A 72,089-nucleotide genomic window follows, 5' to 3' on the forward strand; every position below is an offset into this window, starting at 1 on the left:
AGGTATTGAGATACCGACGATCGAATCTCGGGCAAGTAACATACCGATGACAAAGGGAACAACGTATGTTGTTATGCGGTTTGACCGATAAAGATCTTTGTAGAATATGTAGGAACCAATATGAGCATCCAGGTTCCGCTATTGGTTATTGACTGGAGATGAGTCTCGCTCATGTCTACATAGTTCTCGAACCTGTAGGGTCCGCACGCTTAACGTTTGATGACGATCGGTATTATGAGTTTATGTGTTTTGATGTACCGAAGGTTGTTCGGAGTCCCGGATGTGATCATGGGCATGACGAGGAGTCTCGAAATGGTCGAGACATAAAGATCAATATATTTGAAGCCTATGTTTGGACATCGGAATGGTTCCGGGTGAGTTCGGACATTTACCGAAATACCGGGGGGTTACCGGAACCCCCGGGGGAGTATATGGGCCTTATTGGGCCTTAGTGGAAAGAGGAGGGGAAGGGAAAGGTGGAGGGCATGCCCCCCCCTTCCTTCCTTCTCTCCCCCTTTCTTCTCTCGTACTCCTACTAGGGAAAGGAGGGATCCTACTCCCGATGGGAGTAGGACTCCCCCTAGGGCGCGCCATAGAGAGGGCCGGCCCTCCCCTCCTCCACTCCTTTATATACGGGGGAGGGGCACCCCATAGACACACAAGTTGATCTCTTAGCCGTGTGCGGTACCCCCTACACATATTTCCACCTCGGTCATATCGTTGTAGTGCTTAGACGAAGCCCTGCGTCGGTAACTTCATCATCACCGTCATCACGCCGTCGTGCTGATGAAGCTCTCCCGCGACACCTAGCTGGATCTAGAGTTCGTGGGACGTCGCCGAGCTGAATGTGTGCAGATCATGGAGGTGTCATACCTTCAGTGCTAGGATCGGTCGGATCGTGAAGACGTACGACTACATCAACCGCGTTGTAACGCTTCCGCTTACGGTCTACGAGGGTACGTAGACAACACTCTCCCCTCTAGTTGCTATGCATCACCTAGATGGATCTTGCATGTGCATAGGAAAATTTTGAAATTACTTCGTTCTCCAACACCTGTTACTACTAGTTAAATGCCCGTGCGTTGCTACGGGCAATGTAGGAAAATGAATCAACAATCATGCTTTAGCAATTTCATCAATAAACCAATGCACATTTTTACTGATACATCACAATGTTGTAATTTTGCCTTCATACGAAGGTCAAGATGGCACAATGTTGTAATTTCTCCTCTCTCTTTTTGAAGAGAAGGCCATCATGGCTAAATTTATTAAAGCTCAAATGACACTTACATCGTCAGCTAAAATTTAAAGAGGAAATCCAGCGGAGCCTCCACCCACAAAGCAGGAGTATAGGCACTGCCCCACTTAGCTAGCTCATGCGCAACCATATTAGACTCTTTAATAGTGTTCTACCACAGCCTTCTCGAACTCTCTGAACATCTCTCAACAATCTTGGAAAATAGGAGCCGCCACCATCGAGTGTCCTTCATTATCAGGTTGTCCATACTGACTAACGGGTTGTTGCATCCAGTGCTCTGTGCTAGGCCTCATGAGCCTCCTCTCCGTCTCATTCCAGATCTTGAACCATCCGATAGCTCGTTCTCAGGATCGTGAAACTGTAATAATCAACCAAAAAATCAAAGAGCAAAAATTTCAAATCAGATGTATTGAACCAATAGGGATTAAAGGAGTTGATGCATGGGAACAAAGTAGTGCATCAACTATTTTTTCCTCTCAGCATTTTCAAGAACAAGCCTGTCAAATTATTTGCGTAAGGTCAAAGGAGTAGTTTGTACATATAACTACTCAGCCTAGTTCAGTGTACGAATTTTATGTAAAGAAGAATCAAGCAGCCACAAGAAGAAAAAGCTTCGATGAGTTTGTACAGAAAAGACCTTGGCAATTCCCTCCGAGTACACTGCCTAATTGCATGTCATGAAGCAGTTACATGAGAAGAAAAACCAAACAACATGATTCAGTAGTTACATAAGACCATTTGCTGGTTAGAAATCATTTTAAAAATTGTAGCGACCATATCTGAGATCATCAGGATTCAGAACCAAAAAGCATCCTGTATTTGTTCCGACAACATATGCTTCTCTTCCCAAACCGACAGCCATATTGAAGATAACTACATTTGTTCGCATTCCCCTAGCAATGAATGCAAAATTCACTTTTAGCAATAGCGGATTCATAAATTTGTCATGCAAGACATGCTTCCCTTACGAAGGTCATCTCTTTTCCGCATAATTTATTCTGCATCTGGAACTTGTTACCAGAGGAACCTCATGCTCTCGAGCTCATGGAAGAGCACCAACAAGAAAATAATTAGTTACAGGAATAAAAATCATCTGCAGCAAGAACATATTTACTTAAAATTAAAAGGCTGGCTGCTGATGAGGATTCATTTAGAATTATGAGCATATTCACTGAATGTTACAACTACTCACAAATTTTTTGTATTGTACTATCCAGAAAGCGAGGGATGTGAGGAAGGTACAACCACTTCTTCGCTTGGGAACCCAATCTTCTGTACATAATGGCCGGGCGGCATGTTTTTGGCTGGATATGTGGTGTGATAATGTCCGGTTTCGTGACATGTTCCCGGCCTTGTTTGCCATCGGCATGAACCAGGAGGCCAAGGTGACGGAAATGTGGCATGACGGCCAATGGGTGCCCCAATTTTGACGATCCATAGGTGACGCCGAAGCAAGAGAGTAGGAAGAGTTGAGAGAAAAATTGAGAGGGCACCAGCTTACTCTCGGTCGAGATAAAGTCATTTGGCGCCTAGAACCATCTGGTTGTTTTTCGACAGGCTCTTTGTATAGAGAAATATTTAAATCAGCGACACCTTGTGACTTATCTGGCATATGGAAGGCGAGACTCCCAGCCAAGATTAAAATTTTCTTGTGGCAAGTGGCGCATGATAGGATTACAAGTGGTGACCAAGTGCAGAAAAGGAGGGGCCCGGGCGATGGCAAATGCATATGGTGCGGTGATCATGAAGACCGTGACCATATTCTCTTTAGATGTATCATGGCCCATTTCGTGTGGAGTGCGGTAAGATCGGTGACAGGCTCAATGTGGAATCCGATTGGGTTCTCGGAGTTCTATCGGTTAGTTGCTTCCACTTCTGGGGGAGATAGGCGGATCGCATGGCTCAGGTTTAGGGCCATTGCTTGGGCACTATGGACCCCTCGAAATAAAGCTTTGATAGAGGGACATTTCAAGCATCCAGCTGATCTTCTATACAAAATGGTATCTTTCTTGCAGCTTTGGAAGCTACTGGCAAAACTACAGGACAGAGGACACGTGCAGGAGCTCGTAACAAAGGTGCGAGCAAGGTGCACTGAGATGCGCCGACCACTTTAGGGGACATCACCGGCTCATCACCGCCCCTCACTACCTCGATAGCCCATTTCCTTCTCGCTGTTGGCTTGTCAGCACTGCGCCGTTGTGATTCTACCTACGGGCTTGTATCTTTTGCTTTTAACTTTGTTGTTCGGATCGTTGAACTTGCGGATTTGTAAGGGCCTCAGTTTAAGGGCGGGCAAGCGCCTCCTTTCTAAAAAAGAAAGTGACCGAAAGTATGAAAGGTCAACCTGGCTCAGAGGTCGTATATATGCTCCCAGATTACTACTTTGACCAAATGGTGAGAAACCATGTTAAAACAAACATCACTGTAAGACCATGAAGAAGCTATATATAATTATTGCAAGCACACCATCTAATTTCTGGAACCAGAGAAAGCATAGCCTATGTCTCAATATGCATTATGCTCTGTAATTTTTAATAAAAATCTTCTACTAAATATAGGAGTGAACGCTTAATTATGAGAGAAATTAGCATATGAGCTCATACTATAGAACAAAAAAAAACCAATCCATCTATTATGAGCCAAAAAAACCGACGGACATATTTAACATAACTGCATCTGTTTGCATTCCCCTAGCAATGAGTGCAAAATTCACTTTTAGCAATAGCGGTTTCATAAATTTGTCATGCAAGAAATGCTGCCCTTATGAAGGTCATCTCTTTTCTGTACAATTTATTCTCATCTGGAACTTGTTACCAGAGGAACCTCATGCTCTGCCGCTCATGGAAGAGCACCAACAAGAAAATAATTAGTTACAGGATTAAAAATCATCTACAGCAAGAACGTATTTACTTAAAAGGCTGGTTTCTGATGAAGAGTCATTTAGAATTATAAACATATTCACTGAATGTTACAACTACTCACAAAATTTTTGTATTGTACTATCCAGAAAGTGACCGAAAGTATGAAAGGTCAACCTGGCTCAAAGGTCATATATATGCCCCCAGATTACTACTTTGACCAAATGGTCAGAAACCATGTTAAGACAAACTTCACAGTAAGACCATGAAGAAGCTATATATAATTATTGCAAGCACACCATCTAATTTCTAGAACTAGAGAAAGCATAATCTATGTCTCAATATGCATTATGCTCTCCAATTTGTACTAAAAATCTTCTACTAAATGATATAGGAGTGAACACTTAGTTATGAGAGAAATCGGCACGCTCATACTATAGAGCAAAAAAACCAATCCATCTATTATGAGAAAACTTTAGATCTATGCAATGTTGAAAGAAAAATTAGGAAGTCGCCTTTTGGACATTACCAGTCATGTCACACATAGATGGTAACAAAAAAGCTGAAGCATAAATGAACATTAGGCAAGATTGCAAAAAAGATTGACATGGAAGGGGACACCTTACCCAACATTTGCATGTTGCTACAATATGCCCACCTTCCAAAAGTTAGGAGTAGTTATTCTCTTCGGCTCAGCACACACCTGTGTCTTCGGCCGCTGCTTCGGCTATGTAACAAAACAGACAAAAGAGTGCTTCTACTGGAAGAAATAACAATGTGTAACATCCTGATTTTTTTTCGAGAGTTCATTTTTTTAAGCCAAGGGATGTTGCAACGTAATCTTTAATTATATATTTTAGAGATTGCTCAAATTAATACCAAGTTGTTTGGAATTAATTTAGCACATGTCAGGTGAAAAATATTTTCCGTAATATCCTGAGTCGATTTATTCGTTCGTAATATTTCATTTAAGTTTTTTTTTGTTACTTTGATTTCTTGGATTCTTGAAGACTTTTTAGTTGTCTTTGTTTCGGTTCCTCTTGTAGCAATCCTAGTAAAAGAAATCAATATTATATTATATTGATTTTCTTTTCTTCTCTCTTCTTTAGTTTCTCTTTCTTTTATTGGTCCTTGAACAATAGGTGCATCCTAGCCTAACCTAGCCGTTGTTGGCCTATTGCACGTATGCATCAAAATTGGTCACACACATTCACGTATGCACTGGGCCATCTCTTTTCTTTGTTTTTTTATGTCCAGCCACCAAAGAGATTTGGCCCAAGGCCCAACCAGCAGGCCAGCGGCCCAGCCGAGTGAGCGAGCGAGCGGACGGCTCGGCTCTTCTCCTTCCTCCCGCACGCGTGCACGTACATGTTACAGAGAAGAAACCTCCAAGGTTGCCTCTTCTTTTCCCTTCAAATTCCATTAATCCCTTCACCGTTTCCATTCGTCATCAACACAAGATTTACTCCCCACTCAACGACGAGTCCGTTCAGTCTAATGGCTCCACTCATGATGCGCTTAATCTCATGCAAGTAACTGACGAAGTTATTGGCCCAGCAATGGCATTCACCTCCTGATCTCTCTCCTCCGGCTACCATTCGGCAGACCCTTCGCGTCACGACGCGCGCCAGGAGCACCTCTATAAAAGCCCCATCATCCCATCCTCCAATTCCTTTCCAATCACTCGTAATCCATCCCGCAATACAACTCCATCTCTACTGTTCTTCGACTACCGTCGCCTAAGGTGAGCATCCTAGTCCAATTCCTCCCACCAACAGAATCCCCTTGCCAAAGCCTACCTCCTAGACATCATTTCCCAGTCGTTGGCAATCATCGGCCGCGCGCACAATGGAGCCGTGCCGCTGCTCTATTCGGGACTAACGTCGACGTCACCCGCCGATCGTCCGTTATGTCCATCCGTGTCCAGGTGCCTTCTCGTCACTAGGAGCATCACTCACCACCATCTCTTCATCACCGGAGTTCGGACGACGACGACGACGCGCACCGGTGCTCGCTCGCTCAACACCACCGGTTCCATCTCCAATGACTACTTGGTGACCCAAAACCAATGCTAAACCCATAGGCTATTTCGATGATGCTAGGAACGAGTTAATTGTTTTGTTTGAATAGATGTTTAATTGTGTTATTTTTTTATTAAGTGTGTATGATGTTTTATATAAGTAATCATGCAAAAAAATTATGTCTTATTGTCATGTCCGTAGCATGCTTAGGGTTTGTCCTAAATATTGTTGAGTGATTCTAGGATATATTAGAATTGGTCATAGAATTTCTAGAACTAGTTGTACAATTATTATTTTTGATGCATGTTAGTGAAGTGCGATAATTTTTATTTGTTCATAGACATAGTATATGCATGCGTACTTTCTAAATAATATTGTCATGCGTAGCAATATTTATGTTCCAGTTTAGTTTCGGAACGATTGTAGAATTATTGTTTAAATTAGTTTGATTGAGTCTAGGTGGTGTTGTGAGTTATATCATGTGCATGATTTTTGTTACAAGAGTTGATCATGCTATGACTAGATTATTGTTGATCCATTTGCTTCAAATGTATCTAGATTATTTTGATTATATGCTACATGATTTGAGTCTATTATGTTTTAGCATTTCTTTAGGATCGTGCTATTGTTTGATGTTTTGTAACTTAACGAGTTTGTTTAGGAAGTAGCTTGGTTGACTTTTAAGATGCTTGTTGTTAAATTCTATAGTTGATGTTTTAACCATTATAAATATTTAGATTTTATCTAAATATTGATTTGTGGGTAAATTTGTATTGCCATGCTATGTTGAGTCGTGTCGTTCAAATGCATAGGATAGTTATTGTTTTGTATTTGTGTCACGTCAGTCATTATTTTGTCTTTTCTTTATAGTTAGCCGAAGTATTTGTATTGGGCACTATTAAAGTTCAGTTAGCGTATTGCTATTTAGAACGTTAGACATGATGGCCGAGTTTTACTTAGTCCGGATAAACCTATACCCAACCAATCCATTCAATCCCTCTACTCATCATCAATCGATCTACCTCCTTCAAAATCTCCATATCCATCCACATCTTTCTACCAATCCTTCCTATTTTGTTATTTCATTGGATGTTATTGGATTTTATTGCTTGTTATTTATTGTGCTTCGCCGTTACTACGAGTAGGAGGCGACGGTACGGGAGAGGAGCACTACGAGGAAGAAGGAAACGGGGAACTCGACAACGAAGGCATGCCTCCTTCTTTGATCATACTTATCCTATGGTTTGCAAAATTGCATTGAGTTTTATTATTGCTATGTGCATGCTATTTTAATTCTCGTAGCTAGCATGTCAATTGACACATTACCCTGATCCGCTTGTTGCCTATTTACTTGACACCTGAGTAGAAGTATATAATTCCGGTAGAGTAGAAATGCTTAGTCATGCTTATCACCCTGTAGGTGCCTTGTTGAATGACCTCTGTGTCATTGACAGTTGAAACTTAATGCTGAGCTAGGCCAGTTGGCCCTTGTTGACCTTCTCTATCCTCTTCTACTCCGGGTGGAACTTACCATCTGAATACTGGTGCGGGCGACAGCTGAATCAAGGATTGAAGGAGCGATTGGCTGCCCTTCACAAGTTGAAGGGGGCAATCAGTCGTCCGTGCCGCATAAGGCCTAATAAGTCTTGGATTTGAAGATTGTGATAACAGTACAGCCACATGCTATATGGGCACTGGCTTGGTCAAGTAAGCTAGTCAGCCTTAGGTGTCGATGTCACCGTACCGCAGATGGAATAGCTGCCTTGCGAGGAGTATCCTCGGCACAGATGGGGGGGACCGGTTTGAGGACGTACTCTCAGTTCCGTGCGCCAGACCCGGTGGGCATGTCACATCTTTGGGGGATCTAGTCCAAAGACCTCGTCACAATCCCCCTGCCGGTACACCAAATGGAGTACTATACCAGCGGCCACTGGTGGCAACAAGTCGGGATTGTGTCGTGTGGGTAAAGTGTACAACCTCTGCAGAGTGTAAAACTATTCGAATAGCCGTGTCCACAGTCATGGACGACACATGAATCTTTCTTGACGTACATGACCTGTCTTGCTTATTCCCTCTTTGCCCCTATTCTTGAAACCTATGAAGGACGTGGGTTGATCGAGGATCCTCACTTGATGAAAGTTGTTCTGAAGATAAACATGTTTTCATCTAAAATTGCTTTTATCCAACTGCTTTATTTGTTAAACAAAATTAGCTTTACGCAAATGAGCCATACAGCCTTCCTTTGAAGCCACATGTAGTTATTAGGTCCTTCCCCGTGGGAGGCATGTTGAGTACGTAATGTACTCATGGCAATACTTTTGTTGAACAACAGAGATCTATGAAGACGAGGGCGTCGACTACGACTATTATGATGATCCTGAGGAGTGAGGACACGTTGATTACATCGACTGCCTGCGGCTGAGATGGAGTTGCTATGTATTTATATATTCCGCTGTGTTTCTGGTTATAATAAATGTCATGAGACATTTCACTATGTATGCCTTGTGGCAAGAGTTATTAAACTTATACTTATTTTATTGTTCTGCGATGATACCATTTCGCTGTGTTGTCAAGTTGATCCTGGATTGACAAATATACACAGGAGGGTCTGGAAATAATTTCTAGGTTCTCACAGAAGTGGTATCAGAGCCGACGTCGACCTAGTAACGTGGCCTTAGTTAGAAATGGAAAGCCTTAGAAATTATTTTATAAATTTTCTAGTATTTCTCTTCTATTTTCTCTTATTAAATTGTGTACTGATTCTCTTCTTATTCAAATATGTAGATGGTGATATCATCCTCACGCCGGATTGAGCAGTTTGGCAACCTCGGTCTTCAGTTTCGGGACATGCTCACATGCTTAGGCTTCAACAAGGATCCAGAGGTTTCCGGACACTCCTACCGCATGATCGGGGGCGAGGAACGTTTCAAGGTCAACTTTGTGGTGTATCCGAGGATGGAAGAACAGACCAACAGTTACCGATACACATATGATGGAGAAGACTTCTTTGATGCTGTCATTGGAGTGATTCATCAGGCGATGCATCGGATAGCCGGACTTCATCAGGATGAGCTGAGGCACACCCCGTTCCGGTACTTCACTTTCCGCATTGGGGACGGAGCGATTCAGCAGAACTTGGGGTACATGGAGGAGGATGATCCCACGATCATTCGTATGGCTTCACTTACCCTTGGACTTGAGCAAAACCTTGCTATGACTACGACTATGCTGGAGGAGAACCGTCAGCGCTTAGAGTATTACCAGGAGCGTGTGGAGATACTTGAGGAGAGATTGGTGGAGGCGAACACTTCCTTAGCCGCTGCCCATGAAGCACGGGAGGCCGCTGAGGCAGTTGCAGAGCAGGGTATCATCTCGACGAACGCTATGCTTGCCGTGGAGAATGGTGACCAACAGGAAATGCCACCAGAGGACCCTACACCTCCTCCACGCCAGAGGCTTCATCCACGCACCAAGATAACGCGGATGAAGAAGAGCGCTCTAGCGAAGAAGCGTCGCCTGACACATCGCGCCATTGCACCTTCAGCACCGCCTGCACCTCCAGCACCACCGACTCGCGAGCAGCAGCTCGACGACACTGAGGAGGAGACTGAGCCTGAGGAGAGAGTTCCTGCTACGCCAGAGGGGACCGCATCACCACCATCCGGGCTTCGCTTTGCATCAGCACCTACCCACCAGTACGATGGAGATCTCAGTGAGTAGATGGACTATAGGAACCATGAGCGATATCTTTGATGATGCGAGTGAACGTTAGTTATTTTCATGTTTGCTATGTCCATGGTAGACTATACCGATATATGTGGTATAGCTACTATGTTGTCCGGTACTTTCATGCTCGAGTGTTTTAATTGGAGTTTTATCTGGAGTTCAGTTGCTGGTTTTATTTGTTCATTTGTTATCATATTGGGTTTATGGGTTAGATATTTCCCTCTCTTCTATTCTAACACCGGAAGGCCAACAAGATGGATGCTAATCGCGGAGGTCGTGGCCATGGAGCACACGGACGTGGTCGCGGTCGTGGACGTGGACGCGGTCATGGACCAGGTTTTGGGGAACATGTCTTTGAAGAAAACTTTAAGGAGGGACATGTCCATGATACCAACTCTGACTCTGGAGGAGATGATGTGCCACCACCACCGCCGCCACCCAATATGGCACAGATGATGTTGATGCAAACACAGATACTTCAGCAGCTTGCAGCCAATGTTGCGAATCAGAATTAGGGTCAACCACCACAGTCGGGATTTGCTGAGTTCATGAGGGCAAAACCGCCAACTTTTGAGGGATCAGCAGACCCACTTGACGCTGATGATTGGTTGAAGGACATCAGGAAGACTCTCAACTTGGCCAATTGCACCGTGGAAAATCATGTCAAGTTTGCGGCACACCAGCTCAAGGGTGTGGCTGCAGATTGGTGGGAGAATTATTGTGAAGCTCATGAGGATGCCCAAACTATCACTTGGAATGAGTTTGCAGAAGCTTTCCGCACCGCACATATTCCTGCAGGCATCATGGAGCTGAAGAGGGATGAGTTCCGAGCTCTTACTCAAGGAAAGATGACAGTATCGGAATATCTTAGTCGTTTCATGCAGCTGGCACGTTATGGAAGGGCAAATATTCCAACTGAAGCTGACAAGACTGCCAAGTTTTTGAAGGGGCTGAACCCTGGGTTGAAGGACAGGCTGGTATCTCATGATTTCCTTACCTTTCAAGCACTTGTCAACAAGGCTATACTCCAGGAGAACTCAAGGAGGGAGTTAGAGGAGCACCGCAAGCGTAGAGCACCACAGAATCACCATGGGGCAGGTAGCTCCCGACAGAAGATTGGTCATCATGCTGGCTATCGTGCACAGTATGTCAAGCCATCAAGGCCCAACAACACCTATCAGCCAAATGCATATAAGACTCCACGAGCTGAAGTGGGAGGTAATCATGCTAATACAGCTGGAAAGGCATGCTTCAGTTGTGGGCAAGAGGGTCACTTTGCTGTTGCATGTCCCAACAAGAACACTGGTCCCACTCCAGTGAAGTTCAATTTGGGTTCTACAGCTAAGACACCCGCAGCTGGACGTGGCCGAGGCATTCTCAATACACCAGGGGGTGCACCTCATGCATCAGGACATGGAAGGGTCAATCATGTCACCATCGAGCAGGCTCAAGAGTCACCAGATGTTGTTCTTGGTATGTTCCCAATCAACTCATATTACGGTTTAGTACTTTTTGATACTGGAGCTTCTCATTCCTTCATTTCAAGGAGTTTTGTTGAAAAACATCATTTTCGAACTGAGGGTTTGAACTTGCAAATGGTAGTGCAATCACCTGGGGGTATTTTAAGTGAAGGAAATATGCCCTAGAGGCAATAATAAAGTTATTATTTATTTCCTTATATCATGATAAATGTTTATTATTCATGCTAGAATTGTATTAACCAGGAAACATAATACATGTGTGAATACATAGACAAACAGAGTGTCACTAGTATGCCTCTACTTAACTAGCTCGTTAATCAAATATGGTTATGTTTCCTAACCATGAACAAAGAGTTGTTATTTGATTAACGGGATCACATCATTAGTTGAATGATCTGATTGACATGACCCATTCCATTAGCTTAGCACCCGATCATTTAGTATGTTGCTATTGCTTTCTTCATGACTTATACATGTTCCTATGACTATGAGATTATGCAACTCCCGTTTGCCGGAGGAACACTTTGGGTGCTACCAAACGTCACAACGTAACTGGGTGATTATAAAGGAGCATTACAGGTGTCTCCAAAGGTAGATGTTGGGTTGGCGTATTTCGAGATTAGGATTTGTCACTCTGATTTTCGGAGAGGTATCTCTGGGCCCTCTCGGTAATGCACATCACATAAGCCTTGCAAGCATTACAACTAATGAGTTAGTTGCGAGATGATGTATTACGGAACGAGTAAAGAGACTTGCCAGTAACGAGATTGAACTAGGTATTGGATACCGACGATCGAATCTCGGGCAAGTAACATACCGATGACAAAGGGAACAACGTATGTTGTTATGCGGTCTGACCGATAAAGATCTTCGTAGAATATGTAGGAGCCAATATGGGCATCCAGGTCCCGCTATTGGTTATTGACCAGAGAGGTGTCTCGGTCATGTCTACATAGTTCTCGAACCCGTAGGATCCGCACGCTTAACGTTCGTTGACGATTTAGTACTATGTGAGTTATGTATGTTGGTGACCGAATGTTGTTTGGAGTCCGAGATGAGATCACGGACATGACGAGGAACTCCGGAATGGTCCGGAGATAAAGTTTGATATATATGATAATAGTGTTTGGTCACCAGAAGGGTTCCGGATGTTTCCCGAAATGTTTGGGTACGAGAACACTTTATTTGGGCCAAAGGGGAAAGCCCACAAGGTTTTTGGAAAGCGCAAAAGGAAGTTTTGTGGAGTCCAGGGGCCAGACGCCAGGGTCCCTGGCATCTGGGTCCAGACGCCGGGATCCCTGGCATGTGGCCCTGGAGTCCGAGAAGGACTCTTGCCTTTCGGGTGAAACCGACTTTGTGGAGGCTTTTACTCCAAGCTTCGACCCCAGGGCTCAAGATATAAATAGAGGGGCAGGGCTAGCACCAAAGATAGATCAAGAAACACCAAGCCGTGTGCCGGCAACCCTGTCTCCTCTAGTTTATCCTTTGTCATAGTTTTCGTAGTGCTTAGGCGAAGCCCTGCGGAGATTGTTCTTCACCATCACCGTCACCATGCCGTCGTGCTGCCGGAACTCATCTACTACTTCGCCCCTCTTGCTGGATCGAGAAGGCAAGGACGTCACCGAGCCGAACGTGTGTAGAACTCGGAGGTGCCGTGCTTTCGGTACTTGGATCGGTCGGACGTGAAGACGTACGACTACATCAACCGCGTTGATATAACACTTCCGCGAACGGTCTACAAGGGTATGTAGACAACACTCTCCCCTCTCGTTGCTATGCATCACCATGATCTTGCGTGTGCGTAGGAAATTTTTTGAAATTACTACGTTCCCCAACAGTGGCATCCGAGCCTAGGTTTTATGGTTTGATGTTATTTGCACGAGTAGAACACAAGTGAGTTGTGGGCAATATAAGTCATACTGCCTACCAGCATGTCATACTTTCATTCGGCGGTATTGTTGGACGAGACGACCCAGACCAACATTACGCGTAAGCTTACGCGAGACCGGTTTCCCCGACGTGCTTTGCACATAGGTGGCTTGCGGGCGACCGTCTCTCCAACTTTAGTTGAACCAAGTGTGGCTACGCCCGGTCCTTGCGAAGGTTAAAACGGAGTCAAATTGACAAACTATCGTTGTGGTTTTGATGCGTAGGTGAGATTGGTTCTTGCTTAAGCCCGTAGCAGCCACGTAAAAATTGCAACAACAAAGTAGAGGACGTCTAACTTGTTTTTGCAGGGCATGTTGTGATGTGATATGGTCAAGACATGATGCTAAATTTTATTGTATGAGATGATCATGTTTTGTAACCGAGTTATCGGCAACTGGCAGGAGCCATATGGTTGTCGCTTTATTGTATGCAATGCAATCGCGATGTAATGCTTTACTTTATTACTAAGCGGTGGTGATAGTCGTGGAAGCATAAGATTGGCGAGACGACAACGATGCTACGATGGAGATCAAGGTGTCGCGCCGGTGACGATGGTGATCATGACGGTGCTTCGGAGATGGAGATCACAAGCACAAGATGATGATGGCCATATCATATCACTTATATTGATTGCATGTGATGTTTATCTTTTTATGCATCTTATTTTGCTTTGATTGACGGTAGCATTATAAGATGATCTCTCACTAAATTATCAAGAAGTGTTCTCCCTGAGTATGCACCGTTGCCAAAGTTCGTCGTGCCCAGACACCACGTGATGATCGGGTGTGATAAGCTCTACGTCCATCTACAACGGGTGCAAGCCAGTTTTTGCACACGCAGAATACTAAGGTTAAACTTGACGAGCCTAGCGTATGCAGATATGGCCTCGGAACACAGAGACCGAAAGGTTGAGCGTGAATCATATAGTAGATATGATCAACATAACGATGTTCACCATTGAAAACTACTCCATCTCACGTGATGATCGGTTATGGTTTAGTCGATTTGGATCACGTGATCACTTAGAAGATTAGAGGGATGTCTATCTAAGTGGGAGTTCTTAAATAATATGATTAATTGAACTTAAATTTATCATGAACTTAGTCCCTGATAGTATCTTGCTTGTTTATGTTTATTGTAGATAGATGGCTTGTGCTGTTGTTCCGTTGAATTTTAATGCATTCCTTGAGAAAGCAAAGTTGAAAGATGATGGTAGCAATTACACGGACTGGGTCCGTAACTTGAGGATTATCCTCATTGCTGCACAGAAGAATTACACATATTTATATGAGTAATATCTTTTATGGTCATGCACCTTTGAAGAGTGGTCTATTTTTGATGAATCTCGATAGTAGTGATACACATATTCATAATGTTGAAGCCAAAAGATGCAGAGTTGATAATGATAGTGCAACTTATTTGTGGCACTGCCGTTTAGGTCATATCGGTGTAAAGCGCATGAAGAAACTCCATACTGATGGGCTTTTGGAACCACTTGATTATGAATCACTTGGTACTTGCGAACCGTGCCTCATGGGCAAGATGACTAAAACACCGTTCTCCGGTACTATGGAGAGAGCAACAGATTTGTTGGAAATCATACATACAGATGTATGTGGTCCGATGAATATTGAGGCTCGTGGCGGATATCGTTATTTTCTCACCTTCACAGATGATTTGAGCAGATATGGGTATATTTACTTAATGAAACATAAGTCTGAAATATTTGAAAAGTTCAAAGAATTTCAGAGTGAAGTTGAAAATCATCGTAACAAGAAAATAAAGTTTCTACGATCTGATCGTGGAGGAGAATATTTGAGTTACGAGTTTGGTGTACATTTGAAAAATTGTGGAATAGTTTCGCAACTCACGCCACCCGGAACACCACAGCGTAATGGTGTGTCATAACGTCGTAATCGTACTTTATTAGATATGGTGCAATCTATGATGTCTCTTACAGATTTACCGCTATCGTTTTGGGGTTATGCTCTAGAGACGGCCGCATTCACGTTAAATAGGGCACCATCAAAATCTGTTGAGACGACGCCTTATGAACTATGGTTTGGCAAGAAACCAAAGTTGTCATTCCTTAAAGTTTGGGGCTGCGATGCTTATGTGAAAAAGCTTCAACCTGATAAGCTCGAACCCAAATCGGAGAAATGTGTCTTCATAGGATACCTAAAGGAGACCGTTGGGTACACCTTCTATCACAGATCCGAAGGCAAGACATTCGTTGCTAAGAATGGATCCTTTCTAGAGAAGGAGTTTCTCACGAAAGAAGTGAGTGGGAGGAAAGTAGAACTTGACGAGGTAACTGTACCTGCTCCCTTATTGGAAAGTAGTACATCACAGAAAACTGTTTCAGTGACACCTACACCAGTTAGTGAGGAAGCTAATGATGATGATCATGAAACTTTAGATCAAGATACTACTGAACCTCGTAGATCAACCAGAGTGAGATCCGCGCCAGAGTGGTACGGTAATCCTGTTCTGGAAGCCATGCTACTAGATCATGATGAACCTACGAACTATGAAGAAGCGATGGTGAGCCCAGATTCCGCAAAATGGCTTGAAGCCATGAAATCTGAGATGGGATCCATGTATGAGAACAAAGTATGGACTTTGGTTGACTCGCCCGCTGATTGGCAAGCAATTGAGAATAAATGGATCTTCAAGAAGAATACTGACGCTGATGGTAATATTACTGTCTACAAAGCTCGACTTGTCGCAAAAGGTTTTTGACAAGTTCAAGGGATTGACTACGATGAGACCTTCTCACCCGTAGCGATGCTTAAGTCTGTCCGAATCATGTTAGCAATTGCCGCATTTTATGATTATGAAATTTGGCAGATGGATGTCAAAACTGCATTCCTGAATGGATTTCTGGAAGAAGAGTTGTATATGATGCAACCAGAAGGTTTTGTCGATCCAAAGGGAGCTAACAAAGTGTGCAAGCTCCAGCGATCCATTTATGGACTGGTGCAAGCCTCTCGGAGTTGGAATAAACGCTTTCATAGTGTGATCAAAGCATTTGGTTTTATGCAGACTTTTGGAGAAGCCTGTATTTACAAGAAAGTGAGTGGGAGCTCTGTAGCATTTCTGATATTATATGTGGATGACATATTACTGATTGGAAATGATATAGAATTTCTGGATAGCATAAAGGGATACTTGAATAAGAATTTTTCAATGAAAGACCTCGGTGAAGCTGCTTACATATTAGGCATTAAGATCTATAGAGATAGATCAAGACGCCTAATTGGACTTCCACAAAGCACATACCTTGACAAAGTTTTGAAAAAGTTCAAAATGGATCAAGCAAAGAAAGGGTTCTTGCCTGTGTTACAAGGTGTGAAATTGAGTAAGACTCAAAGCCCGACCACTGCAGAAGATAGAGAGAAAATGAAAGATGTTCCCTATGCTTCAGCCATAGGCTCTATCATGTATGCTATGCTGTGTACCAGACCTGATGTGTGCCTTGCTATAAGTCTAGCAGGGAGGTACCAAAGTAATCCAGGAGTGGATCACTAGACAGCGGTCAAGAACATCCTGAAATACCTGAAAAGGACTAAGGATATGTTTCTCGTATATGGAGGTGACAAAGAGCTCATTGTAAATGGTTACGTTGATGCAAGCTTTGACACTGATCCGGATGATTCTAAATCGCAAACCGGATACGTGTTTACATTAAACGGTGGAGCTGTCAGTTGGTGCAGTTCTAAACAAAGCGTCATAGCGGGATCTACATGTGAAGCGGAGTACATAGCTGCTTCGGAAGCAGCAAATGAAGGAGTCTGGATGAAGGAGTTAATCTCCGATCTAGGTGTCATACCTAGTGCATTGGGTCCAATGAAAATCTATTGTGACAATACTGGTGCAATTGCCTTAGCAAAGGAATCCAAATTTCACAAGAGAACCAAGCACATCAAAAGGCGTTTCAATTCAATCCGCGATCAAGTCAAGGAGGGAGACATAGAGATTTGCAAGATACATACGGATCTGAATGTTGCAGACCCGTTGACTAAGCCTCTCTCATGAGCAAAACATGATCAGCACCAAGGCTCCATGGGTGTTAGAATCATTACTGTGTAATCTAGATTATTGACTCTAGTGCAAGTGGGAGACTGAAGGAAATATGCCCTAGAGGCAATAATAAAGTTATTATTTATTTCCTTATATCATGATAAATGTTTATTATTCATGCTAGAATTGTATTAACCAGGAAACATAATACATGTGTGAATACATAGACAAACAGAGTGTCACTAGTATGCCTCTACTTAACTAGCTCGTTAATCAAAGATGGTTATGTTTCCTAACCATGAACAAAGAGTTGTTATTTGATTAACGGGATCACATCATTAGTTGAATGATCTGATTGACATGACCCATTCCATTAGCTTAGCACCCGATCGTTTATTATGTTGCTATTGCTTTCTTCATGACTTATACATGTTCCTATGACTATGAGATTATGCAACTCCCGTTTGCCGGAGGAACACTTTGGGTGCTACCAAACGTCACAACGTAACTGGGTGATTATAAAGGAGCATTACAGGTGTCTCCAAAGGTAGATGTTGGGTTGGCGTATTTCGAGATTAGGATTTGTCACTCCGATTGTCGGAGAGGTATCTCTGGGCCCTCTCGGTAATGCACATCACATAAGCCTTGCAAGCATTACAACTAATGAGTTAGTTGTGAGATGATGTATTACGGAACGAGTAAAGAGACTTGCCAGTAACGAGATTGAACTAGGTATTGGATACCGACGATCGAATCTCGGGCAAGTAACATACCGATGACAAAGGGAACAACGTATGTTGTTATGCGGTCTGACCAATAAAGATCTTCGTAGAATATGTAGGAGCCAATATGGGCATCCAGGTCCCGCTATTGGTTATTGACCAGAGAGGTGTCTCGGTCATGTCTACATACTTCTCGAACCCGTAGGATCCGCACGCTTAACGTTCGTTGACGATTTAGTACTATGTGAGTTATGTATGTTGGTGACCGAATGTTGTTCGGAGTCCGAGATGAGATCACGGACATGACGAGGAACTCCGAAATGGTCCGGAGATAAAGTTTGATATATATGATAATAGTGTTTGGTCACCGGAAGGGTTCCAGATGTTTCCCGAAATGTTTGGGTACGAGAACACTTTATTTGGGCCAAAGGGGAAAGCCCACAAGGTTTTTGGAAAGCGCAAAAGGAAGTTTTGCGGAGTCCAGGGGCCAGACGCCAGGGACCCTGGCGTCTGGCCCTGGAGTCCGAGAAGGACTCTTGCCTTTCGGGTGAAACCGACTTTGTGGAGGCTTTTACTCCAAGCTTCGACCCAGGGCTCAAGATATAAATAGAGGGGCAGGGCTAGCACCAAAGACAGATCAAGAAACACCAAGCCGTGTGCCGGCAACCCTGTCTCCTCTAGTTTATCCTCTGTCATAGTTTTCGTAGTGCTTAGGCGAAGCCCTGCGGAGATTGTTCTTCACCAACACCGTCACCACGCCGTCGTGCTGCCGGAACTCATCTACTACTTCGCCCCTCTTGCTGGATCAAGAAGACGAGGACGTCACCGAGCCGAACGTGTGCAGAACTTGGAGGTGCCGTGCTTTCGGTACTTGGATCGGTCGGACGTGAAGACGTACGACTACATCAACCGCGTTGATATAACGCTTCCGCGAACGGTCGACAAGGGTATGTAGACAACACTCTCCCCTCTCGTTGCTATGCATCACCATGATCTTGCGTGTGCGTAGGAAATTTTTTGAAATTACTACGTTCCCCAACATTAAGGACTGGGCAGAAGTGTCCTAAAGTGGTTATAGTTATAGAAGGGGTAGAGTTCCTAGAAAATCTTATCTTGATAGACTCCAAAGGCTTGGATATCATTTTAAGAATGAATTGGTTAAGGAAACATAAGGCATTTGTAGATTGTGCTAGGACCTCTGTTACATTAACAAGCACTGAAGGGGCCACTGTGGAATACCAAGCTAGGATTGCACCTCAACCTGAGGTTGATTGCATGCTGAACAAAGTGAAGGAGTTAACTTTGGAGGATGTTCCAGTGGTGAAGGAATATCCAGATGTCTTTCCGGATGAATTGCCTGGATTGCCACCAGACCGTGAGATTGAGTTTGTCATTGAGTTAATACCGGGCCCCGCTCCTATTGCGAAGAGAGCTTATAAGATGACAGCGAATGAATTAGCCGAGTTGAAGAAGCAAATTCAGGAGTTAGAAGAGAAGGGTTACATTAGGCCGAGCACATCACCATGGGGCGCACCTGTGCTATTTGTGAAAAAGAAAGATGGTAGCATGCGCATGTGTGTGGATTATCGAGCGCTAAATGCAGCAACTATTAAGAATAAGTATCCCCTGCCAAGGATTAATGACTTGTTCGAACAATTTAAGGGAGCACGTCTGTTTTCCAAAATAGATCTCCGATCGGGATACCACCAGTTGAAGATTCGCCCGCAAGATGTTCCAAAGACCGCCTTTGTTACTCGATATGGTCTCTATGAGTTTTTGGTAATGTCTTTTGGACTCACGAATGCACCAGCTTACTTCATGTATCTCATGAACAGCGTAGTCATGGATTGCTTGGATAAGTTTGTTGTAGTGTTCATTGACGATGTTTTGATCTATTCTCGGAGTGAAGAAGAGCACGAGAAACACCTTCGAGTGGTTTTGGAGAGGCTAAGGGCTCATCAACTCTATGCCAAGTTTAGTAAGTGTGAATTCTGGTTAAAACAAGTGGACTTTCTAGGACATGTCATCTCAGCCGAAGGAGTTGCCATGGATCCAGCAAAAGTGGAATCAGTACTCAGTTGGAAGCAACCCAAGAATGTGTCAGAAATATGCAGTTTCCTTGGACTAGCCGGGTATTACCGTCGGTTCATTGAAGATTTTTCCCGAATAGCTAGACCTATGACTCAGTTGTTAAAGAAGGATAAAAAATTTGAGTGGTCAGAAGCTTGTGAAGCGAGTTTCCAAGAACTCAAGAGGAGGTTGACAACTGGTCCAGTATTGGTATTGCCAGATATTTAGCAAGATTTTGAGGTTTATTGCGATGCTTCTCAACAGGGTTTGGGATGTGTGCTTATGCATCAAGGAAAGGTTGTAGCTTATTCATCGAGACAGCTACGCCCTCATGAGGTTAACTATCCCACACATGATTTAGAGTTAACCGCCGTAGTGCATGCCTTGAAAACTTGGAGGCACTACCTTATCGGAAATAGGTGTGAGATATACTCGTATCATAAGAGTTTGAAATACATTTTCACACAACCGGATTTGAATCTTAGACAGAGAAGGTGGCTAGATTTGATCAAGGACTATAATCTGAACATTAACTACCATCCTGGTAAAGCCAATGTCATAGCTGATGCACTGAGCAGGAAGGTTTATGTCAACAATGTGATGATTCAGAAGGAAGCGCCAGAACTTTATGAGGAAATTCGAAAGATGAATCTGTATGTGAGCCTTGCTGAAAATGGTGAAATGTTAGAGGTCAAGTTTACTCTCTAAGATCAAGTGCGAGAAGCGCAAAAAGATGACAAGGGCATTGAAGAGATTCGAGAGAAAATCAAATTGGGTGAAGCACCCGACTATAGAGAGGATGAGAGTGGAAGCATATGGTTTCGAGACCGTTTGTTGGTGCCAGACCAAAAGGATATCAAGGACACGATCATGAAGGAAGCTCATGAGTCAGCATACTCAATACACCCTGGAAGTACAAAGATGTATAATGATCTTCGGGGTAGTTTTTGGTGGTCGAGTATGAAGCGAGAAATCGCTGAGTATGTTTCACAGTGTGACGTATGTCGAAGGGTCAAGGCGGAGCATCAGAAACCCGCGGGACTACTACAACCACTTAAGGCCAGTGTGGAAATGGGAAGAAATTGGAATGGACTTTATCACAGGCCTTCCGAGGACATCTTCTGGATTTGATTCTATTTGGGTCATAGTGGACAGATTGACCAAGTCAGCTCATTTCATTCCAGTAAAGACTACCTATGGTGGAGAGAAGCTCGCAGAATTGTATATGGCAAGAATCATTTGTGCACATGGAGTTCCTAAGAGGATAGTGTCAGATCGAGGTACTCAGTTTACCTCGCGGTTTTGGAAGAAAATACATGAAGTTCTCGGGACTCAGTTGGATTTCAGTACAGCGTATCACCCACAGAATGATGGACAAACGGAACGGGTAAACCAAATTCTTGAAGACATGCTTCGAGCTTGTGCTTTGACTTATCAACGTAGTTGGGATAAGAGTCTTCCTTATGCTGAGTTTTCTTATAACAACAGTTATCAAGCAAGTATAAAGATGGCTCCTTTTGAGGCTTTATATGGACAAAAGTGTCGTACACCTCTTAACTGGCATGAAGTAGGTGAAAACCAAGTGTTTGGACCTGACACGTTGGAAGAGGCGGACAAGCAAGTGAAAATGATTCAAGAAAGGTTGAAGGCAGCCCAGTCTAGACAGAAGGCTTATTCGGATAAACGTCGTCATGACATATCATTTAAGATAGGAGATGATGTGTACCTGAAGGTATCTCCACTACGTGGAATGCGTCGATTTGGAATCAAGGGTAAGCTAGCGCCCCGCTACATTGGTCCGTTTGGGATTACCGCTCGACGTGGAGAGGTAGCCTATCAGTTGGCACTCCCAGAGAAGTTGTCAAATGTGCACAATGTTTTCCATGTGACACAGTTGAAGAAGTGTTTTAAGAAACCCGAGGAAGAGGTGCAGAAGACTTCACTTGACAACATAGAAGTCAAAGATGACCTGACATATGAAGAGTATCCTATCAAGATTCTTGATGAGCAGTTGCGTACAACTAGGAGAAAGGTGATCAAACTTTGCAAGGTGCAGTGGAGCAATCACACTGAGAAGGAAGCAACTTGGGAGCGAGAAGACGACCTCAGGGAGCAGTTCCCAAATCTTTTCTCTTAGCTCTGAATCTCGGGGTCGAGATTCCTTATAAGGGGGCTAGAGTTGTAACATCCTGATTTTATTTCGAGAGTTCATTTTTTTAAGCCAAGGGATGTTGCAACATAATCTTTAATTATATATTTTGGAGATTGCTCAAATTAATACCAAGTTGTTTGGAATTAATTTAGCACATGTCAGGTGGAAAATATTTTTCGTAATATCCTGAGTCGATTTATTCGTTCGTAATATTTCATTTAAGTTTTTTTGTTACTTTGATTTCTTGGATTCTTGAAGACTTTTTAGTTGTCTTTGTTTCGGCTCCTCTTGTAGCAATCCTAGTAAAAGAAATCAATATTATATTATATTGATTTTCTTTTCTTCTCTCTTCTTTAGTTTCTCTTTCTTTTATCGGTCCTTGAACAATACGTGCATCCTAGCCTAGCCTAGCCGTTGTTGGCCTATTGCACGTATGCACCAAAATTAGTCACACACATTCACGTATGCACTGGGCCATCTCTTCTCTTTGTTTTTTTTTGTGTCCAGCCACCAAAGAGACTTGGCCCAAGACCCAACCAGCAGGCCAGCGGCCCAGCCGAGTGAGCGAGCGAGCGGACGGCTCGGCTCTTCTCCTTCCTCCCGCACGCGTGCACGTACATGTTACAGAGAAGAAACCTCCATGGTTGCCTCTTCTTTTTCCTTCAAATCCCATTAATCCCTTCACCGTTTTCATTCGTCATCAACACAAGATTTACTCCCCACTCAGCGACGAGTCCGTTCAGTCTAATGGCTCCACTCATGATGCGCTTAATCTCATGCAAGTAACTGACGAAGTTATTGGCCCAACAATGGCATTCACCTCATGATCTCTCTCCTCCGGCTACCATTCGGCAGACCCTTCGCGTCACGACGTGCGCCAGGAGCACCTCTATAAAAGCCCCATCATCCCATCCTCCAATTCCTTTCCAATCACTCGTAATCCACCCCGCAATACAGCCCCATCTCTACTGTTCTTCGACTACCGTCGCCTAAGGTGAGCATCCTAGTCCAATTCCTCCCACCAACAGAATCCCCTTGCCAAAGCCTACCTCCTAGACATCATTTCCCGGTCGTTGGCAATCATTGACCGCGCGCACAATGGAGCCGTGCCGCTGCTCTATTCGGGACTAACGTCGACGTCACCCGCCGATCGTCCGTTATGTCCATCCGTGTCCCGGTGCCTTCTCTTCACTAGGAGCATCACTCACCACCATCTCTTCATCACCGGAGTTCGGACGACGACGACGACGCGCACCAGCGCTCGCTCGCTCAACACCACCGGTTCCATCTCCAACGACTACTCGGTGACCCAAAACCAATGCTAAACCCATAGGCTGTTTCGATGATGCTCGGATCGAGTTAATTGTTTTGTTTGAATAGATGTTTAATTGTGTTATTTTTTTATTAAGTGTGTATGATGTTTTATATAAGTAATCATGCAAAAAATTTATGTCTTATTGTCATGTCCGTAGCATGCTTAGGGTTTGTCCTAAATATTGTTGAGTGATTCTAGGATATATCAGAATTGGTCATAGAATTTCTAGAACTAGTTGTACAATTATTATTTTTGATGCATGTTAGTGAAGTGCGATAATTTTTATTTGTTCATAGACATAGTATATGCATGCGTACTTTCTAAATAATATTGTCATGCGTAGCAATATTTATGTTCCAGTTTAGTTTCGGAACGATTGTAGAATTATTGTTTAAATTAGTTTGATTGAGTCTAGGTGGTGTTGTGAGTTATATCATGTGCATGATTTTTGTTACAAGAGTTGATCATGCTATGACTAGATTACTGTTGATCCATTTGCTTCAAATGTATCTAGATTATTTTAATTATATGCTACATGATTTGAGTCTATTATGTTTTAGCATTTCTTTAGGATCGTGCTATTGGTTGATGTTTTGTAACTTAACGAGTTTGTTTAGGAAGTAGCTTGGTTGACTTTTAAGACGCTTGTTGTTAAATTCTATAGTTGATGTTTTAACCATTATAAATATTTAGATTTTATCTAAATATTGATTTGTGGGTAAATTTGTATTGCCATGCTATGTTGAGTCGTGTCGTTCAAATGCATAGGATAGTTATTGTTTTGTTTTTGTGTCACGTCAGTCATTATTTTGTCTTTTCTTTATAGTTAGCCGAAGTATTTGTATTGGGCACTATTAAAGTTCAGTTAGCGTATTGCTATTTAGAACGTTAGACATGATGGCCGAGTTTTACTTAGTCCGGATAAACCTATACCCAACCAATCCATTCAATCCCTCTACTCATCATCAATCAATCTACCTCCTTCGAAATCTCCATATCCATCCACATCTTTCTACCAATCCTTCCTATTTTGTTATTTCATTGGATGTTATTGAATTTTATTGCTTGTTATTTATTGTGCTTCGTCGTTACTACGAGTAGGAGGCGACGGTACAGGAGAGGAGCACTACGAGGAAGAAGGAAACGGGGAACTCGACAATGAAGGCATGCCTCCTTCTTTGATCATACTTATCCTATGGTTTGCAAAATTGCATTGAGTTTTATTGTTGCTATGTGCATGCTATTTTAATTCTCGTAGCTAGCATGTCAATTGACACATTACCCTGATCCGCTTGTCGCCTATTTACTTGACACCTGAGTAGAAGTATATAATTCCGGTAGAGTAGAAATGCTTAGTCAGAAACGCCAAATTCCCTCTTTGCCCCTATTCTTGAAACCTATGAAGGACGTGGGTTGATCGAGGATCCTCACTTGATGAAAGTTGTTCTGAAGATAAACATGTTTTCATCTAAAATTGCTTTTATCCAACTGCTTTATTTGTTAAACAAAATTAGCTTTACGCAAATGAGCCATACAGCCTTCCTTTGAAGCCACATGTAGTTATTAGGTCCTTCCCCGTGGGAGGCATGTTGAGTACGTAATGTACTCATGGAAATACTTTTGTTGAACAACAGAGATCTATAAAGACGAGGGCGTCGACTACGACTATTATGATGATCCTGAGGAGTGAGGACACGTTGATTACATCGACTGCCTGTGGCTGAGATGGAGTCGCTACGTATTTATATATCCCGCTGTGTTTCTGGTTGTAATAAATGTCATGAGACATTTCACTATGTATGCCTTGTGGCAAGAGTTATTAAACTTATACTTATTTTATTGTTCTGCAATGATACCATTTCGCTGTGTTGTCAAGTTAATCCTGGATTGACAAATATACACAGGAGGGTCTGGAAATAATTTCCGGGTTCTCAGACAATGGTAATCCCTTTCATCATCATATATTCAAATAAACAATTTATGAAACCTTCCCCATATTTAGGCTTAGGCTGGGAAAGCAGAACATGTAATTTGTTATACCAGAAAAAGCACAATCAGTTTTTTTGATTAGTAAAAATCAATTGAACTATTGGCAGAGACTAATTAATCACGAATACTTACATTGCCTTTCCTCGCCGCCTTGCTGAGCCATTTTCATCAAGGTAGTGTGCTAACCCGCACATTCATCGGAGAGCCAAAAGGAAAAAGAAGTTGGAACTTCTAGTTATCCTAAATCTCTTTGGTTTGCTGGGCAAGTATGTAGCAACCTACACAACCCAATATGATTTCATTAGCAGTCGTTCATCCATTCAGGCTGATATTCATTTGCTTTTCTCTACTGTGACATCTTCTCTCTTGGATGAACACCAATGTTAGCTTGAGAGTTTGCAAGATCTGAAGAAAGCCATCAGATAGAAGGCCAGGCTAGCAAATCAAGTAGGATTATGCAAAACGAACCAAGCATATCAATCTTTGGCTCTTTGCTGTGAAGTTGCTTATCCACGTGAACATAAGAGCATAGGGAATTTATATACATATAAGAAAAAAAGAGCGCCATAAACTACAATTAGGAAAAAAAAATTGAACCATCTTAGTCTCATCATACCTAAAGCTACAAATTCATTGTCGTCATCAACCATCCCTGTCGTATGTGTGGATCTTGATATTCAACAACAATTCCTCACCAACACATTGATCATACACCAATCAAGAGGCCTTGGGAGCGACGGGTACCAACCACCGAGTAGCCCTGTGGAGCGTCGTGCGGCCCTGGTGGAGGTGGGCTCGTGAAACCGGACGATGACGGCGTGCCCTGCTTTGTCCGCCGCCCCTTGACCTCCCCAAAGGCGCCAAAGGCCGCGGCACCCTCGTCGTGTGTCAGCCCCAGTGTCCGCCCGTAGTTGGCCATGTACAGGACGACGCTGGGAGCAAGCATGAGGCGGTGTCCTCTGTGATGGGAGGCGCGTGCATGTACCCAGACTTGCCATCTGCGATGTGACGACCGTCAAAGATCGAATTGGAGGTGGGGTTGAAGGGAGGGGAACGAGCACGCAAGCATCAGCGGCGCCGGTGGCGCAGCGGGCACGCGGTCATGTCGCAGCCTTCTGGGCCGCTGCGCTCCCCTCTGCTCTCCATCCTTCTCTCTTCCATGGCCTGCACAAGGGACGAGACGGGATGGACGGAGGCAACCCCTCTAGATCGGGTGGGGGTCATGTTTGGAACGAAAAAAATCAGAATCGGGAAGGATTGGAGAGAAGGTGGAGGTGCTAGTCAATCAGTGGCGGAGGCGGCCTATGGTGGAAGGCGATGCGGTAGCGACGGCGAGCGTGAGAGGGAGGAGTCGGGAGAGTGATATGCATCCAATGTATGTATAATTTTTAATTGTTCCATGCCGTTTTATTATCAATTTTGGATGTTTTATAATCATTTTATATCATTTTTTGGTACTAACTTATTGACATAGTACCCAGTGTCAGTTCCTGTTTTTTCCATGTTTTTTTTCATCGCAGGAAATTAATATCAAACGAAGTCCAAATGACACGAAACTTTACGATGATTTTTTATGGGTCAAAAGGAAGCAGATGGGCCCTGGGTGCACCTAGGGGGTGCCCCGATGGGAGCACAACTCACCAGGGCGCACCAGGAGACCCTGGCGCGCCCCGATGGGTTGTGCCCACCTCGGGTGCCCCCCGGACCGCCTCTTTGCTCTATAAATACCCAAATATTCTCAAAACCCTAGGGGAGTCAACGAAATATTCATCCAGCCGCCGCAGAGTCCAGAAACACCAGATCCAATCTAGACACCATCACAGAGGGGTTCACCACTTTCATTGGTGTCTCTCCGATGATGCATGAGTAGTTTTTTGTAGACCTTCGGGTCCGTAGTTGGTAGCTAGATGACTTCATCTCTCTCTCTCTCTTGATTCTCAATACAATGGTTTCTAGGAGATCCATATGATGTAACTCTTTTGCGGTGTGTTTGTTGGGATCGATGAACTTCGAGTTTATGATCAATTTATGTTTTTATATCCATGAAAGTATTTAAATTTCTTTGATCTCTTTTATGCATGACCTCTTATAGCCTCATATTTCTTCTCCGATATTTTGGTTTTGTCTGGCCAACTTGATATATTTATTTTGCAATGGGAAGAGGTGCCTGGTAGTGGGTTTGATCTTACGGTGCTTGATCCTAGTGATAGAAAGGGAACCGACACGTATGTATCATTACTACTAAGGATAAAAAGACGAGATCTATATCTACTTCCATATAGATAAACGGATCTTGTCTACATCATGTCATCGTTCTTATTGCATTACTCCGTTTTTCCATGAACTTATACACTAGATGCATGCTGGATAGAGGTCGATGTGTGGAGTAATAGAAGTAGATGCAGGCAGGAGTCGGTCTATTAATCTTGGACGTGATGCCTCTGTAATGATCATTGCCTGGATATCGTCATAATTATTTGAAGTTCTATCAATTGCCTAACAGTAATTTGTTCACCCACCGTTTGCTATTTTTCTCGAGAGAAGCCACTAGTGAAACCTACGACCCCCGGGTCTTATTTATCATATATTTGCCTTTGCGATCTACTTTTTCCTTGCTTTTATTTTCAGATCTATTAAACCAAAAATACCTTACTGCAATTTATTTTATTTGGCGTTCGATCTATCAATATTTACAACTTTATCTCCCCTCACACGCTGTTTCTGGCGCTATTACCCGAAAGGGGATTGACAACCCCTTTAACACGTCGGGTTGCGAGGTGTTGTTATTTGTGTGCAGGTGCTGCTTACGTTGTGTTGCTTGGTTCTCCTACTGGTTCGATGCTTAGTTTCATAACTGAGGCAAATACTCTACCGCCGCTGTGCTATATCATCCCTCCCTCTCCGAGGAAATACCGACATAGTTCCAGCTGCCATCAGAGAGGAAGATAGACGAGGCGAAATACGTGCGTCCGCTGCCCTGAGAGGAAGGGAAAATATGAAAAACCCGGATAAGGGGTGATTTTAGCATATTAGAACAGGCGTAAAATCAGGCAATGTAGGACGTGGGAGGGAGGTGGAAGCGAGAGGAGACGAACGACGAACGAGCGATGATAAACCACGACTGACCATCACTACCATAGACTACTCTTTTAGGAGTAGAGATGTTGTAGAATTTGTGGATCAAAGGAGCTAAGTATGGAAGAGGATCGGTGGCAAAAATAAATCGGATAGAGAGGTGATATGTTTGGAAAGTGATCTCATGTATATTGTATTATTTCTGAATTCTTAGTTACCTAATATTTACATGATTGAATTAGATCGACACATGCCAAAGCAAGCACGAATAAATGGAAAGAGGATCAGGCGCGATTCGGTTTAAACGTGGGAGAGATGGTGGGGGAGGAGATGAAAAAAACCAGCGAAGAAAAACGGTTAGAAGTGGTGGGACGAAAATAAACCGTACTATTCAACCATCTCAGACATTAGAAGTAGAGATTGCTGATGAGTGTGGGCTTATTTTTGTCAACATATCGTATGTAACAAAATCACAATCAATCTCATACACGGGGTGGACCCATACCCTCCACCCTAAACACAAACATCATAACCAATCTCTTGATCATAATAGGTTGGACCATCCCACGTACATCTCCACTCAAATTCCTGATCCAAACAGGTTGGGCCATCCCACAAATAGAAAATTAGTCACACCTGTCCACAATAAAAAAAATCTAAACATCATGTGGCTGAAGAAAAATACAACTCTAATGATCCTAGAAAAAACTAAAAAGTGGGTACAATCTATCGTGTTTTCTTCTGTAATGATCCAGGAAAAAAATTAACATTAATGATCCCATAAATTTGTGGTGTTTTCCTTTCCAATGTTCACAATTTTTCTAAAAAATATTAATGTATTTTAGATATTTCGTGTATTTTAGAAAATGACAATGAATTTGGGAAATTTCATGAATTGGAAAAAAAATCTTGAATTTTAAATGAAAATAGTAAAAGGAAAAGACTAGAAAAACACAAACAAAAAATAGCTAAAAACACATGAAGGAACTCGACGAACCTTCTATACGTTAGCACGTAAGACCTATCACCATTGCTGGTGAGTGTGGGCCATGTATGTGGAGACTTTGTAAAAAATAGTACGAGGAGATGACTATACAGCGGGGAATCCTATGCCATGCACAAGTGAGGGGGGGGGGGGGGGGGGGGGGTAGCGACCGAGAGCGCACCCTCGCTCGCAGTAATATGGGCTGACCCCAATTATTTTTTTGCATTTATTTTGTCTATTTTATTTTGTTTTTTATATTTGTTTTGTCCTTTCTTTGTTCTTTATTCTTTTTTGGTTTCTTTATTTTTGTCTTTTTTGTTTCTGCTTTTTCTTTTCCTTTTCCAAATCTGTAAAGCTATTGAACTTCATTGATAGTTACGACGTTTTTTTGAATTTCATTAACTTTTTAGAAAATCTTGAACTATTTGCAAATTCATTAACCATTTTAAAATTTGTAAACATTTTGGAAATCAAGAACAATTGACAAATTCAATATATTTTTCTAATACGCGCACATTTTCCAAATTCTTGAATAATTTTCAACTTTGATCATTTTAGAAATTCCTGAATATTTTTAAATTTTTGTGAACTTTTTCAACCTCGCAAAAAAAACTAAAGAAAAGTTGTAAAATGGTATAATATGTGGTGTTTTCTTCTTTAGTGATGCTAGAAAAAATTATATCACTAATAATTCCAAAAATTTGTTGTGTTTTGTTTTTTAATGTTCCTAAATTTTTGAAAAATGTTCATATATTTAATAAAGTGCATGAATTTGGAAAACATTCATGAAATTTTAAGAAGTCTTGAAGTTTTAAAAAATGTTCATAATGTTGCTATGAAGAATTCATTTTTCTAAATAAAAAATGAAAATGAAATGAAAAAATAAAAATAGAATAAGTAAAAGTATAGAAAAAAGAACAAAAAACACCTCAAACACCGAGAGAAACCGAAAGTACCTTCAATAAAGTTACCACTTAAGACCTATCACTGTTACTCGTGAGTGTGGGCTATGTACAAAGGCTTTGTTTGAAAAAGGTACAGGGAGACGCATATATGGTAGGAAATCCTATTCCCCGCGCAAGTGGGGAGGGGGGGGGGGGGGGGGATAACAACCGAACGCGCACCCTCACCGGCGGGAGATCCTATTCCTCACGCTAGTCCGCTTTTGCAAAAAAAAAATCCGTTTTTGTTTTTTTCCTTTTCCCGTGTTTAGTTTTTTTTAATTTCTCTTATTCTTTTTTGTTTCTTAAATTTTCAATTTTTAGCCAAAAAAACCCACAATAATTCAAAAACTTTTGGCCTTTAATCTTGTGAGCCTGTTTTCATGAACGTTCTAAAACCTTTAGATCTTCATAATCCAGGTGTACCGTACGCAACCAAATCACAATCAATCTCATACACCAGGTGGACCCATACCCTCCACTCTACGCACAAAAATCACGATCAATCTCTTGATCCAAATAGATTGGACCATCGCACATACATCTACACTCAGACTCTCGATCCAAACTGGCTGGCCAATCCTAGGATTGAAATAAAGTCACCACCGATCCCACAATAAAACATCATACCTCACATAGCTGAAAAAACCAACTCAAAATAATATGTAAAAGGGTACAATCTATGGTGTTTTCTTCTTAATGATCCTAGAAAAATATATGACTAATAATCTCAGAAATTTATTGTTTTCTTTTTAATATTCAGATTTTTTTAAATGTAAATGTACTTTAGAAAGTTCTTGAATTTATAAATGATCATGAAATTGAAAAACATACCTTGAATTTTAATAAAATGTTCATAAATTAAAGAATGTTTAGAATTTTTATATAAATAATTCATGTTCTTAAATGAAAAAGGAAACCAAAAAAATAAAAATGGAAAAATGGAAAAGAAAAGAAATAACTGCACAAAAAACAGCTCAAAACAATAGAGAAACCGGACAAACCTTCTATAAGGTTACCACTCACGAACTATCACTATTGCTGGTGAGTTTGGGCCATGTACGGGGAGACTTTGTCTAAAAATAGTACGAGGAGACAGCTATACGGCGGGGATCATATTCCTCGAGCAAGTAGGGTGATAACGACCGAACTTGCAACCTCACCTCTAGTAATGGGCTAGCCCGCTAGTCTATTTTCACCTATATTGTCGGTCTTCTTATGTTTTTCTTTTCCGCTTTTTTTCTTTTCTGTTTTCTTTTAGGTTTCTTTATTTTTTTTCTTTTTCTTTTTCTTTTTTCCTTTTCAAATATGTATATTTTTTAAAAAAATGTTGAACTTCAATGATAGTTAGTGTTTTAAAATCTATTAACATTTTTTGAAAATCTTGAGCTACTCCCTCTGTTCCTAAATATTTGTCTTTTTAGAGATTTCAAATGGACTATCACATACTGATGTATATAGACATATTTTAGAGTGTAAATCCACTCATTTTGCTCCGTATGTAGTCACTTGTTGAAATCTTTAGAAAGACAAATATTTAGGAACATAGATAGTATTTTCAAATTCATGAACCATTTTTAGATTTGTAATCTGTTTTAAAATCAAGATAATTCCCAGATGAATGTTTTTTCCCAAATATGTGAACAATTTTAGAAATTCCTAAACATTTGTTGAAATTTGTGAACTTCTCAACCTTGTGAAAACTAAAAAAAATGTGTACATGGTACAAGCTATGGTTTTTTACTCTTTAATGATCCCAGAAATTTGTTTTGTTTTCTTTTTTAGTGTTCACATTTTTTCTGAAAGTTGTTCATGTCTTTAAGATAGTTCATGAATTTGAAATATGATCATGTAACTGAAAACAAATCATGAATTTTTAAAATGTGCATAAATTAAAAAATGCTCAGAATGTTTTTATAAAAATCATTTTTAATGAAAAAAAGAAAATAGAAAGAAAAACGAAAATATAAAAAGGAAAAGAATACAAAGACATGAAGAAAAAAAACAGCTCAAAAACCCAGAGAAATTGGACAAACCTTCTATAAGGTTACCACTTAAGACCTATCATTGTGGTTGGGGAGTGGGGGCCATGTACAATGAAACTTTATCTATTAAAATACGGGGAGAGGGATCCCTATAATTGAAGATTTAACCCAAAAAGCTATGCTTTTTTTTTCTCGTTTTCACCTTGCTGGAGTCATATTCACTTTCGTGCCTTGATCCACGCAGATAGATGCCAAGGGGACTAATAACTTCTGTATTCACTTCACAAACATGATTAGTCTCATGTGTGTACTAGATCATGATGGCACGCGTCGTCGCACCCTTCTATTTTTGAGAAAACTAATTATAGAAATATTACAAAGATGTAGGCGCCATAAATCTCTAGTATTTTTTCAACAATTCACACTATGGTCCCTCAATATAGGCAAGAAATATAAGTGAACATACTCAAGGAAACTGAATTATGAAAAATGAATCAGATCAAATCCCAGCCAACCAAAAGAACATCATGCAAGTAAAGGCTTGTTCTCCTGTCTGGTCTATAAAATAATAAATAAGTTGATTATTAGAAAAAACAAATGACCACATAAACATGTTTATACAGAACAATCGATGCACTATTTCAAATGTGCAAACTCTGAATAAACATCAAATTTTGAAGCATGCTTTATTTTGTTGAAGCATTTAAACATCAAATTCATGTGAAAATAGAAGACGGTACATTTCCTACCATGTCGCTCGAGGCTTGCTTCGTTTTTCTAAACGGAGGCAAAAGATTTGCCTCATATATTAAATAAGAGAGAGTACAGTTTACAAGAGCCCATGAATATTGTCATTACTAGTGTGAGATCCCTGTTATCTCGTGTTAGCAAACAAGCATATGGTCCAAAATAAGGGGCATTAAAATGTTCATGAAATAAAAAAGTAAATCTTGAATTTCTAAAAGTGTTTATGAAATAAAAAAATTCAGAAATTTTTTATAAATAATTTATTTTTTGAAATTAAACAGGAAACAAAAAATAAAAGGAAGAAAACAAAAACAGTAAAGGGGGAAGATTAGAAAAACACGAATAAAAAACAACTCAAAAACAGAGAGGGGCCGAATGAACCTTCTATGAGGTTACCACTTAAGACCTGTCACTGTTGCTGATGAGTGTGGGCCATGTACCGGGAGACTTAGTCTAAAAATAGTACGAGCAGAAGGCTATACAACGGGGGATCCTATTCCCCACGCAAGTGGGGGGATGCCGACCGAACGTGCACCCTTGCCCGTGGTAATGGGCCAACCTGCTAGTCTATTTTTGAAACTTTTTTGCCCGTTTTCATTCTTTTTTCTGTTCCGTTTATTATTGTTTGTTTCTTTAATTTTCCTAAAAAATATCATAATAATTAGAAACATCTAGCCTTTAATCCGGTGGGCCTATTTTTGTCAATGTACTAGAACATTTAGATCTTCATAATCCAAGTGGACCCATACCGTATGTAACAAAATCACAATCAATCTCATACACGAGGTGGACCCAGACCCTCCACCCTAAGTACAAAAACCCCAATCAATCTCTTCATCCTAATAGGTTGGACCATCCATGTACATCTCCACTCAAACTCTCGATCCAAACAGGTTAGGCCATCCCAGGAGTAGAAAAAAATAGTCACACCAATCCACAATAAAAGAATCTAAATGTCACATGTCTGAAGAAAAATATAACTCTAATGGTCACAAAAAAACTCAAACAAATGTGTAAAAGGGTACAATCTATCATGTTTTATTCTATAATGATCCAAGAAAAAAATATAACACTAATGATTCCAGAAATTTGTGGTGTTTTTCTCTTCACTCATCACAATTTTTCCGAAAAATGTTCTCGTATTTTAGAAATTTCAAGAATTGTAAAATAAATTATCAAGAATATGGAAAATGTTCATGAAATTGAAAAAAATCTTCTATTAATTTCTTTTCATTAATTAAAGAATGTTCAAAAAAATTATAGAAAGAATTCATGTTTTAAATGAAAAATAAAACTCAAAAAACAAAAATAGTAAAAGGAAAAGGATAGAAAAAAACCAACCAGAAAACATCTAGAAAACACAAAGAAACTGGGTGGACCTTCTATATGGTTACCACTTAAGATCTATCACTATTGCTGGTGAGTGTGGGTCTATTTTCGTTAAAGTACTAGAACCTTTAGATCTTTATAATCCAAGTGAACCCATACCGTATGTAACAAAATCACAAACAATCTCATACACGAGGTGGACCCATACCCTCCACTCTAAGCACAAAAATCACATATAATCTCTTGATCTTAATAGGTTGGACCATCCCATGTACATGTCCACTCAAACTCCTGAATCCAGACAGGTTGGGCCAGCCGAGGAGTAGAAAAAAATAGTCACAACAGTCCAAAATAAACAATCTAAACATCACATGGTTGAAGAAAATTATAACTCTAATGATCCTAGAAAAAATTCAAAAAAATATGTAAAAGGGTACAATATACCGTGTTTTCTTCTGTAAGGATCTAGGAAAAAATATAGCACTAATGATCCTAGAAATTTATGGTGTTTTCCTTTTTAATGTCCACAATTTTTCTAAAAAATATTTAGTTATTTTAGAAATATCATGAATTTGGAAAATGTTCATGAAATTGAAAAATAAATCTTGTCTTTTAGAAAATGTTCGTTAATTAAAGAATGTTCAAAAAAACTATGTAAAGGATTCATGTTTTAAATGGAAAAAGAAATCAAAATTTTAAAAATTTAGAACAAAATTAGTAAAAGGAAAAGAATAGAAAAAACCCAGACAAAAAATAACTCAAAAACACAGAGAAATTGAATGAACCTTCTACACGGTTACCACTCCAGACCTATCATTGCTAGTAAGCGTGGGCTTATTTTTGTCAACATACTAGACCCTTTAGATATTCATAATCCAAGTGGACCCCTACCGTATGTAACAAAATTACAATCAATCTCATGTAGGAGGTGGGTCCATACCCTTCGCCCTAAGCAGAAACATCATAATCAATCTCTTGATCCTCATAGGTTGGACCATCCCATGTACATCTCCACTCAAAATTTCTGATCCAAACAGGTTGGGCCATCCCACCAGTAGAAAATTAGTCATACCAGTCCACAATTTTTTTTAAAAAAAATCTAAACATCATATGGTTGAAGAAAAATATAAATCTAATGATCCTAGAAAAAACTCAAAAAAGGGTACAATCTATCATGTTTTCTTCTGTAATGATCCAGGAAAAAAATAACATTAATGATCCCAGAAATTTGTGGTGTTTTCCTTTTCAATGTTCACAATTTTTCTAAAAATTGTTAATGTATTTTCGATATTTCGTGTATTTTTGAAAAATGATACTCCCTCCATTCCACGATGTAGTGCCTATAAATTTTTCAAAAGGTCAAACTTTGACTAAGTTTGTATAGAAAAACCTATACATCTAGAATATCAAATACATATCCTTAGATGCATCACAAGACATACTCTCATATTTTATATAATTAGTAGTATAGATATAAATAGTTTTCTCCATATACTTGGTCAAAATTTGTAAAGTTTGACTTTTCAGAAAATCTATACGCACTACATCCTGGAACAGAGGGAGCAATGAATTTGGAAAATTTCATGAATTGAAAAAAATCTTGAATTTTTAATAAAAATATAAAATAAAATAAAAATCTTGAATTTCATGAACAGACCTATCACTGTTGCTCGTGAGTGTGGGCCGTGTTGGAAGAGGCTTTGTCTAAAAAAGGTACGTGGAGACGCTTATATGGCAGGAGATCTTATTCCTCGCACAAGTGGGGGGATAACAACCGAACGTGCACCCTCGCTGGCGGGAGATCCTATTCCTCGCGCTAGTCCATTTTTGCATTTTTTTTGTGCGTTGTCGTTTTTCTTTCCTTTTCCTGTTTTCAGTTTTTTTTCTTTCCCTTATTCTTTTTGGTTTCTTAAATTCATTTTTTAGCCAACAAAAAGTCACTATTGAACATGGAGGTAAAAATAGAATCCCAAAGTGACGGGAAGATATCCAAGGTTATATCAAAGAATATCTAACACCAATCTATAAACATAATCAGATTGCTTTATTTTTCTTAAAAGTTCAAACACCCCCACCCTCCCTCCTATATATTTTGCAATATCTTTTAGGCCAGAATCAACCCGCAAAGCAACCACCAAAACACCAGGTGGGACGCCGAGATTCCTCCAGATTGTTTGGAAGACGGACAAAAAGAAACTTCCTGAAGGCGTCGCCGTGGAGAAGCTCAAGACCTCTATCCGCTACCTCTGGGGAAAACTCTAGATCAGTCGATCGGATGATGGCGGCACTCTTGTGTCATTCCCCCTTGGGGCGTCATTCTTGGAGGTGTGCACTGACTCGAGGGACCAGTGGATGATTTTAGCGGTGGAGCGGCGTTTCATGTCACGCATCGACGTTGTGGAGTCTCGGTAGCATGTTGCGGCAGGGTATCGGCAACGGATGCGGGATGATGGACGCACGTAGGGAGGTAGCGTTGTCTAGCGCCGTGGTGACGTCGAAGACAGACCTGGCAAGGTTGAGGTGTTAGTTTCTACTCTGAAGATGGATCGATGGAAGACGATGGCAGCGATCTCTGAGAGTGCGTCAGACCGGTGTGCGTATTAGACCCGGCAATGCGGCTTGGTTGGACCTTCGGCTTTAAATGTTAGGCTTTGGTGTGAGGTCTATTTAGTCTTCGGCTCGGATAGGAGTAGCGACAAATGTTGCCAAGTAGGTGGCTTTAGACTTACTGATGTACTCCCTCCGGTCCTTTTTACTCTGCATATTAGATTTATCTGAAGTCAATCGCATCCAACTTTAACCAAGTTTATACAAAAAATTATTAACATTCACACAACAACACATTTATTATTAGATCCATCTTGAAATATATTTTCATATTATATTTATTAGATGTTATAGATGTTAATATTTTCTAATATAAATTTGGTCAAGCTTAGCAAATTTTAACTTCAGACAAAGCTATTGTGCGGAGTAAAAAGGACCGGATGGAGTATTATTTTGTAAGATTTTTATGAATAATCTATAATACCTAAATAGTTTATCCTCATTATGGTATTTTTCTTGATATGCAGCCTATCTACATCAGCAGCCCTGACACATCAGCTTTCCATTAGCGGCTTACATGAGGGACCCATCACAAGTTGGCCAGCGTACACACATACCACGTCAGCACTCAGCAGCCACCGTGAAACGCATATGCGAGTCAGTTCAGAGAAACGAACAGGACCGTCCCATCCGACTCCTCTCTATGTGGCCCGGCCGCATGCCGCAGTTTTGTTGCCGGCTATCTAGAATTTTAGATCCTCGAAGACGGCACCGCCGAATCGGCTGCACACCGCTACTCTGCTCCGCTGCGGCCGTAAGAGCATCTCCAGCCGCGTATTCAGGAAGGCTTTTTTAGACGTTTTTTTTACGCCGGCGCAAAAAAATCAGCCCAGTCACGTCTTCAGGAGTCTGATTTTCGTCGGCCTGAGCTGAATTTAGCGCCGGCGGATTCAGGCCGAACCCGGTGCGTTGGGGCGCCGGAGCGAGCGGTTTTGGCGCAAAAAAGCCACGGACTTCTTTCCCAAACGCCTCGATTTCCTGTGGAGAATAAATGGCAAGGCTGCCGCCGGTCAGCCCTACCAGTGATTCTTCACGGGAGGCGCGTCATGGGGCGACGCGCCGACGCCTCCCCTCCCTCGCACGCGTACACACGGGGCGGTTAACCCGGTGGCCTCCCTCGCCTCTGGCCACACCAGCCCTAGCCCGCCCTCTACCTCTCCCGAGCGCCGCCGCCGAGCCCTCTCTCTCCCGAGTGCCGCCGCCGAGCCCTCCCTCTCCCTCCCTCCCTCTTCCGATGGCCGAACGATTCCCCGACGATGAGGCCGCGATCAACGGGTCCGGCCGCCGATCGCTCCGCGAACAGGAGTCTTGGCTCCTGTTACAGGCGAACATCCCGGCGCCGCCGGACATGCGCGCCGGGCCAACGGGGTGGAGACTCAGCAACGGGGGAGTGCCCATTCCCCCGTTGCCCGACGCCGTGGCGAAACCGGGCTACTTCGCCGACGAGGTCGACGTCGTGCGCGCCTCCCTCACCGACGCCCAGCTCGCCCTCCCCGAGTACGCCGCCGACAACATAGCGGCGTGGACGGAGTACTTCCAGCGCCGGCAGCAGCAGAGGATGGCGTCCATCAACGGCGCGCCGGTGGTGGGCGGACCGAAGAACAGCGAGGGACGCCACCTGCGGTGGGGTGTCCCCGGCCGCACCCTCGAGGGCGTTCTGACGTACCTTGAGGGCAGCAACGACCCGCCGTTGGCATACCCCCCGGCGAGGGCGGCCGCCACGGCCACGGCTCACCGCCGACGCGACGGGCAATGGTTGCCCAGGAGGTTCGGCACCTCCTCTTCTTCCTCCTCCCGCTCTTCCTCACACTCGTCCGGTGCTCCGGCGCTGCTCGGCGTCAAGGCCGAGCCCGCGGCGGAGACGTCGCTCGGCCGACGCACTCGCAGCGCCAGCATCGTCATCAGTGAGGGCGGCCGGCGCGACCCCTCGTCGACTCCTCCGCGCTTTGTCAAGCCCAAGACGGAGCCGGCCCTGGTGCCGGTGAAGATAGAGCCGAGCCTCCCCGCGGTGAAGACGGAGCACGGCGGCGACGTCGAGCTTGACGACGATGCGACCCTAGAATGGGCGCGCGCGGACTCCCTGAAGATGGCGAGGGAGCGCTAGTGCGCCGCCCTGCGACGATCCGCGCAGCGCCGCCGGGGCCGCGACGAGGGAGGAATCGTCGTCATCGAGGACAGCGACGACGACGCCGCGCCGCCGCCACCATCCCGCGTAGGCGACGCCGGTCAGGGGACCACCAGGGACGGCCGCGTCAAGGAGGAGAAGCCGGAGACGACGACGACGGCGACGACGGCAACTACTCCGCTTCTAGCCAGTTCTTTTTTTAATTATATATATTATGTAATAAAAACCCGCTTTTTAAATGTAATATATGCCGAACTTCGCCGAACTTTGAACTTTGCTATATTTTTTAATTTTTTTGAACGCGTCTGGGGACGGCCCTGGGACTGGCGGCTGGGGACCAACTCGGCCCTAGGCCGAGTTTTTGCGCCGGCTCACCCCCAGGGGGCGATTTTAGGCGCCCCCTGGGGGCCAACGGCTGGAGATGCTCTAAGAGCAAGTCTAGTAGAGCCCTCAAACCCCTAAAAATAACCGCTTTTTTACGGTTTTCGCCGAAAAAACGCTGTAGACTAGAACCTTTAAACCCTCAAACCCGTAAAAAAATTTAGAGGTCCAACCCTCAAACCAGTTTGCAACGTGTAGAAGTAGGGGTTGAGAGGGAAATCTCCCCCAACCCGCACTCCTCCTCTCTCGCGCGGGAGGAAACTTCCTCCTCCTCCCGGCCTCCTCCTCCCGCCGCCTCCTGCTGCGCCGGCAATGGAGGGCCCCGCCGCCGCGCCCCCGCCCGCCGCCCCCGCCCACCCGACCGTGGCCGACGTGGTGGCGGCGACCCATGCCGGGGCCAAGCGGCGGCGGGCGTGCCTCACACCTCCTCCTCCCGCCTCCCTGGCTCCCACCGCGGCCACCGTCACCGCCCCGGCGCCCGCCCCCGCCGCCTCCCTGGCTCCCGCCCCGGCCACCAAGAAGAGCCGGCCGAAGGCGCCATCCAAGGTCGCCCCGGCCGTGAAGATGCCGCGGAAGAAGCCCGCGCCCCCGCCCGCCTCCGTCGCCGAACCTCCTTTCGTCGCCGTGGCCGAACCTCCTCCCGCCGCGCACGAGGTGTTCGAGAAAATGGCAACCCCATCCTCGTTCATGGACCTCCTCCAAAATGCGGAGGTGGACCTCGGGGCTCCGCCTCTCGAACCCTTTAGGGTTGGTGACGACTTAGAGGAAGATGAGGAGGATGAAGGTGATGACGAGGAGGAGGTGGCCGAGATAGGGGAGGAGGCATTCACCGCCGCTTCCCGCCCACACGCGCGGTCGACAAACTACACCGAGGCGGAAGATATCCTCTTGGTTCGTGCTTGGGCAGCTGTGGGAATGGAAGCAACCACCGGCACCGATCAAACCGGTAAACGGTATTGGCAAAGGATCGAGGACACCTATTGTAGGATCAAGCCGAAGAATAGTGGGTTCATCTCTCGCACTTACCGGTCGCTTCAAGGCCGGTGGGAGTTGATGAAGCCCGCTTGTGCTTGTTGGAGTGTGGCCATGGACCAAGTGAGGGATGCACCACCTAGTGGAACCGTGGAGAGTGACTATGTGAGTACATATTTCTTCACTATTTTGATTATGCGTGTGTACTATGCTATTGGTGGGTTCTTATGTGATTTATGTGTGGTTGACAGGAGACAATTGCCGGCATGAGGTACAAGGAGATGGCCGCTTCCAAGGGCAAGCCATTCCCATTTAAGCATGCTTGGACAATTCTTCAAAACTTTGACAAGTGCAAGTTGAGGAATTAAGAGACCGCACCCAAGAAGTCGGCAATGCTTAGGATGTATGATAGTGAAGATGAGGAGGAGAGGAACTTGGGCAAGCCCGAGGGAACCAAGAAGGGTAAGCTAAGGGTGAAGATGGAAGAAGAGGCGTCAAGCCTAAGGGAGAAGATGGACCACATGATGAAGGCAAGAGAGGAATTGACAACGAAGACATTGAAGACGAAGCTTCTTATCACCGAGAAGAAGAAAGAGGTCAAGCTTGCACAAGTTGAAGCAAAGCGTGAAGAAGCAAAGCGCAAGGCCGAGTTGGAGGAGAGGATGATCAAGCTCAAAGAGGCAAAGGTATGGAAAGAACTCATGGTGGAAGATAAAGAGCACATGATGATGTCCAAGAAGGACATGGATCAAGACCAATTGCAATGGTGGAAGGACTACAAGGAGGACATCGCGGAGAGGAAGAGGATGTTCCGTGTTGCGTCCTCTACTTTTCGAGGTGACACTCCGATGAGTAGTTGTGGCGATGGCGGTGTGTACGACTCCACCGCTGCCCATGGAGATGCTTGATGGAGCCCACATGTGGTCTAGGAGATGGCGCCGAGGTGCTTTTTGATGATGGTGCCGATGAGAGGAGAAAGATGATGATTTTGTGATGTAAACTATTAAACCATGCATCAATGATTGTCATTTGGTAGTTTGTTTGGAAGTTAATTGTGTTTCTGTTGTCATAAATTGTGAGATGTCAAATGATAGATTTAAAGATTAGGGTTGAGGCAAAGACTAAAACCCTCACTTCTTAACCCTTAAAACTATTTTAAGAATTTGAAGGTTTGAGAGTTCTACTAATAACTACTAATAATGCTCTAAGTTGCGAGGAGCGTCGAGGAGTCCGCCTCGGCTAGCGAAGACGACTTCCCCAGGTGCTATCGCTGAGCACACAGCTGCACTTACTTCCACTAGCGTGACGCCGAATGCCATCGTTGACATGCCTTTCTGTTGTCCGGTCATTTGGATTCTGCCTTTGAACCTCCCACTTCCAGTCACGACACCACAGTCCTGGACAGGCAACATCATTTAGGCTGTGTTGCACAAAAATAATTTCTAACACCTGGATCAAATTATTTTGGTGTTATCCTAAATTTGTTCCGCCCCAATTAAGGCTTTCATTTTACTATCTTTGTTGCAGGTTATTCTGTGTTATACTCAGTTACACACTTAAGGAGTCAAGGTGCAGTTCTTTTCTTCTGAATTGGGAACTATCATGTTTCTGACAGCTATTAGTAAGGTTGCAATTTGCTCCATCCAGCAGGTTATTGTAAGAGTGCTCTTCCCAACAGGTTATTATATACAACTGAAAATTTAATCCATCAATTGATATGTATTTGAAGAGTGATATAAATAGAAGCATTAGATATATGTGCATCTTAAATATATTAAAAATTACCTGCTATTTTTCTTTTCCTATTGAGTGATTCATGAAATGATTTCACTACGGTGGATATATACATTAATTACTTTCGTAAATACATATATGTCATCCTTTTTTTTCCCTGTTATATATAGTTCAACATATTACTAATTTTACTATTGTCTTGATTTTGCAATCGCCGACACGTTTTTTGGGCTGATGCATCTTGCCCTTTTGGAGAAGGCATAGTAAATTATTCTTGCGAGATACTCTATCTGAAACTTATTTAATCCTAGCAGAATGTGGCTACATATATCAATAGATATGTTGTTTTGTTGCTTATCCAAGAAGAACTAGCTCGACAAATTGAGGTCGGTGTTTTGAATTTTTTTAAACAACCATATTGGTATGGTGGTTTAATGTTCACATCTTACAATATGTTGACCTGCCATTTGTTTCAGAATTACACGTGTGATTAGTTTGCCACCATGCATGAAGAAGATGGATATTTTGGAAGGAACTCACATCCAATTCACATTAATTGATGGCCACGAATGTTGATCATGTCTGACATGGCAAAGGTGACCCATTCATTATATCTTTGAGAGACCTGATAAATGAGGTAAGATTTCTTTTCCACTAATTTGTTGGAGGTGTTGCCTGCTGATTAGGTGTTCAATGCAGCCGCTCGATGCTTTAGGATAAGTAGTGCACCCGTGCTTCACAAATGAAACCCGATTCACTTAGTTTTGTAGATGCAAACATAAAGATGCACATTTTTCGTTAATGCAGTTCCAAATTAATCATGGTGGTTAGTTATGTCGATAGCAAAGAACTCTAAAAGTGATGAGGATGATTGTTCTTATGGAGTGCTGGGGACCAGTACGAATAGTAACAACGAGCCACATTTTACAAGTTTTCGAACCTTTTTTTATCTGAATCCTTAATGTTGATAATCTATAATACCTAAATAGTTTATCCACACTATGATATTTTTCTTGACATGCAGCTTATCCACATCAGCAGCCCTGCCACATCAGTAAATATGTAACTACATGTTCCCGCAGCAACGCGCAGGGGTATCATCTAGTTAATAAAATAACTGCATGCATCGCCCAAATACAGGGGCCGGGTCATCCTCCTTTTCTAAAAAAAAATTTGAATCCTGTTGGATTAATTTTCAATACAAAGTTACTGTGCATATGACAATTGTCGTGTAATTTACATACGAGCCTTGGATCAATGGCTGCAGCCCAAATGAACTGAAATAGGACTCGGACCATTGTACATGTGGTAGTGTTCTATTTCTTAAGTAGAGCTCATCCTATACGTTTGGTGATGAATTGAGGAATACTAGTATGTATACACGTGCAATGCACGGTATTTCCTAAACGGCGCTTGTAGCGCCCGTTTCTTCCTTATTTACAATACGGCGCACGCCCCCTCGTTAATTTGGGCCGGCCCACTTTTACTTGTTTTTTGTGTTTCTAAACTGCAAAAAAATGGCGAGACTTGGACTCGAACCTGCACCCCGCGAATTCACATGTCGACTCGATAGTCACTGCGCCACATAGCTCCGTGTGCTTATTTTCATGTTTTGAACTCTTTTCTTCCATACTCTTTTTTTTATTTTTCTCTGTCCCTTTCTCTTTCTTTTTTCAGATTCATGAACTTTTTCTTAAAATAGATACATTTTTTTACAAAATCCATGAAATTTTTGCAACAAAAAGATTTCAAAAAATTTGAACTTTTTCAAAATCGACCAACTTATTCCAGATTTCGTGAACTTTTTTCAAAGTCAATGAACTTATTCCAGAATTCATGAACCTTTTTCAAAGTCGATGAACTTTTTTAAAATTCATGAATTTTTTCCAAAGTTTAATGAACTTTGTTCAAAATCAGTGAACTTTTTAAAAAAATCCACAAGCATTTTTGTTTTGAATTTATTTTCAAAATGATGATTTTTTTTCCAATTTGATGAACTTATTTCAAATTTAGTGAATTTCTTTCAAAATCAATGAACTTTTTTCCAAAATCAATGAACTTTTTTCCAAAACCGGTGAACTTTTTTTCAAATTCGATGAACTATTTCCAAAGTCAGGGAACATTTTTTCAAAACTGATTAACTGCTTTAGAATTTGTGAACTTTTTTATAATTTGATGAACTTTTTTCGAAATTGATGAACTTTTCTTCAATCTAATGAACTTTTTTTAAAATGTGAACTCTTTTTTAGATTCACGAATATTTTCAAATTCATGAACTGTTTCTAATGCACAATTTTTTTTTCCAAATTCCTGACTTATTTTTATTCACGACTTTTTTCAAATTCATGAACTGGTTTCAATGTTTGAAAAGTCAACGGTGCATTGGCACGTTTTTTTAGCAACCACCGACCGAGGGCGCTCGAGCGAGTTGCGTGTACAACGATAGATCGAGCGGTCGCTGGTTCTTGGTGGGCCGGCCCAATACACCAGCCACGTGAGCTCCAGCTGGACAACGGGCGCTTAACGCGCCCTTTAGGAGCTCCCGCAATGCACGTCATAACAAAGTGGTTTTGGTAAAAAGAAGTAAATCATCAAAGTATCAAACTGCTAATAGACTAGAGGGGAAATAAAAAAAATATAGTGATGTACAAATGGAGATATTATTAGTTAATATTGTAAAGGTGGGAATTGGTATTCAGACCAAAAAACTGTAGCGTTTCAAAAAAAAAACATGTAGCATTCGTTAACTGTAGGCACAAGATAGGGCTTCTTTTTTTGAATGACCCATGTGATTGTTCTGGAACATAGTGGAACCAGCAGCAGTCTACTGTTCATGACGAATCCTGTTTACCTTATTCGTTGGATTTGGGAGGCCGACAGTTACGATTGATTCTCTAGGTCCATTTCAAAACTGATACACTATATAGTAGTATAGTATAGTATAGATAATCCTATACACAATGTCTAAGCAGTACCAGCAACGCATCTTAGACCATGTTGACCTCAAGAAAAGAATTGAGAAATCATAACTCAACAAAGTCGAGACAAAATTATACACAGCAAAAGAAGAAATGAATGATCTAATCACAACAGGGGATTGATTTGAAAAATCATCGTGAACAATTAGTGGCGGTGCTAGAGACTGGAAGGTTCTACACTGAGGACGAGGAGAGTCAAGACTTCTTCATATATTTCTGTCTTACTTTCTTTAGAAGGTAACCACTTGCTCTAAACAAACATATAAGTGTTGGGTTATGTAGCATGCAATTTTTAAAATTTTCTTACGATCACGCAAGATCTATTTAGGAGATGCATAGCAACGAGATGGGGAGAGTGTGTCCATGTATCCTCGTAGACCGAAAGCGGAAGCGTTAGGTTAACGCGGTTGATATAGTCAAACGTCTTCACGATCCAACCGATCTAGTATCGAACGTACGGCACCTCCGAGTTCAGCACACGTTCAGCTCGATGACGTCTCTCGAACTCTTGATCCAACAGAGGGTCGAGGGAGAGTTCCGTCAGCACGACGGCGTGGTGATGGTGATGGTGATGTGATCCGCGCAGGGCTTTGCCTAAGCACTAAGACGCTATGACCGGAGGAGTAAACTGTGAAGGGGGGCACCACACACGGCTAAAAGAACAACTGATGTGTCTTTGGAGTGCCCCCGCCCCCGTATATAAAGGAGGAGAGGAGGCGGCCGGCCTAGAGGGGGCGCGCCAAGGGGGGGGGGGAGTCCTACTAGGACTCCTAGTCCTAGTAGGATTCGCCCCCCTCTTTTCCTTCTCATGGAGGTGGAAAGGGGAAAGGAGAGGGAGTAGGAGAATGAAAGGGGGTGGCGCCCCTTCCCTAAACCAATTCGGCATCCTCCCTTGTGGGGGGCGCACCAGCCCCTTGTGGGCTGGTTAGCCTCCCTCCTATGGCCCATATCTTTCCTCGGGGGGGGGGGGGGGGGGGGGTGGGGGGGGGGTTCGGTAACCCCTTCGGTACTCCGGTATGTACCCGATACACGTCGGAACCCTTCCGGTGTCCGAATACTACCTTTCAATATATCTATCTTTACCTCTCGACCATTTCGAGACTCATCGTCATGTCCCTGATCTCATCTGGGACTCCAAACAATCTTCAGTCACCAAAACACATAACTCATAGTACAAATCGTCATCGAACGTTAAGCGTGCGGACCCTATGGGTTTGAGAACTATGTAGACATGACCGAGACACATCTCCGATCAATAACCAATAGCGGAACCTGGATGCTTATATTGGTTCCTACATATTCTACGAAGATCTTTATCGGTCAAACTGCAATGACAACATACATCATTCCCTTTGTCATCGGTATGTTACTTGCCCGAGATTCGATAGTCGGTATCCTTATACCTAGTTCAATCTCGTTACCGGCAAGTCTCTTTACTCATTCCGTAATGCATCATCCCGTAACTAACGCATTACTCACATTGCTTTCAAGGCTTACCGAGAGGGACCAGAGATACCTCTCCGATACTCGGAGTGACAAATCCTAATCTTGATCTATGCCAACCCAACAAATACCTTCGGAGACACCTGTAGAGCATCTTTATAATCACCCTGTTACACTGTGATGTTTGATAGCACACAAAGTGTTCATCCGGTATTCGGGAGTTGCATAATCTCATAGTCAGAGGAATATGTATAGGTCATGAAGAAAGCAATAGCAATAAAACTTAATGATCATTATGCTAAGCTAATGGATGGGTCTTGTCCATCACATCATTCTCCTAATGATGTGATCCCATTCATCAAATGACAACACATGTCTATGGTCAGTGATGACCCACAAGTACAGGGGATCTATCGTAGTCCTTTCGATAAGTAAGAGTGTCGAACCCAACGAGGAGCAGAAGGAAATGATAAGCGGTTTTCAGCAAGGTATTCTCTGCAAGTACTGAAATAAGTAGTAACAGATAGTTTTATGATAAGATAATTTGTAACGAGCAACAAGTAACAAAAGTAAATAAAGTGCATCAAGGTGGCCCAATCCTTTTTGTAGCAAAGGACAAGCCTGGACAAACTCTTATATAAGGAAAAGCGCTCCCAAGGACACATGGGAATATCGTCAAGCTAGTTTTCATCACGTTCATATGATTCACGTTCGGTACTTTGATAATTTGACATGTGGGTGGACCGGTGCTTGGGTGCTGTTCTTACTTGAACAAGCATCCCACTTATGATTAACCTCTTTTTCAAGCATCCGCAACTACAACAAAAGTATTACGGTAAACCTAACCATAGCATGAAACATATGGATCCAAATCAGCCCCTTACGAAGCAACGCATAAACTACGGTTTAAGCTTCTGTCACTCTAGCAACCCATCATCTACTTATTACTTCCCAATGCCTTTCTCTAGGCCCAAATAATGGTGAAGTGTTATGTAGTCGACGTTCACATAACACCACTAGAGGCTAGACAACATACATCTCATCAAAATATCGAACGAATACCAAATTCACATGACTACTAATAGCAAGACTTCTCCCTTGTCCTCAGGAACAAACGTAACTACTCACAAAGCATATTCATATTCATAATCAGAGGGGTAATAATATGCATAAAGGATCTGAACATATGATCTTCCACCAATTAAACCAACTAGCATCAACTACAAGGAGTAATTAACACTACTAGCACCAATCCCGGACTTGGAGACAAGAATTGGATACAAGAGATGAACTAGGGTTTTGAGATGAGATGGTGCTGATGAAGATGTTGATGGAGATTGCCCTCTCCCGATGAGAGGAGCGTTGGTGATGACGATGGCGATGATTTCCCCCTCAGGGAGGGAAGTTTCCCCGGCAGAACAGCTCTGCCGGAGCCCTAGATTGGTTTCGCCTCGTGGCGGTGGAGTTTCGTCCCAAAAGGTTGCTTCTGATTTTTTTCTCGATGAAAGACTTCATATAGCAGAAGATGGTCATCGGAGAGCCACCAGGGGCCCCACGAGGTAGGGGGCGCGCCCTAGGGGGGGGGGGGCGCCCCCATCCTCGTGGACAGGGTGTGGGCCCCCTGGTCTTCATCTTTGGCGAGGATTTTTCATTATTTATTATAAGGTATTCCATGGACTTTCAGGACTTTTGGAGTTGTGAAGAATAGGTCTCTAATATTTGCTCCTTTTCCAGCCCAGAATTCCAGCTGCCAGCATTCTCCCTCCTTATGTAAACCTTATAAAATAAGAGAGAATAGCCATAAGTATTGTGATATAATGTGAAATAACAGCCCATAATGCAATAAATATCGATATAAAAGCATGATGCAAAATGGACGTATCAACTCCCCCAAGCTTAGACCTCGCTTGTCCTCAAGCGAAAGCCGATAACAATAAATATGTCCCCATGTTTAGAGGTAGAGGTGTCGATAAAAATAAAATACGGACATGAGGGCATCATGATTATTCTCATAATAGCAACATACGTAGATATTGTCATATGATTACTTATGTTCAAGTGATGATCTATTCACAATGCAAAAGTATGAATCAGGAACCTTATTGAGAACCAACAAACTATAACCTCAGTCATTGAAGCAATTGCAATTTATCATAACATCAGAAAGAGTCTATGTCAGAGCTAAAAAGCAAGTCCACATACTCAACTATCATCTAGTCCTTCATAGTTGCTAACACTCACGCAATACTTGTGGTTACGGAGTTTTAATCGGACACAGAGAAAGATAGGGGCTTATAGTTTCGCCCCACAACCTTTTACCTCGAGGGTAATGTCAACAATAGTAACTCATGCCCCCTACATCCAATTAGATATATCTATGAAGATCTTTCCAACACACTGTGCTTGCCAAAGGATAAAATGTAAAAAGGACACCATGACTCTTGCATAAGGTAGAAGATAATAATAAAAGATAGGCCCTTCGCAGAGGGAAGCAGAGGTTGCCATGCACTTTTATGGTTGGATGCACAAAATCTTAATGCGAAAGAGCGTCACTTTATATTGCCCCTTGTGATATGAACCTTTATTATGCAGTCCGTCGCTTTTATTACTTCCACATCACAAGATCGTATAAAGCTTATTTCTCCCACACTAATCATACATATTTAGAGAAATTTTTATTGCTTTGCACCGATGACAACTTACTTGAAGGATATTATTCAATCCATAGGTAGATATGGTGGACTCTCATGGAAAAACTGGTTTAAGGGTATTTGGAAGCACAAGTAGTATCTCTACTTGGTGCTGAGAATTTGGCTAGCATGAGGGGGAAAGGCAAGCTCAACATGTTGGATGATCCATGACAACATACTTTATCTCAGATATAAGAAAACATAACCCATTACGTTGTCTTCCTTTTCCAACATCAACTCTTTAGCATGTCATATTTTGATGAGTGCTCCCAATCATAAAAGATGTCAATAATAGTATATTTATATGTGAAACCTCTCTTTCCTTATTACTTCCTATTAATTGCAACAATGACCAAAGCTATGTCTGCCAACTCCCAACAACTTTTAATCATCACACTCTTTCTATGTGATGTCATTACTATCAATAAGATCAATATGAACTTTTGTTTCTTCTTATTCTTTTTCTCTTTTCTTTTATTCACCCAAGATCATAGCAAGAAAATCAAGCCCTTGACTCAACACTAATTTTTATTATATAGCTCACGCACTCGATTACATAGAAAGATCATAAGGCAAAACTCAAAACTAGATCATGCCATAAACTTTATTCTACTAGGTCAAAATACTACTAATAGGATCGAACTAAGGAAGACGGTAAAGATAAGAGTTGTGATTGTGATACGATACCGGGGCACCTCCCCCAAGCTTGGCGGTTGCCAAGGGGAGTGCCCATACCCATGTTATTATATCTCCTTGGTTGGTGAAGAAGGTGGAGGTGTTGTTGATGATGCGGGCTTGTCATCCATCTTCCAAGGCATAGGTTCACCATCATAGAAGGATGATCGAGTCTCCGGAATCCTCGAATCTGCAGCCAAACTCATTCTTTTGAATCTATATTAATACTCATAGTTTTGGTTTTGCAGGTCATAGATTTGGGCTTGGAGGTGCTCGATCTTCTCATGTAGCTTGAAGATGGCCTCCTCGGTGTTCTTGGCATCCGGCTTGTAGTTGTTAGCGAACTCCACGAGCATCGTGTGGCTAGCGTTGATTCCACGCTCCACCATCCCCTGGCACTTGAAAACTTGTTGCTCCATTGCTTCGAGCCTCGTCTCCACGCTTTTGGTTCCCTTTGGTCCCTCAGCATCGCGGATGTGCAGCAACCCATCACGCATCTCAATGGTTTGAGGGTGTCGCAGCACCTCCGCGAGGTAAGGGTTGATGACCTTCTCGAAGAACTTGTCCTTGGAAGCACTTGGGGACGTCATGATAATCTAGATCTGTCAGAAATACAGCTCGAAACAAGAATAGAGAATATTTGCGTGATACGGGAGTCAAAACCTTCGGGAGAATATATAGTGAATTTTTACCGACCAAAATACGTATCGTGCAAGAAAACGGAGTCCGGAAGGCACACGAGGAGCTCACGAGGTAGGGGGCGCGCCCTCCACCCTCGTGGGGTCCTCGTGTCCTTCCCGGACTGCTACTTAATTTTCTATTTTTCTAAATATTACAAAGCGGAGAAATATTGCCTTAAAATTGTTTTGGAGTCGGTTTACTTACCGTACCACATACCTATTCCTTTTTGGAGTCTGAAACGTTCTGGAAAGTGTCCCTTATGTATTCCTCCGGGGTTACGGTTTCAATAATATTGGTTTCAACATTTATGGGATTACCTGAGATATAATGTTTGATTCTTTGACCGTTTACCACCTTCGGATTTGTGCCTTCGAAGTTGTTGATTTTTATGGCACCGGAACGATAGACCTCCTCGATAACATAGGGGCCTTCCCATTTAGAGAGAAGTTTTCCTGCAAAAAATCTTAAACGAGAGTTGTATAGCAATACATAATCACCTACATTAAACTCACGCTTTTGTATCCTTTTGTCATGCCATCTTTTAACCTTTTCTTTAAACAACTTGGCATTTTCATAAGCTTGGGTTCTCCATTCATCAAGTGAGCTAATATCAAATAACCTCTTCTCACCGGCAAGTTTGAAATCATAGTTGAGCTCTTTAATAGCCCAATATGCCTTATGTTCTAGTTCGAGAGGTAAGTGACATGCTTTTCCATATACCATTTTATACAGAGACATACCCATAGGATTTTTATATGCAGTTCTATAGGCCCATAATGCATCATCAAGTTTCTTGGACCAATTCTTTCTAGACCTATTGACTGTCTTTTGCAAAATTAATTTGAGTTCTCTATTACTCAATTCTACTTGACCACTGGACTGCGGGTGATACGGAGATGCAATTCTATGATTGACATCATATTTAGCAAGCATTTTACGGAAAACACCATGAATAAAATGTGAACCACCATCAGTCATTAAATATCTAGGGACTCCAAACCTCGGAAAAATAACTTCTTTAAGCATTTTAATAGAAGTGTTATGATCAGCACTACTAGTTGGAATAGCTTCTACCCACTTAGTAACGTAATCAACAACAACTAAAATATGTGTATATCCATTAGAGGCAGGAAAATGTCCCATATAATCAAAGCCCCAAACATCAAACGGTTCAATAACAAGTGAATAATTCATAGGCATTTCTTGACGTCTACTAATATTACCAATTCTTTGACATTCATCACAAGATAGGACAAACTTACAGGCATCCTTGAAGAGAGTAGTCCAATAAAAACCGGATTGCAATACCTTATGTGCAGTTCTATCTCCCGCGTGGTGTCCTCCATAAGTTTCGGAGTGGCACTTGCGTAGGATCTGTTCCTGTTCATGCTCAGGTACACAACGTCTAATAACACCATCCTCTCCTTCTTTATAAAGATGTGGGTCATCCCAAAAGTAATGTCTCAAATCATAGAAGAACTTTTTCTTTTGTTGGTATGTGAAGCTAGGTGGTATGAATTTAGCAACAATGTAATTAGCATAATCAACATACCAAGGGGTACTACGAGAAGTACTTATGACATTTAATTATTCATCAGGAAAGCTATCATCAATAGGTAGTGGGTCATCAAGAACATTCTCTAACCTAGATAAGTTGTCTGCAACGGGGTTCTCAGCTCCTTTTCTATCAACAATATCCAAATCAAATTCTTGTAGCAAGAGAACCCATCTAATAAGTCTAGGTTTAGCATCTTTCTTCTCCATAAGATATTTAATAGCAGCATGATCAGTGTGGATAGTTACTTTAGAATCAACAATATAAGGTCTGAACTTATCACAAGAAAATACAACTGCTAAAAGTTCTTTTCTAGTAGTAGCATAATTTCTTTGAGCATTGTCTAGGGTCTTACTAGCATAATGGATAACATTTAATTTCTTATCAACTCTTTGCCCTAAAACAGCACCTACAACATAATCGCTAGCATCACACATAATTTCAAAGGGTAAATTCCAATCAGGTGGCTGAACAATAGGTGCAGAGACTAATGCTTTCTTAAGTATTTCGAATGCTTCTACACAATCATCATCAAAGACAAATGGTATATCTTTTTGTAATAAATTAGTTAGAGGCCGAGAAATTTTTGAGAAGTCCTTAATGAGCCTCCTATAAAATCCGGCGTGACCAAGGAAACTTCTTATACCTTTGATGTCCTTGGGACATGGCACCTTTTCAATAGCATCAACCTTGGCTTTATCAACCTCAATACCTCTTTCAGAAACTTTATGCCCCAAGACAATACCCTCATTAACCATAAAGTGGCACTTTTCCCAATTCAAGACAAGATTAGTTTCTTCACATCTCTGCAAAACTCGATCAAGATTGCTCAAGCAATCATCAAAAGAAGATCCATAGACGGAAAAGTTGTCCATGAAAACCTCACAAATCTTTTCACAAAAGTCAGAGAATATAGCCATCATGCATCTTTCAAAGGTAGCAGGTGCATTACATAAACCAAAAGGCATACGTCTATAAGCAAAAGTACCAAAAGGGCATGCAAAAGTAGTCTTTGATTGATCTTTAGCCGACACAGGTATTTGAGAGAAACCAGAATAACCATCTAGAAAGCAGTAATGTGTATGTTTGCATAATCTTTCTAGCATTTGATCGATAAAAGGTAAGGGGTAATGATATTTCTTAGTAGCCTTATTTAATTTGCGGAAATCAATTACCATCCTATAACCTGTAATAATTCTTTGTGGAATCAATTCATCTTTATCATTAGGAACAACAGTAATACCTCCCTTCTTAGGGACACAATGAACATGACTTACCCACTGACTATCAGCAATGTGATAAATTATACCTGCCTCCAGAAGCTTTAGTATTTCTTTTCTTACCACTTCTTTCATTTTAGAATTCAGACGTCGTTGAGGATCGCGAACTGGTTTGGCATCTGCTTCCAAATTTATTTTATGTTGACATAGAGTGGGACTAATGCCCTTAAGATCATCAAGAGTATATCTAATTGCAGCACAGTGCTTCTTCAGAGTTTTCAATAATCTTTCTTCTTCATGCTCTAAAAGGTTAGCACTAATAATAACATGATATATCTTCTTTTCATCAAGATAAGCATATTTAAGATTATCAGGCAACGGTTTAAGCTCAAACACGAGATCACCCTTAGGTGGAGGGGGATCCCCTAGGATTTCAACAGGCAAATCGTGTTTCAGAATAGGTTCCTGTTTAAAGAATACTTCATCTATTTCCCTTCTTTCATTCATAAACATATCATTCTCATGGTCTAGCAAATATTGTTCTAAAGGATCACTAGGAGGTACGACAATAGAAGCAAGACCAATAATTTCATCCTTACTAGGCAATTCTTCTTCACGGTGTTATTTACTAAATTTAGAGAAATTAAACTCATGAGTCATATCATCTAAGACGACAGTAACAACATCCCTTGTGCAATCTATGGTAGCATTAACAGTATTTAAGAAGGGTCTACCAAATATAATGGGACAAAAGCTATCTTGTGGGGAACCAAGAACAAGAAAATCAGCAGGATATTTTGTTTTACCACACAAGACTTCAACATCTCTAACAATTCCCATTGGTGAAATAGTATCTCTATTAGCCAGTTTAATAGTAACATCAATTTCTTCTAACTCAATACGTGCAATGCCATGCATAATTTCTTTGTATAAGTCAATAGGTATTGCACTAGCACTAGTACCCATATCACATAAGCCATGATAACAATGATCTCCTATTTTAACAGAAATAACAGGCATGCCTACCACATGTCTATTTTTATCTTTAGCACAAGGTTTAGCAATTCTAGCAGTTTCACCACAGAACTAAATAACATGCCCATCAATATTATCAGACAAGAGATCTTTAACAATAGCGATATTAGGTTCAACTTTAACTTGCTCAGGAGGTGTATATGTTTTAATATTGCTTTTACGAACCGTAGTTGAAGCTTTAACATGATCCTTTATCCTAACAGGGAAAGGTGGTTTCTCAACATAACAAGTGGGAACAATAGGATCATTATAAGTGACAGTCTTTTCTTCAACTTTAATAGGTGCAGCTACTTTTACTTCTATGGGAGGATGATATTTAAACCACTTCTCCTTAGGGAGATCAACATAAGTAGCAAAATATTCACAGAAAGAAGCTACTATCTCAGAATCAAGTCCATATTTAGTGCTAAACTTACGGAAAGTATCGATATCCATAAAAGATTTAACACAATCAAACTTAGGTGTCATACCTGACTCCTTACCTTTGTCGAGATCCCAATCTTCAGAGTTGCATTTAATTCTATCCAATAAATCCCATCTAAATCCAATAGTCTTCATCATAAAAGAGCCAGCACAAGAAGTATCGAGCATGGTGCGATTATTCTCAGAAAGCCGAGCATAAATGTTTTGAAGGATTGTTTCTCCTGGGAGCTCATGATTAGGGCATGAATATAACATTGATTTAAGCCTCCCCAAGCTTGAGCGATGCTTTCTCCTTCGCGAGGCCAAAAATTATATATATACTTGCGGTCGCGATGAACAAGATGCATAGGGTAATACTTTTGATGAAATTCCAATTTCAATCTTCTATAGTTCCATGACATCGTATCATCACATAGCCTATACCATGTCAATGCGTCTCCCTTCAAAGATAAAGGGAAGACCTTATTCTTAGCAACATCATCGGTTATACCTGCAAGCTTAAATAATCCACAAACTTCATCCACATATATTAGGTGTTCATCAGGATGCTTTATTCCATCTCCTGTAAAAGGATTAGCTAGCAGTTTTTCTATCATACCCGAAGGATACTCATAAGGAATTTCATTTTCAATAGGTTCAGTAGGTTGAGGAGAAACTCTTTGCTCTATTGGTCGGGGTGAAGATACCCCGAACAAGCCCCTCAGAGGATTACTTTCCATAGTAACAAGTGACAGTAAATTTCAGCACACTATATAAATTTTTCCTTACCAAATTCCACCTACCAAAGGCGCTTCACTCCCCGGCAACGGTGCCAGAAAAGAGTCTTGATGAACCACAAGTATAGGGGATCTATCATAGTCCTTTCGATAAGTAAGAGTGTCGAACCCAACGAGGAGCAGAAGGAAATGATAAGCGGTTTTCAGCAAGGTATTCTCTGCAAGTACTGAAATAAGTAGTAACAGATAGTTTTGTGATAAGATAATTTGTAACGAGCAACAAGTAAAAAAAGTAAATAAAGTGCAGCAAGGTGGCCCAATCCTTTTTGTAGCAAAGGACAAGCCTGGACAAACTCTTATATAAGGAAAAGCGCTCCCGAGGACACATGGGAATATCGTCAAGCTAGTTTTCATCACGTTCATATGATTCGCGTTCGGTACTTTGATAATTTGACATGTGGGTGGACCGGTGCTTGGGTGCTGTTCTTACTTGAACAAGCATCCCACTTATGATTAACCTCTATTGCAAGCATCCGCAACTACAACAAAAGTATTAAGGTAAACCTAACCATAGCATGAAACATATGGATCCAAATCAGCCCCTTACGAAGCAACGCATAAACTAGGGTTTAAGCTTCTGTCACTCTAGCAACCCATCATCTACTTATTACTTCCCAATGCCTTCCTCTAGGCCCAAATAATGGTGAAGTGTTATGTAGTCGACGTTCACATAACACCACTAGAGGCTAGACAACATACATCTCATCAAAATATCAAACGAATAATATGGATTCTGAGAAATGGGAGAACTTTCAGGGGAGTTCAGGCTACTTTTGCTGCCTGGAGGGGCAGTTTTGTACATGACATTCTTCTCCTATCACATAGGCTTAAGGATACATATAAGTCTAGGCTTGTAGATTGGGTTAACTCCCTCTTGTAATTGTAAGTTTTTTCTTTACCTTTAGTTTAGGGTTGTAATCTCTTTCTTTATCTGTACATTTATTTCTTTCAGTATGCAATAAAGGGCTGTGGGGTTTTTACCCTACAGTAAATATTCAAAAAAAATATCGAACGAATACCAAATTCACATGACTACTAATAGCAAGACTTCTCCCTTGTCCTCAGGAACAAACGTAACTACTCACAAAGCATATTCATATTCATAATCAGAGGGGTAATAATATGCATAAAGGATCTGAACATATGATCTTCCACCAATTAAACCAACTAGCATCAACTACAAGGAGTAATTAACACTACTAGCAACCTACTAGCACCAATCCCGTACTTGGAGACAAGAATTGGATACAAGAGATGAACTAGGGTTTTGAGATGAGATGGTGCTGATGAAGATGTTGATGGAGATTGCCCTCTCCCGATGAGAGGAGCGTTGGTGATGACGATGGCGATGATTTCCCCCTCCAGGAAGGAAGTTTCCCTAGCAGAACAGCTCTGTCGGAGCCCTAGATTGGTTCTGATTTTTTTCTCGGCGAAAGACTTCATATAGCAGAAGATGGTCATCGGAGAGCCACCAGGGGGCCCATGAGGTAGGGGGGCACGCCCTAGGGGGGGGCCCACCCTCGTGGACAGGGTGTGGGCCCCCTGGTCTTCATCTTTGGCGAGGATTTTTCATTATTTATTATTAGGTATTCCGTGGAGTTTCAGGACTTTTGGAGTTGTGCGGAATAGGTCTATAATATTTGCTCCTGTTCCAGCCTAGAATTCCAGCTACCGGCATTCTCCCTCCTTATGTAAACCTTATAAAATAAGAGAGAATAGCCATAAGTATCGTTACATAATGTGAAATAACAGCCCATAATGCAATAAATATTGATATAAAAGCATGATGCAAAATGGACGTATTAGTCAGGAAACTTAACCATCTTTGATTAATGAGCTAGTCAAGTAGAGGCATACTAGGGACACTCTGTTTTGTCTATGTATTCACACATGTATCAGTTTTCCGGTTTATACAATTATAGCATGAATAATAAACATTTATCATGATATAAGGAAATATAAAATAACAACTTCATTATTGCCTCTAGGGCATATTTCCTGCAATCTCCCACTTGCAGTAGAGTCAATGATCTAATTCACATCGCCATGTGATTTAACACCAATACTTCACATCTTTATGTGATTAACACCCGTAGTTCACATCTTCATGTGACCAATACTCAAAGGGTTTACTAGAGTCAATAATCTAGTTCACATCGCTATGTGATTAACACCCAAAGAGTACAAAGGTGTGATCATGTTTTGCTTGTGAGAGAAGTTTTAGTCAACGGGTCTGCCACATTCAGATCCGTATGTATTTTGCAAATTTCTATGTCTACAATGCTCTGCATGGAGCTACTCTAGCTAATTGCTCCCACGTTCAGTACATATCTAGATTGAGACTTAGAGTCATCTAGATCAGTGTCAAAGCTTGCATCGACGTAACTCTTTACGAAGAACTCTTTATCACCTCCATAACCGAGAAACATTTCCTTAGTCCTCTTAGGTAACTAAGGATAATTTTGACCGCTGTTCAGTGATCTACTCCTGGATCACTATTGTACCCCCTTGCCAAACTCTTGGTAAGGTACACAATATGTCTGGTACACAACATGACATACTTTATAGAACCTATGGTTGAGGCATAGGGAATGATTTTCATTCTCTCTCTATCTTATGCCGTGGTCGGGCTTTCAGTATTACTCAACTTCACACCTTGCAACACAGACAAGAACCCTTTCTTTGACTGATCCATTTTGAACTTCTTCAAAACTTTATCAAGGTATGTGTTCTGTGAAAGTCCAATTAAGCATCTTGATTTATCTCTATAGATCTTGATGCCCAATATATAAGCAGCTTCACCGAGGTCTTTCATTGAAAAATTCTTATTCAAGTATCCTTTTATGCTATCAAGAAATTATGTATTATTTCCAATCAACAATATGTCATCCACATATAATATTAGAAATGATACAGAGCTCCCACTCACTTTCTTGTAAATACAGGCTTCTCCAAAAGTCTGTATAAAACCATATGCTTTGATCACACTATCAAAGCGTATATTTCCAACTCCAAGATGCTTGCACCAGTCCATAAATGGATCGCTGGAGCTTGCACACTTCGTTAGCACCTTTAGGATCGACAAAACCTTCTGGTTGCATCATATACAACTCTTCTTTAAGAAATCCATTAAGGAATGCAGTTTTGACATCCATTTGCCAAATTTCATAATCATAAAATGCGGCAATTGCTAACATGATTTGGACAGACTTAAACATCGCTATGGATGAGAAGGTCTCATCATAGTCAACTCCTTGAACTTGTCGAAAAACTTTCGTAACAAGTCGAGCTTTGTAGATAGTAACATTACCATCAACGTCAGTCTTCTTCTTGAAGATCCATTTATTCTCTATGGCTTGCCGATCATCAGGCAAGTCAACCAAAGTCCACACTTTGTTCTCATAGATGGATCCCATCTCAGATTTCATGGCCTCAAGCCATTTTGCGGAATCTGGGCTCATCATCGCTTCCTCATAGTTCGTAGGTTCGTCATGGTCTAGTAACATGACCTCCAGAACAGGATTACCATACCACTCTGGTGCGGACTGTACTCTGGTTGACCTACGAGGTTCGGTAGTAACTTGATCTGAAGTTTCATGATCATCATCATTAGCTTCCTCACTAATTGGTGTAGGAATCACTGGAATTGATTTCTGTGATGAACTACTTTCCAATTCGGGAGAAGGTACAATTACCTCATCAAGTTCTACTTTCCTCCCACTCACTTCTTTCGAGAGAAACTCCTTTAGAAAGGATCCATTCTTAGCAACAAATATCTTGCCTTCAGATCTGTGATAGAAGGTGTACCCAACAGTTTCCTTTGGGTATCCTATGAAGACGCATTTCTCCGATTTGGCCTCGAGCTTATCAGGTTGAAGCTTTTTCACATAAGCATCGCAGCCCCAAACTTTAAGAAATGACAGCTTAGGTTTCTTGCCAAACCACAATTCATACGGTGTCATCTCAATGGATTTAGATGGTGCCCTATTTAACGTGAATGCAGCTGTCTCTAATGCATAACCCCAAAACGATAGTGGTAAATCGGTAAGAGACATCATAGATCGCACCATATCTAATAAAGTATGGTTACGACGCTCGGACATACCATTATGCTATGTTGGTCCAGGTGGCGTGAGTTGTGAAACTATTCCACACTATTTTAAATGAAGACCAAACTTGTAACTCAAATATTCGCCTCCGCGATCAGATCATAGAAACTTTATTTTGTTGCTACGATGATTTTCCACTTCACTCTGAAATTCTTTGAACTTTTCAAATATTTCAGACTTATGTTTTATTAAGTAGATATACCCATATCTGTTCAAATCATCTGTGAAGGTCAGAAAATAACGATACCCGCCACGAGCCTCAACACTCATCGGACCGCATACATCAGTATGCATTATTTCCAATAAGTCAGTGGCTCGCTTCATTGTTCTGGAGAACGGAGTCTTAGTCATCTTGCCCATGAGGCATGGTTCGCAAGCATCAAATGATTCATAATCAAGTGGTTCCAAAAGTCCATCCGCATGGAGTTTCTTCATGCGCTTTACACCAATATGACCTAAACGGCAGTGTCACTAGTATGTTGCACTATAATGATCAACTTTGCATCTTTTGGCATCAATATTATGAATATGTGTATCACTATGATCGAGATTCAATAAACCATTCACCTTGGGTGTATGGCCACAAAAGATTTTATTCATGTGAATAGAATAACAATTATTCTTTGACTTAAATGAATAGCTGTATTGCAATAAACACGATCCAATCATATTCATGCTCAATGCAAACACCAAATAAAATTTATTTTAGGTTCAATACTAATCTCGAAGGTAAAGGGAGTGTGCGATGGTGATCTTATCAACCTTGGAATCACTTCCAACACACATCGTCACCTCGCCCTCAACTAGTATCTGTTCATTTTGCAACTCCTCTTTCGAGTTACAAATCTTTGCAACTGAACCGGTATCAAATACTGAGGGGCTACTGTCGTGGTTCTAAGTCTGACAGTGATGTAGGGGGGTAAGTATGGAGAGGCAAGATCTTAGATATAGAGGAGTTGTAGGAACGCTAGATTTACGAGTTCATGCCCTTCTCGGAGGAAGTAATAGCCCTACGTCTCGGAGCCCGGAGGCGGTCGACTGGATTATGCGTGTGTGAATTACAGGCGTGCGAACCCTTGTTTCGGAGGAGGGGGGTGGCTTATATAGAGTGCGCCAAGACCCCAGCCAGCCCACGATACAAAGGGTTCAATGTACATTAAGGCAGGGCGTTACTGGTAACGCTAGTAATAAAGTGCTATGATGACCATAAAAGCTACTTAATAACCGACCGTTAGCATGCGGAGCGCCTTTAGGTCACCTGACCGTCGAGTGGCTTGGTCTTGGTCGAGTGATTGCTTCTTGGTCGAGTGATTGCTTCTTGGTTGAGTATCTTCAAGTCTGTCGAGTGAGACACCTTCAAGTCGATTGAAAGATGATTTCTTCTGGAGATGTCCTTGGGTAGGTTAGTTTGGACAGGTCCATGACCCTACCCTAGGTACATAGCTTCATCATTAGCCCCCGAATGGATCGAGGTTTGAGTGGGACAGGGTTTGAGCATTTTTCCGACTCGTTTTTCATGCCGTGAGCATATCTTGTTTCGGATCAATGAACCTGAGTGTTGACAGTGACTTCCTTTCCAGTCGCCTTGATCCATTCTTAATTCTTTGTCGAGTGAGTTTCTTTACTTGAAAAGCTCCGAGTGACGGTGCGGAGGAGATCTTTGGTTTGACAAGTTGTTCTGCTGTCCGTGGATTTCGTGGGATCCGAATTTTGGGAAGCGCGCGGGATGGGGGAGGCCGCATGTAACGCCCCGAGACCGATGTGCCAGGTGTCGTCCAGTTATTCGCTATTGTTGCCTTGTCATTGCTTGCGTGTCTTGCATTGCATATCATGTCATCATGCCCATTTCATTTGCATACGTGTTCGTCTCTTGCATCCGAGCATTTTCCCCGTTGTCCGTTTTGCATTCCGGCGCTTCGTTCTCCTCCGGTGGTCATTTCTACCTTTCTTTCGTGTGTGGGGATTAAACATTTCCGGATTGGACCGAGACTTGCCAAGCGGCCTTGGTTTACTACCGGTAGACCGCCTGTCAAGTTTCGTGCCATTTGGACTTCGTTTGATACTCCAACGGTTAACCGAGGGACCAAAAAGGCCTCGTGTGTGTTGCAGCCCAACACCCCTCCAATTTGGCCCAAAACCCACCTAAACCCTCTCCATCATCTCGGTCGTTCGATCACGATCGCGTGGCCGAAAACCGCACCTGATTTGGACTCTCCTAGCTCCCTCTACCTATAAATATGTGGCCATCCCAGAAATTTTCGCGGATGAACCCTAAAACTCCTCCTCTCGCGCCGCCGGACGCGTCCACGCCGCGCCGGACGTGTCCACCGCCCGCCACCACCTCACTCCCACCAATGGGGAGCCGCCACATTAGCTTCCCCGCCACCTCGCCCAACCCGCATGCGCCACCTGTCCCAGCCGGCATCCCCGCCGCCGCGCCTCACCCGCCGGCCCGCCAGGGCCCGCGCGGGGCCCTCCGGGCCCGGTCGCCGCCGCCTGTCGCCGGGTTGCGCGCCCCGCGTCTCTCCTCCGCGCCGCCGCCCGGGATACCGAGCCACCGCCCGCGCCGTGCGCCGCCTTCGCCGTGCCCCGCTGCCTCGCACCTCGCCGCCGCCTTGCGCCTCCCCGCGCCGCCGCACTTGCCCGAGCCCCGCCGGACCCGAGCCGACCATCTCCTCCGCCACTCGCTGCGCCGCCCCTCGTCGCCGGACGTCGCCGAAATTCTCCACCTCGCCGGCGTCTTCTTCCACTCCGGCGAGATCCCGGAGGGTGGACCAGATCCACCACTCCTCGATCCAAACGCCCCATCCAGATGTGGACCCCTCCGTCCCGTACCACTTCGTCCCGGTTTGACTTTTCCGGAGGTATAATTTTCTCTAAGTCCCCGAAGTTCCCAGATCCATATGCCCATGTTCGTCATGCTGTAACTTTGCATCCGTAACTCCGTTTTTGGCATATAGCATATCAAAATGTTCGTCTCAGAGAGTACATCATTTCATTCCATTGCATCATTTTCATTTGAGTTCATCTTGATGCCCTAAATGCTGTTAGAAGAGGGTTACTTGAGTTAATTGTCAGATCTGCTACTCCATTTAGAGATTTGTCATTTTTGCCATGATTATTGTGTGCATGATATGCCCTGATGCTCTACATATGTTTTGTTAAGGGTTTTGTCATATTGTTAGAGGTGCAACCCATGTATTTTTGTGATGTGTGTGGTGTCTAGTGCAAGCTTGCAAAGTGAGGCACTCGGTAATTCTGTTTTCAGGGACTTAGCAATTCCACTAAGTCCTTGACCTGTTTATCTCTTGTTGTCATATGTTCATGTTGTTTCCCAGTGATCCGTGCCTCTTTTGAGGATGATCAGTAAGGATGTTTTATTCATCTTGTAGGGCTCTATCCATCCATGTCCTTGTTTTCAATTATGGAGCACCCTAGCTTGAGTCAATCGAGCTCTACTTTTGCTACTTTGTTAATCTAGGCAGATTGTCAACTTGTTTGCAATTTTGCCGATGATGTTGTAGTTGATCCGTGCATGCTATGCCATTGTTCTTGCCATGTATAGCTTGATTTTTGTGTGTTCTTGATAGATGTATGCTTATCTTGTCATGACTTGCACCGTAGTGAGTGCATCGAGCTCGTAAACATGCCTACTTGAGATATGTTTCAGCATGTGCCAGTTTTCACTAAGTCTGAAAACTGATTATGTTTTTGCAATGTTGCCATGCTTGTTAGTATATTTTCTGATCCCTTTTGGCTCAAGGTCACTAAGGGACTTTTGTTAAGCTATTTGAGTAGCTCCATGCCATGTTTTACTTTGCCATGTTCAGGTCCTGTAGCATGTAGTTTTGCTGCTCCGAAGAGTGCTACTTGGTCTGAAATTCCAGACAAGTGTTAATTTCACTAAGTCTGAGATCTGTTTACCATATGCATTTTTGCCATACTTGTTTGAACCTGTTAATGGATGAATTGGCCGTAGCTCAGTGCTAGACTTTTGTTAAGCATCTTGAATGCTTCCCTGCCATGTATTTTGTTGCCATGTTTGGGTGCTGTAGCATGTTCATCTCATTGCATTTAGTTGGCTACTTGCTGTAAATCGCAGATCGCGGTCATATTTGAATCGCTTGCCATTTCCAAACCGTAACTCCGATTCCGGTGATCTTTATATCGTTTTCAAGCGATTTCACCTCATCTTTCCAGTGGCACACTTGGATTTCCATGTTGAGGCCAGGTTCATGCATTCCTTGTCCAATGATGCATATGCATCGCATATCGCATCCCGCATACCATACCATGTTCATGTGGGTTGTTTACTATGTCGTGTGCTTCTTTTCCGGTGTTTGCTTCTTCGGGTTGGATCCGGTAACGTCGTGTTGTGAGGACCCGTTCGGCTACGCCCGTTTGTCTTCTTCATGGACTCGTTCTTCTTCCTTGCGGGATTTCAGGCAAGATGATCATACCCTCAAAATCACTACTATCTTTGCTATGCTAGATGCTCGCTCTTTTGCTATGCCCATGCTACGATGCCTACCACTTGCTTGTCATGCCTCCCATTTTGTTGAACCAAGCCTCTAACCCACCTTGTCCTAGCAAACCGTTGATTGGCTATGTTACCACTTTGCTCAGCCCCTCTTATAGCGTTGTTAGTTGCAGGTGGAGATTGAAGTTTGTTCCTTGTTGGAACATGGTGATGTTGTTCCTTGTTGGAACATGTTTACTTGTTGGGATATCACAATATATCTTATTTAATTAATGCATCTATATACTTGGTAAAGGGTGGAAGGCTCGGCCTTATGCCTGGTGTTTTGTTCCACTCTTGCCCCCCTAGTTTCCGTCATATCGGTGTTATGTTCCCGGATTTTGCGTTCCTCACGCGGTTGGGCTATAATGGGAACCCCTTGATAGTTCGCCTTAAGTAAAGCTCCTCCAGCAATGCCCAACATTGATTTTACCATTCGCCGCCCAGCCTTTTCTTTTCCCTTGGGGGTCGCGCGCCCAAGGGTCATCATTATTTTTACCCCCCGGGCCAGTGCTCCTCTGAGTGTTGGTCCAACTGAGCGATGTCCGAGGCTACCAGGGGCAACTCTGGGCTGGCTTACCCGACGTCTTGCTCATCCGGTGTGCCCTGAGAACGAGATATGTGCAGCTCCTATCGGGATTTGTCGGCACATCTGGGTGGTGTTGCTGGTTTAGTTTTACTCTGTCGAAATGTCTTGTTGTACCGGGATACCGAGTCTGATCGGAATGTCTCGGGAGGAGGTCTATTCCTTCGTTGACCGTGAGAGCTTGTGATGGGCTAAGTTGGGACACCCCTGCAGGGATTTGAACTTTCGAAAGCCGTGCCCGCGGTTATGGGCAGATGGGAATTTGTTAACGTCCGGTTGTAGAAAACCTAAAGTTGACCTTATTTAAAATGAATCAACCGCGTGTGTAACTGTGATGGTCCCTTTCCGGCGGAGTCCGGGAAGTGAACACGGTTGTTGGAGTTATGCTTGACGTAGGTTGTTTTAGGATCACTTCTTGATCATACTTTCTCGATCGTGCTTTGCCTCCTCTTCTCGCTCTCTTTTGCGAATAGGTTAGCCACCAGATATGCTAGTCGCTTGCTGCAGCTCCACCTCATACCTTTACCTTACCCATAAGCTTAAATAGTCTTGATCGCAAGGGTGCGAGATTGCTGAGTCCCCGTGACTCACAGATACTTCCAAAACCAGCTTGCAGGTGCCGATGAGTCCGTGCAGATGACGCAACCAAGCTCAGGAGGAGCTCGATGAAGATCTTGTCCTTTGTGTTGCTTCGTTCTAGTTGATCAGTAGTAGAGCCCAGTTGGGGTCGATTGGGGACCTTTGTCGCATTTGGGGTTCTTCTTGGCGCGCCTACTCCCGGAGGGGGGTGGGGGAATCCTACTCCCGGAGGGAGTAGGACTCCTCCTGAAGCGCCTCTCCTAGGCCGGCCGCACCCCCCTTGAGCCTTTATATACGGAGGCAGGGGCACCCCAGAGGAACACAAGTTGATCCACGTGATCATATTCTTAGCTGTGTGCGGCGCCCCCTGCCACCATAGTCCTCGAAAATATTGTAGCGGTGCTTAGGCGAAGCCCTGCGACAGTAGTACATCAAGATCGTCACCACGCCGTCGTGCTGACGGAACTCTTCCCCGATACTTTGCTGGATCGGAGTCCGGGGATCGTCATCGAGCTGAACGTGTGCTAGAACTCGGAGGTGCCGTAGTTTCGGTGCTTGATCGGTCGGGCCGTGGAGACGTACGACTACATCAACCAAACGCTTCCGTTGTCGATCTACAAGGGTATGTAGATCACACTTTCTCCTCTCGTTGCTATGCATCACCATGATCTTGTGTGTGCGTAGGAATTTTTTTGAAATTACTACGTTTCCCAACAGTGGTATCAGAGCCTAGGTTTTATGTGTTGATGTTATATGCACGAGTAGAACACAAGTGAGTTGTGGGCGATATAAGTCATACTGCTTACCAGCATGTCATACTTTGGTTCGGCGGTATTGTTGGATGAAGCGGCCCGGACCGACATTACACGTACGCTTACGCGAGACCGGTTCTCCCGACGTGCTTTGCACATAGGTGGCTTGCGGGTGACAGTTTCTCCAACTTTAGTTGAACCGAGTGTGGCTACGCCCGGTCCTTGCGAAGGTTAAAACAACACCAACTTGACAAACTATCATTGTGGTTTTGATGCGTAGGTAAGATTGGTTCTTGCTTAAGCCCGTAGCAGCCACGTAAAACTTGCAACAACAAAGTAGAGGACGTCTAACTTGTTTTTGCCGGGCATGTTGTGATGTGATATGGTCAAGACATGATGCTGAATTTTATTGTATGAGATGATCATGTTTTGTAACCGAGTTATCGGCAACTGGCAGGAGCCATATGGTTGTCGCTTTATTGTATGCAATGCAATCGCGCTGTAATGCTTTACTTTATCACTAAGCAGTAGCGATAGTCGTGGAAGCATAAGATTGGCGAGACGACAACGATGCTACGATGGAGATCAAGGTGTCACGCCGGTGACGATGGTGATCATGACGGTGCTTCGGAGATGGAGATCACAGGCGCAAGATGATGATGGCCATATCATATCACTTATATTGATTGCATGTGATGTTTATCTTTTGTGCATCTTATCTTGCTTTGATTGACGGTAGCATTATAAGATGATCTCTCACTAAATTATCAAGAAGTGTTCTCCCTGAGTATGCACCGTTGCGAAAGTTCTTCGTGCTGAGACACCACGTGATGATCGGGTGTGATAGGCTCTATGTTCAAATACAACGGGTGCAAAACAGTTGCACACGCGGAATACTCAGGTTATACTTGACGAGCCAAGCATATGCAGATATGGCCTCGGAACACGGAGACCGAAAGGTAGAGCGTGAATCATATAGTAGATATGATCAACATAGTGATGTTCACCAATGAAACTACTCCATCTCACGTGACGATCGGACATGGTTTAGTTGATTTGGATCACGTGATCACTTAGAGGATTAGAGGGATGTCTATCTAAGTGGGAATTCTTTAAGTAATTTGATTAATTGAACTTAAATTTATCATGAACTTAGTACCTGATAGTATCTTGCTTATGAATGTTTGATTGTAGATAGATGGCCCGTGCTGTTGTTCCATTGAATTTTAATGCGTTCCTTGAGAAAGGAAAGTTGAAAGATGATGGTAGCAATTACACGGACTGGGTCCGTAACTTGAGGATTATCCTCGTTGCTGCACAGAAGAATTACGTCCTGGAAGCACCGCTGGGTGCCAGGCCTGCTGCTGGAGCAACACCAGATGTTATGAACGTCTGGCAGAGCAAAGCTGATGACTACTCGATAGTTCAGTGTGCCATGTTTTACGGCTTAGAATCGGGACTTCAACAATGTTTTGAACGTCATGGAGCATATGAGATGTTCCAGGAGTTGAAGTTAATATTTCAAGCAAATGCCCAGATTGAGAGATATGAAGTCTCCAATAAGTTCTATAGCTGCAAGATGGAGGAGAACAATTCTGTCAGTGAGCATATACTCAAAATGTCTGGGTATAATAATCACTTGATTCAGATGGGAGTTAATCTTCCAGATGATTGCGTCATTGAAAGAATTCTCCAATCACTGCCACCAAGCTATAAGAGCTTCGTGATGAACTATAATATGCAAGGAATGAATAAGACTATTTCCGAGCTCTTCGCAATGCTGAAAGCTGCGGAGGTAGAAATCAAAAAGGAGCATCAAGTGTTGATGGTCAACAAGACCACTAGTTTCAAGAAAAAGGGCAAAGGGAAGAAGAAGGGGAACTTCAAGAAGAACAGCAAGCAAGTTGCTGCTCAAGAGAAGAAACCCAAGTCTGGACCTAAGCCTGAAACTGAGTGCTTCTACTGCAAGCAGACCGGTCACTAGAAGCGGAACTGCCCCAAGTATTTGGCGGATAAGAAGGATGGCAAGGTGAACAAAGGTATATGTGATATACATGTTATTGATGTGTACCTTACTAATGCTCGCAGTAGCACCTGGGTATTTGATACTGGTTCTGTTCTAATATTTGCAACTCGAAACAGGGACTACGGATTAAGCGAAGATTGGCTAAGGATGAGGTGACGATGCGCGTGGGAAACGGTTCCAAAGTCGATGTGATCGCGGTTGGCACGCTACCTCTACATCTACCTTCGGGATTAGTATTAGACCTAAATAATTGTTATTTGGTGCCAGCGTTGAGCATGAACATTATATCTGGATCTTGTTTAATGCGAGATGGTTATTCATTTAAATCAGAGAATAATGGTTGTTCTATTTATATGAGTAATATCTTTTATGGTCATGCACCCTTGAAGAGTGGTCTATTCTTATTGAATCTCGATAGTAGTGACACACATATTCATAATGTTGAAGCCAAAAGATGCAGAGTTGATAATGATGGTGCAACTTATTTGTGGCACTGCCGTTTAGGTCATATCGGTGTAAAGCGCATGAAGAAACTCCATACTGATGGACTTTTGAAGCCACTTGATTATGAATCACTTGGTACTTGCGAACCGTGCCTCATGGGCAAGATGACTAAAACACCGTTCTCCGGTACTATGGAGAGAGCAACAGATTTGTTGGAAATCATACATACATATGTATGTGGTCTGATGAATATTGAGGCTTGTGGCGGATATCGTTATTTTCTCACCTTCACAGATGACTTAAGCAGATATGGGTATATCTACTTAATGAAACATAAGTCTGAAACATTTGAAAAGTTCAAAGAATTTCAGAGTGAAGTTGAAAATCATCGTAACAAGAAAATAAAGTTTCTACGATCTGATCGTGGAGGAGAATATTTGAGTTATGAGTTTGGTGTACATTTGAAACAATGCGGAATAGTTTCGCAACTCACGCCACCCGGAACACCATAGCGTAATGGTGTATCCGAACATCGTAATCGTACTTTACTAGATATGGTGCGATCTATGATGTCTCTTACTGATTTACCGCTATCATTTTGGGGTTATGCTTTAGAGACGGCCGCATTCACGTTAAATAGGGCACCATCAAAATCCGTTGAGACGACGCCTTATGAACTTTGGTTTGGCAAGAAACCAAAGTTGTCGTTTCTGAAAGTTTGGGGCTGCGATGCTTATGTGAAAAAGCTTCAACCTGATAAGCTCGAACCCAAATTGGAGAAATGTGTCTTCATAGGATATCCAAAGGAAACTATTGGATACACCTTCTATCACAGATCCGAAGGAAAGACTTTTGTTGCTAAATTCGGAAACTTTCTGGAGAAGGAGTTTCTCTCGAAAGATGTGAGTGGGAGGAAAGTAGAACTTGATGAGGTAACTGTACCTGCTCCCTTATTGGAAAGTAGTACATCACAGAAAACTGTTTCTGCGACACCTACACCAATTAGTGAGGAAGCTAATGATAATGATCATGAAACTTCAGGACAAGATACTACTGAACCTCGTAGATCAACCAGAGTGAGATCCGCGCCAGAGTGGTACGGTAATCCTGTTCTGGAAATCATGCTGCTAGATCATGATGAACTTACGAACTATGAAGAAGCGATGGTGAGCCCAGATTCCGCAAAATGGCTTGAAGCCATGAAATCTGAGATGGGATCCATGTATGAGAACAAAGTATGGACTTTGGTTGACTTGCCCGATGATCGGCAAGCAATTGAGAATAAATGGATCTTCAAGAAGAAGACTGACGCTGACGGTAATATTACTGTCTACAAAGCTCGACTTGTCGCAAAAGGTTTTCGACAAGTTCAAGGGGTTGACTACGACGAGACCTTCTCACCCGTAGCGATGCTTAAGTCTGTCCGAATCATGTTAGCAATTGCCGCATTCTATGATTATGAAATTTGGCAGATGGATGTCAAAACTGCATTCTTGAATGGATTTCTGGAAGAAGAGTTGTATATGATGCAACCGGAAGGTTTTGTCGATCCAAAGGGAGCTAACAAAGTGTGCAAGCTCCAGCGATCCATTTATGGACTGGTGCAAGCCTCTCGGAGTTGGAATAAACGCTTTGATAGTGTGATCAAAGCATTTGGTTTTATATAGACTTTCGGAGAAGCCTGTATTTACAAGAAAGTGAGTGGGAGCTCTGTAGCATTTTTGATATTATATGTGGATGACATATTACTGATTGGAAATGATATAGAATTTCTGGATAGCATAAAGGGATACTTGAATAAGAGTTTTTCAATGAAAGACCTCGGTGAAGCTGCTTACATATTAGGCATAAAGATCTATAGAGATAGATCAAGACGCTTAATTGGACTTTCACAAAGCACATACCTTGACAAGATTTTGAAGAAGTTCAAAATGGATCAAGCAAAGAAAGGGTTCTTGCCTGTGTTACAAGGTGTGAAGTTGAGTCAGACTCAATGCCCGACCACTGCAGAAGATAGAGAGAAAATGAAAGATGTTCCCTATGCTTCCGCCATAGGCTCTATCATGTATGCAATGCTGTGTACCAGACCTGATGTGTGCCTTGCTATAAGTCTAGCAGGGAGGTACCAAAGTAATCCAGGAGTGGATCACTGGACAGCGGTCAAGAACATCCTGAAATACCTGAAAAGGACTAAGGATATGTTTCTCGTATTTGGAGGTGACAAAGAGCTCATCGTAAACGGTTACGTTGATGCAAGCTTTGACACTGATCCGGACGATTCTAAATCGCGAACCGGATACGTGTTTACATTAAACGGTGGAGCTGTCAGTTGGTGCAGTTCTAAACAAAGCGTCGTGGCAGGATCTACATGTGAAGCGGAGTACATAGCTGCTTCAGAAGCAGCAAACGAAGGAGTCTGGATGAAGGAGTTCATATCCGATCTAGGTGTCATACCTAGTGCATCGGGTCCAATGAAAATCTTTTGTGACAATACTGGTGCAATTGCCTTGGCAAAGGAATCTAGATTTCACAAGAGAACCAAACACATCAAGAGACGCTTCAATTCCATCCGGGATCTAGTCCAGGTGGGAGACATAGAGATTTGCAAGATACATACAGAGCTGAATGTAGCAGACTCGTTGACTAAGCCTCTTCCACGGGCAAAACATGATCAGCACCAAAGCTCCATGGGTGTTAGAATCATTACTGTGTAATCTAGATTATTGACTCTAGTGCAAGTGGGATACTGAAGGAAATATGCCCTAGAGGCAATAATAAAGTTATTATTTATTTCCTTATATCATGATAAAAGTTTATTATTCATGCTAGAATTGTATTGACCGGAAACATAATACATGTGTGAATACATAAACAAACAGAGTGTCACTAGTATGCTTCTACTTGACTAGCTCGTTAATCAAAGATTGTTATGTTTCCTGACTATGGACAAAGAGTTGTTATTTGATTAACGGGATCACATCATTAGTTGAATGATCTGATTGACATGACCCATTCCATTAGCTTAGCACCCGATCGTTTAGTATGTTGCTATTGCTTTCTTCATGACTTATACATGTTCCTATGACTATGAGATTATGTAACTCCCGTGTGCCGGAGGAACACTTTGTGTGCTACCAAACTTCACAACGTAACTGGGTGATTATAAAGGTGCT

General features: G+C 42.5%; 1 protein-coding gene and 1 pseudogene across 1 annotated transcript; both read left to right on the plus strand.

Moving 5' to 3' along the window:
* Window positions 1-10,666: 10,666 nt before the first annotated feature.
* LOC147958745 (uncharacterized) lies at window positions 10,667-11,509 on the plus strand. The gene has a single exon (XM_087532275.1). It carries the CDS (start codon window positions 10,667-10,669, stop codon window positions 11,507-11,509), a length of 843 nt encoding a protein of 280 aa, XP_087388401.1.
* A 15,137-nt stretch (window positions 11,510-26,646) lies between these two features.
* LOC147958746 (uncharacterized) lies at window positions 26,647-39,317 on the plus strand (annotated as a pseudogene).
* The last annotated feature ends 32,772 nt before the right edge of the window (window positions 39,318-72,089 follow it).

This window comes from Triticum urartu, chromosome 7A (genome assembly GCF_056163025.1).
Source record: "Triticum urartu cultivar PI428250 chromosome 7A, HENAU_Tu73, whole genome shotgun sequence".
NCBI lineage: Eukaryota > Viridiplantae > Streptophyta > Magnoliopsida > Poales > Poaceae > Triticum > Triticum urartu.

Bases quoted from the DNA above. Each gene is read 5' to 3' on its own strand.
- LOC147958745 (XM_087532275.1), top strand. From the start codon at position 10,667: ATGGAGCTGAAGAGGGATGAGTTCCGAGCTCTTACTCAAGGAAAGATG.